We start from the raw sequence: 72,089 nt of genomic DNA, 5'->3' as shown, positions 1-72,089 counted from the left end.
ATAATGTTTTTGACCCTTTTCAGCAGATCAGCCCCATTTCCAAAGTCCGGACAAAACTCCATGTGATATTTAAACACCTGTTTCAGATTTCCTCCAAAATTAAGAGCCCCCACCACTCCAAACATCTGACGGCCCATTACCAGACTCAGAGAGTCCAAATATTCCTGCATGTGAGAGTCAATCCATCCCCCCATTTCCAAACCAAACTTTATCTTTCCAAATCTGTTTTTTTTCCAAATTCATTTATCAAATCCAAAGGCTCATATCCTGCAGAGCCGCAACTCCCTCCATTTCTGGCACCCAGGATTCAGCAATATCCTCTTCTCTCATCTGTGCTGTCGTAGCACACTCCTGTTTTAGTTCCTGGGTAGGCTCCATGTACTTTCCTATTGCCTGTTCAAAATTTCTGACCGCATTAGTCATCATATCCATCTTCTGACCTAGCTGGTCCAATAGGGCATTTATTTTACAGAGAGCGCCCAGCCGCGCTTCTGAAGACATTGTCCTACAAGGTCACAAGTCCTTTCCCACGATTGTAATCTGTAACAGCTGCAAGCTCCTGAAGATGGTTACAATTTCACAGTCTCCCTCTAGGGGGAAAACTTCTGTTTCTTCTTTCTTTTAAGAGCAATAACAACAAAGTTTCTTTTTTAAGATATTCAGTCAATATTTGTTCCTTTAAAATGCGAAAGGAAACAATGGAATCCCTATGTTACTTTTCTTTTAGCTGTCTGTCAAAAACATTTGTCTCTGGTCAATGAGCTTCAAACGTCAGTCCTGACACTCCGTTCCAGGATCAGGATGGTGGAAAGTTACTTTACTTTAAACTCACTTCTGCAGGTTTAAACAGTCCAAAAAGAGATCCCCCTTCTTCTCCTGCCACCGAAGGGGGGTTCCATGATTTTAAATGATGAAAGTCAATCCTTTAAAAGTAGTTTTCTAAGCTCTAGTTTACGTTGTCTTTGCTTTATTCTGACTACAAAGAAACGGAAGTCTGACTTCCTGTTTAGACCTTCCCGTTTCAGTACCAAATTGAAATAAATTTTGAGTCCAATTCTTCTCTACTGGCCAGTCCTTATTTAAAATCCAGTTGTTCGAGTTTTAAGTACTCACGGGTGATTCTTTAGATGCCAAATTGTCCCAGGAAAAAGGCAGCGCTCTCCAGCAACGGCAATGCGGCTTCACTCCACGGAAAAAGCAGTAGACTCACAGCACCGCGCCACATCCCCCTCTTCGCTTCGGAGCCCGTTAAGGGGTTCCTTTGCAGGTTGGGGGGCGCTAAAGGTGCCCGCCGAGTCCCATGGTCACAGGCTTCGTCCACCTGTGATTTTTTAAAGGGTTTCGCGCGGAGCAGGTCCCTCCAGTTCAGAGGGAGGCAGCCATTGCCGAAGGCGCCACCCCGGAAGTCCCAACTGCTTAAAAACTATTAACACTGTGGTTAAATAATTGAATTTAAAAAACAACACTGACATTTAAAAGTCTGTGGCCTTCAAGAAATTTTGTATCCCTCGTGCCATTCCAAAAGTTCAAGGTATCTCCATTAGATGATAACTCTATGTATGCACATCAGGCAGTGTTGTTTTTGAATGATTCTTCAATACATCATCAGAATATGAAACTAGCTAAATAGTTTGTGGTAGCTAGTCAGTCAAGGGAGGGAAATATGCCAAAGTGATGATTTGTCAAATGGACAAGTCAACTACATAGCTTACTTAAAAAACCCAACAAGACCTCATGGTCCCTTCCAAATCTATGATTCTAAGATTCTCCATGAGGAAAGGCTGGAGTATACTCAAACCATTGGACTCCCCACTTCTCACTCACCTCATCACAAAAAAAGTATATTGTGGAGTTGGAAAAGGTTCAGAAAAATGCAGCCAGATTATCAAGGGGGTGGAGTGACTCCCCTATGAGGAACGATTGCAGCAATTGGGACAGTTTAGTTCAGAGAAAAGGCAAGTAAGAGGTTGTAGAAATTTATAAAATTAAGAATGGCATGGAGAAACTGGATAAATAAATCTTTTTCTCTGTCTCATAACGTAACACTCATGGACTTACAATGAAGCTGAATACTGCAAAATTCAAGACAGACAAACAAAGGTCCTTCTTCATGCAGCACATAGTTAAACTACAGGCAGTGGCGTAACGTGGGTTGTCAGCACCCGGGGCAAGGCAAGTAATTTGCACCTCCTAACCCGTGGATTTGCGCCCCCTAACCCCCAGATGTTGCACCCGGTGCGGCCGGCCCCCATGCACCCCCCACGCTACGCCACTGACTACAGGACTTATTCCCACAGGAGGCAATGGTGGCCACCAACTTGGATGCCTTTAAAAGAGGTTTGGACAAATTCGTGGAAAATACCTAGAATTCTGGGCACGTTAATTTGCTAAGGGTTGCTGGGAATTATAACTTTGCAAGGGGTGAATTACAGTGCTCAGAATTCTTTGAGGGAGAGAATGTGCTTTGAATGAACTTTAGACTTGAAGTGCACTCACGGCCTTAACAAATGCTAAGAATTGCAAATGGAAATGTGCTAAGGTGCTCTTGTAGCCTGTGCAGCTATATGTCATTATCTGTAACCTCTCTCTTGTTCAAGAGAATAGCAGGAGGTCTATAAAATGTTCTGGTAATGAATTAAAATTCATCTTATTTGTATAATCTTCATGTGCTGGGACTGTCTCAATTTGTATACCATTTTTTTCTTCCACTTTGCATTTTCTTGACTTTGGGGGGGAGAAATAAGAAATTAATCAATTTCATTCTTTCTGCAATCTGTTACGTTTCCTAGTTCCCAACGGCTACCCCTCCATCTATGTATTTTGTTGATTTTGTTCCCTCCTTTCTCTCCCCAATCCGATTCTTGGGGCAGGGGGTGGGGGGAGAGAACAATTTAGATTGTATTTTGTTTCTTAAAAAACAGCAGCATAATTTTGAAAGAACTGCCTTGCTGCATTTGGAATTATTTGGCATTATTGCTGACTTCTAAGAGGAAAGAAAATTAGCTCCAATATAATCAAAAACAGAAAATCAATTTTTTATTCATCTATCAGTTTTATTCACACTGTTACAAAAGGCAACCATGCCAAGGTTCTGATTAAATCAAAAACTTTTCATTAAAAGAACAAAACTATGACCTTTGTTCTACTGTACCTACATTTTATTCCATTTTACACAACAATCTAACAATCAGAATCATATTATAAGATAATTGATATTATTGTTCTCCACATCCATTGACTGGTTAAAGTCAATGGCAACGCCCTAAAAGAGGGCTTGAGAACCTCCCATCATCGCTGACCATTGGCCACTGGGTAAGTAAGAGTGTGATGCAGACCTTTTGGGGTTAAGAATGGGGCTTTTTTTGGATCAGAATTTGACGATAAGCGAGATTAAGAGAATCAAAAATTTGTTGGAGAATTGTTACATTATATTTAAACCAGTGGTTATAAAATTGCAAATAAGATGATAATTTGCTTGAAAATTTTTTATTAACGATGTAAGTGGGAGCGGGAAACGTCAGGAAGTCTAAAGAAGTTATGAAATTTTGTTAAAACAAAGCAATGCTGTTTATTATCTTTGTGTTTCTTTTATAAAAAACCCTAATAAATATTTTTTAAAAAAATAATAAGAAGAATGGGGCTTTTTTCAGAGGAAACACACAGGAACTCAGTTCTGGTACCTCTTAGGTGGGTTCTGGAACCTCTCAGGTGTGTGCCATTGCCATTCTAAGAGAAACAGTGATGCGTTCATTGTGAATTCCGGCACCTCTTTTTCTAGAAAAATAGCACTGGTTAAGAAAGGCATGTGGATATATCTGCTGACTGGCCCTACTCTGCCAAAGCATAGCAGATATATTTGGACACTGAACCACACTGCGAAAGACAAATTAATACAGGCAGTTTCAGAAGAAAAGGAGGTTTGTTGCTGAACACAGTACTTATGCATTCTGCTCTGTGTTACTGTGCTCAGTGGTGTAGTGTGCTACACAAGGGTGCATAAAACAAGAATAAAATATGGGGGGGAGGTAAGCCCCGCCCTGCATAATCAATCACATGACACAGCTCGTGCACACCATTTGAATGGCAATGCCTATCAACTTTGGGGAGGATGTTGATCCCTGAAATATTGGGGGAGAGGGACATTGACCCCCTAGAAGTTGGCTCCACAATTATTTTCTGCAATGTATTTAAGAGTTCAATATTGTAAATGTTGGAAGGAGAAGGAAGGCCAGCCAGGGGCAAGAGAAAAGCACCTTTGCATATCAGCCTTTGTAAAAGGAGTCCATGAGATCAGCCTTAATGCTGCAAGACAAAAGGAGAAGCATGACTGCAATGTTAACAAGGGACCTTGTTTTTATACTGCCCATTTTTTTACATTCTAACAAGCCAGATTGTTCTGTCGGAACAACATCATTTTCTGGCTAATTAATCTATCAATTAATGTATAGAACCTTGTTCCTAAACAGTGACATCTGTGACATGTGGCATCTGTCAATGACCAAAGGCCATTGTGATGCAGAGCAGAGTCACAGACAGTTGTCATTGTGCTCTTGGCTGAATCACCGAGCGTTGACATTAGCAGAACTATATTCTCTCTTTGCTAACTGCCCTCCAGTCCTAGAGCGGAGAATGATTTCAGAAATGGAGTGAAATGAAGGGAACGAGATCATCACTGGGGAAACTGAGCCCTGGGGTATTTTTCCAGACCAACAAGACATTTCACACATCCAGTGGCATGGAAATTCTGCAGTCAGTTACAGTGCAGGCCAATCTGCACAGATGCAACAAGCAGTGGCTCAGGCACAGCACTGTTTAAAAAACTGCATGCTAATATTCATATAAAACCTCTCTCTTCAGAGGGTGAACATGTGGCCAAGCAGGGCATGGCTCAGTGGTCAACAGCTGCTGCTGCCACCACTACTGTCTAGGAGTAGCTTCCACCATCTTTCCCTTGTGTGGCAAGAAGAGGGTGAGGATGGGGGCTGCCTGTCACTGGGACATGCTGCTGCCATGTTCGACTCCACCCCCTGGCTCCATGTGACATCATGCACGTGATGTCAGAAACTTGTGTTGGGACCCCACAATGTTTTTGAGAAGTAGGCATCTCTGATGAGCACCAAAGAAAGTTAAAGGCTCACAACAGTCACATAATCCAGGTTCAGGGGCTGGGAGGTCAGCTGAGCTGAAGATACAACAAAATCAGGCAGAGAACACAGGGCAAAGTACAGCAGCCAAAGAACCAGGTCTATTGAACTCAAATGTTGAATTGTTCATTGTTTTCAGTTTTGCATTTCAGGAAGTTGTACATGTCCCTGAGGCATTTGTTTGCCTAAAGTGATGAATAAATGCAAAAAATAAAATAATTTTTAAAAGTGTACTGGAAGGCAGCGGACTCAAAATTTGGTGCAAGTTGCACCCTCTGTTCAGACAGGCAAGGAGCCAGGATATAGCCCTGTCATCCAAACAGCTCCAAGGCTCCTCTCCCCGTCCTTTGGCTGAAATAACTCCTCCAAGAGCCTCACGATACCTTCACAGATCAAGAAGGCATTCACATCTCACCAGAAAGGAGGGATCTTATCAGCAAAATGTCTTGCAAATGTGCCACACTAGGACACCAAGCTGTCACTTATTTCCACAGGGACATGTCCGATTGTCTCCCAAACTACTCTGCAGGTTGATATGTGGCAATGGGCACATTGGAATCCACAAAATTTGTGAACATACAATACCAGTTCTGAAAGAATGGCACCAGCTGCCAAAGTCAAGGTGATTGCTTTGACATATTAAGACCAACATGGGCATCTGATGGACCACCTGCTTCCCAAACATTAGGATCAGGTGAGGACAGCCTCTCAACGGTGCCACAGTTGTTGAGTGTCTGATTTGCGGCAACTCATGGAGTGTGTTCTCAGTAGCAGCACCTTTGCCTGGTCCTGCCCACTGTTGGCACACTGCTGCTAGGTTGCGCACAAGATTATAAATACTGGTCTAGATAGATGAACCATCTGACCCAGTATAAGATACTTCCTATGTCCCAACCAAAGGTGAAACCTGTGAATAGATTTCAGACTCCTCCTAGCAGAATGAGTTTATCTGTCAGGAACTCCCAAGGAAAGTAATCTTCAAACAGAACAGGCAGCAGCGGTATTTAGGAAATGAATCCAGTTAGTTAATGGATCACAGAGAAAAGCAGACAAGATTATCCTGCAAAGAGGATGCCGCTAAAGATGGATTATCTGTAATGAGATTACTCACACAGCAGAGTTCAGTTCCAAGAGAGGGGAAGAAGTCTTAGTGCTATAATGTAATTCTGTTTCTAAATGTATATTTTTTCCCCCAGAAGAAATATTAATGTTAATCTCACAGTCAGTTCCCTACTTCAGTTAATATTATGTACCATGATAGAGATATTATTATTGTTAATGAACAAATGCTGTGTTTTGTATTGCTTGTTGGAGTATTTCACATCCAACTATTCATGACACCTAAAAATGAGGTACATTCCAGTTATATTGTTGAGTTTCCTGGGTGCTGGAAAGCACAATCGGGGCAGGGTAAAATTATTTCCCCCTCCTGAGTACGATCTCTGCCATCTTCTTTGACTCATGATGCTTTGCAAAAATACTCCCCATTAATTTTCCCCAGCAGCTGCCATGTTACTACCCTTTGACCATATTTCTTTTTCAAACTCTGTGAAGGCTCTAAGGGCTTATTGAAACCTATAGGCAACAGAATGAAACAAAATTGATTGATTGATTAAAATAAAATAAAATAGCTGTTGGAGAGTTGAGTGCCAGAATTGGACTCGATAGACTCAAGTTCAAAATCCCACTCAGCCACTGACTCTCAGCCTAACCTACCCCATGGGGTTGTTGTAAGGATCAAGTGCCTTGGGCTCCAGGGAAAATATATACACACTAGCTGAACTGGTCTCCAAAACTCTGTCCCAGAACATGAATATAAAGATTACAAAGTTATAATTATTTTCTTCAAAAAAATATATGAAATGATAGTCGTTTTGCATGCCTGGCATATGGTAAATCTAAACTCAGGAAAAGGGAAGGACATCTTGGATAAAATTAATCCCTAGAATTAGACATCCTGTCCAAAAGCAAGGTTGTCACTTTGTCACCCAAAAATAACTTTGTGAATAAGTAGGATGCAGGTCTGGTTTATAGTAATTTGTTATAGCAAATCTATGCCAACATCTCCTCCTGGAATTTGTAGTGTGTGGCACTGCTGAAAATCCACTCTTAACCTAATTTTTTAAAGTGCAATATATTCCAATTGTATATTTTCTGAGTTTATTTTAAATCATTTGTAGTTACAGCTTTTATGTTTCATTTTTACTCCAAAGCCAAATGTGCTAGTAAATCAAAGCAATGAAGTGGTTAATTGGAGCCAAGGGAGGGAGAGGCAGGCTGGCAGGCAGGCAGAGAAACAATCACCTCCCCTCACACCTGCTTCTGCTTCAGTTAAACCAAATCTCCCCCCTCACACATGCCTGGTGGCCCTAGAAGAGTTTAAGGCTGAGTTGAAATTTTAGAGGCTGGGGATCAAAACAGAAGCTAAGACTATGGTAGGAATGGGAGAGAGGTTTGATTCAGTTTCATTTAAAGACAAGCCCACCTCCTTTCCATAACAAAATGCAAACCAAAATACAACCTTCAAAATATGCACTTCTCCAAATACTGTGATGCAGTTCTCCAGCTGAACAATGTGTACAAAATTGCTTGTGCTATGTTAAAATGTGCATAAAAAGGTACACATACTGATGTAAAGGGAAATTCAAAAATGCATTTCATTGGGAGAAATTCACATAAAAATGCTGGTGACTTTTCATAAGATATTTAAAAAAAAGAAAAAGAAAATGGAAAACGATGCAGAAATGTGAAGAAATGAACTTAGGATCTGAAAAATGGGGGGGGGGGGGGCGAGGACCAAAATAGAAAGACTTCATCCATCCCTAAGGCAGACTGTCTTTTCTTGCCAACATCTGCTATGCTGTGGCAGCACTGCTCCTGTGTGATGGAAGCGGCCATATTTGCCTGTAGGATCCCCCTTGGCATGACACTTTGACAATATGTTGCGTTCTTCTGAGGGTTGTTCTGAGGGGGGAAATGGTAGCCGTGGGCCAGAGGTGCCAAGAAGAATGGCACTGCTGGTTCTAAGCCCCCCTTCACCCACATTTTGCCTCACCCCCTGAATCGCTGCCCTCCCTCCAATTTCACCACCTATGAAGGGGGCGGCAGAATGATTAGCCAACTGCCTTGTGTTAGAGGAGGCAAGCAACTCACTATCTTGGGCCTGCTCTCATGTCAGAGTTTACCTCTTTGCTACTGCCGTCCTTCGTATTCAAAGAAGTTAGGCCTTTTTTGCTTGTAAGACTTTTCCTTGTTTAGCTTTGTTTTGGGATTGTTTTTTGAGCTCAGCAGTTTAACAGTATGCAACCTGGTTTCCCATTTGCTTCCCTTCCCTTCCCCCATCAGCCCATTTCTTTTATGGTTTCTAAATTTCTAAGATAGTGGTGTTATTTACTGGGGCCATTGCATTCTATACAAGTTTTCTCAGCCTCTTGGTGGCTTTGCTCAGGAGGTGGGATACAAATGAATGAAAATGTAGCCCTGCCTAGTGGCTAAGGCTGCAATCCTCAGCTGCTGCAATACCTGGGCACAAGCACCAGTGAATTCATTGGGACTTACTTCTAGGTATATGTGGTTAGGATTGCAGCCCAAGAGAGTTCAAGCCAGTCAGCTTCTAATTTGATCTCAGTTCAGCCACAGACTCAGCAAAGGGTTTTAGGCTAGCTACTGTTTCCTCAGCTTCAGCTAGAGATAACAAAATGCCCATTTGCTTTCCAGCAATAATGGATGAGAAAGTGCTTTCAGTGCTCAAACTGTGCTGTGTATATGATAAATATGATTAAATAAGTGTGATCATTACCTAAGCCTGACATCACAGTTAAAAGGCAGATTAGTCATGACATTTCACAAACAGGGAACATGACTTAACTGCCTGTAAATGGCCCTGATCTGAATTTGTGAGAGAGCAGTAGAGGTTATGGGCGCACTCCTTCACTTCAACAGATTGGCCATTTTTGGTGGGGATGCCTGGACTGACTCTAAGGCTCATCTCTTGCTTTCCTGCCCTACACAGGCCCTATTTAGGCATTTCCCCTCAAGTGTTTCCCATTGCATGAGGCAAAAGATAATGCACATTCTATGTGTCATCCCTACCTCCACTGTCAAGAGGTCATATGCCTCAGTCCAGTATACCTGAAGGAGCGTCTCCACCCCCATTGTTCAGCCCGGACACTGAGGTCCAGCACCGAGGGTCTTCTGGCGGTTCCATCACTGCGAGAAGCCAATTTACAGGGAACCAGGAAGGGGGCCTTTTTGGTAGTGGCACCCGCCCTGCCATCAGATGTCAAATAAATAAACAACTATCTCACATTTAGAAGTCATCTGAAGGCAGCCCTGTTTAGGGAAGATTTTTAATGACTGATGTCTAAATGTATTTTTAATCTTTTGTTGGAAGCTGCCCAGAGTGGCCGGGGAAACCCAACCAGATGGGCGGGGTGTAAATTTTATTATTATTATTATTATTAGTGCCAGTTGCTGGGAAACACACGTAGACAGAGTGCTGTTGCAGAGGAAAATCCATGCAGATCCATGCAGAAGAAGCCAGTCCCTAAGGCACGCTGGCAACTTCTGCATTACCAAAATAAGAAAATGCTTCACACACAAAAACATGGCAGTCACTAATTTACACACATAGATGTGAATTTAGAATAATGACTATAATTCAAATAAGAAGACAATACGTCTCAGCATCGGGGGAAAGAATGCAACCAGGAGACCTCTGTGCCTGGTCTTCTACTGCATCCATATTGGCAGGTTGGTGTTCCAGGTTGCAACGCATCAACACTACTGATAGGGATCAGTCTGCTGTCTAGGAGCTAGGTGAACTTCAAAGACCTCCACTCTTTCTTCTTAAGGAACATTAAATTGGATTTGAAGTAGGCAACCCTTCAAGGAAATGATTGTTCTGTTAAAGTAAGATGCATGGCAATGCTACACTCCTCCCAAGCCATTGACACCTTCCAAAATGAAAAGAAGCACACATGCAAGAAATGGACCAAGAGCTACTGTAGTAGGTGCTTGAAACCAGTGACTCCAGTCAGCAAGCTAGCTGCTGTGCTTTGAATCAGCTGCAGTTTCTGAACAGTGCTCAAAGTCAGCCCCATGTACAGTGCATTGCAGCAATCAGAATTTTTCAAAGCACTTCACATTTGGGGGTGTCTGCAATAGTTCATTTCAGCCTGGTGATTTGTCACCGCAAATTCCCATCTCCTGTGCAAGGAAGCAGTGTTGGAGGTGATTAATATTACCCTAGGGATCAGCGTGTGGAATCGTTTTTCATTTCCACTAAATCAACAAATTGGGAAGATGTTTAAATATTAAAATAAAAGCAAGGCCAACAGGTAAACGTCAACAGGAGAAAAATAATAATTAAAATGCTGATCTACTTTATCCTTCTATCGTTTTAGTAATTTTGCAAGTGTGTATTATTCAAATAAGATTTCACCATAAAATTATAGTTTTAAGTGGTGCCTTGGGTTTTGACATTTAATAAATGTATTTGTCTCATTATACATGTTCTTTATCAAGTGTTCATTTGAAAAGCCCAGGAATCCCATATAGTAAAATAACATTTTTGATAGGAGATATTAATGAGGTGATTAAGCTGTCTTGCAAGATTTGGTTTTCACTGGTAAACTGATGGCTCAATTCTAACAACTAGTAATTAGAGCCAATCATTTAATTTTAGCTGGTTACAACTGTGTTGTCTTGTCTGCTTACCATTTTCTCTTGATATTTGCTCTTTATAAAGTCTGCTTTTAAATAGTTTATGCTTTTAACATTTATGTGTAAACAAGTAGTTGCATGTCAATAAATTAGCTGCTGAAGACCAACTGTAGAAATGCTGTAGTAATTTGTTTTTTTTAAAAAAAATTGTAAAGCACGAATCACTAAAAATATGGAGCTGGCTTCAAATCCTGCTTAAGAGAGAAGCTAACTTGCCTTATATACAGCTTAGGTCAGCACTGAAGTAACACCCACAATAATAAAAGAGATGAGAGGTTCCGCAATATGGAAGGTGTGGACCTGTTAACTATCGTGAGTGATAAAAGCAACTTTACACCATAGCTGTCAACTTTCTCCTTTTCTTGCGAGGAATCCTATTCGGAATAAGGGAATTTCCCTTTAAAAAAGGGAAACGTTGACAGCTATGCTTTATACCTGCAGTGACCAAGTGAAGATAGAAGATAGCCAAAGACAACTTAGTTTCAATAGTGAAATGCTGTTTGCAACATTATGATGTTAATGGATAGCAACATACAATTGGTTGTCACTTCAAAGGAACGGCCCACAGGTGATCACCAAGACCTTCAGATGTATGATGTACAGAGCACATGGTTTTATTTTATTTTTTATTAAACAAATCTATTCATTGCCTTTCAGGTGTTCAAGGCCAGCATACAATGACAAGCATAACAAAACAGAGCAGATTCAATGAGCAGCGCAGAGACTCAGACACAAATAAGAAAGCAGCACCAATAAAAGGCAAGGAAAATCAGGGCTCATCCAGACTCCCTTTTCTGCTGTGTTTCTAGGCTTCAAAGCTCAGTGTCTGAGCATTTCTTTCCCGCCCCCACAGGAAAACCTACATTTTAGCACTAAATTGGGACAAATGGCAACCAGATTTTCTGTGGATTACCACTTGCTCTGATGCAGCAGTAAAAAACCCACTCAGACAAAAGACCCTGTGCCTGGAAAGTGTGGTGCAAAAGGAAGTCCAGATGAACCCTTAGATAGGACTTTTGTTTTGTAAACCTGGGTCTAGTTTGATGAAAGATGGCTTAGAAGTTGAATGAGTGAATAAATCCACGGTGGAGAACCTTTCTCAGCCTGAGGACTACATTTCCTTCTGGACCATCTGCCATTGGTGGGTGAGGCCAGAAGCAAATGGTAGTCCAACAACATCTGGGAGACGCAAAGTTGGGAAAGTCGCTCTGAAGACAAGGGCTGGATCTAGACACATAAAAAAAAGAAGTTTTAGAAAAATGCGTTGTAAACCTCATAATGAGAAATCACATTGCCAAAAAATGGAACTCCAATTGTTGCTGCCCTTTCAATTTAATATCCAGCTGCTGCTTTTCCCCTGGCAGAGACTCCAGGCATGAGCAACAACCTTCAGGGTCTGAAAAGCCTTGGTCCTAACCTATTAAGCTACTGTGGACTGCATTTCCTGAGACCTCAGTGCCCTCTTCAGATGCAGAAGGGGACAAATGTGTACCCAGGGAGCACTGCTCAGTACTGTCTACGCTGACAGGCAGTGTATCTCCAGAATTTCAAGCCAGGTTCTCCCCTAGTCCTATCTGGAGATGGTGGGTCTTGACCCTGAGGCTTTCAGTATGCAAAGCAGATGCTCCAATTCTGAGCTATTGCTTTCATGTTACATCTCCCCACATGACTGGAAGACAGCAGGAATATCTGGATTGATTAGGTCTAGAAGTAGTCTACTTGGAACCTGGGTGTGTTTCTTTGCCGGGTCAACAAAGCTATATATTTTGCTCTCTGCATCCTCCAAGTTCAAGACACTGACCTTAGAAGATCTGGATTGAGATACAGCCAGCCAACCACAGCCCAAGCCATACAACCCAAGAATAACAAGGAATGAGAAAAGAGAAGGCAAATTTATCCTTACCCGGCAATGTTCTGCTAACAAGCTACAGGGAAGTTCAAAGTTCTATCACTGTGTTGACTAAACACAAGAAAGTAAATAATTAAGAGAGACAGCCTTTTGACATTCTTTATTTTCACTCTGAAATGAGAATCTTAACATGACTGCAATGTAATTGTTTTTGCTGCATATAAACCCTGATGCTGGACAGGGGTTGATTCTCTCTCTTTTTTACCAGCAGTGAGCTACTGTTTTAATTGGCTTTTCTGAGCTGGTACATATTAATAACAGCTTGCAGTCTTTTTCAACTTTTGGTGTTTAATAAGGAGTCTCTTTTCTTATGATTTACAGCAGCAGTTTTATTCCTCCTGGCCATTATTATTAAATTCAAATTTAAGCCTTCAAATTCCAGTGCAGGAAGCAATATTCTCTATCATGTAGTGCTGGTAATTAATTAGGTTCTAATTTAGTATAATCCTTGTGCATTCTTTTTTCAACACAAAGTTGTATAGAAGAGTATCAGAATGGACTTATTATAGCCATTTTTTCCCCTTAAGGGTTTAAAATCATTAAGGAATTCAGCTTTCAGTTTTTACAAAGTAATCAAGCTTCTAGTCCTGAAAATTTATAAAATATGCATTCACAGTATTTGCAAAATGCTTTCTGACTTTTTCTTTTCACAGGGTTTCTCCTGTAAGGTTCCAACCAGGTCTGGATACAGTTCTGGTGTGTGTGTGTGTGTGTGTGTGTGTGTGTGTGTGTGTGTGTGTGTACGGCTTTACTGCACACACATAAAACATATTTTATGTTGTTTGCATGATTAGTATTTTATATTTCTTTATTGTTGGTTGCTGAATAATTTCAATGTGGGAATCCAGTTCAAAGCCTCTGTAGACAATAATCAAACCTAGGGGTCATCTTCCCCAATATTCTGGATGGAATATAAAGTAGCCTTAAGGAGATCAGTCCTGTTGTTGGTATGCAGAGGGTCGCAAGGCCAGCTGGCTAGCCCCAGCTAAGTCGTCTCCTTCCAGCTGGCCCACTGCAAAGACGCATCAGCCTCTGCTCCGACGTACATCAGTCACCCGGGCTTCAAAGCCAGGGCACACTATTTCAGCAGAGCGAACTGCACACACAGAATAGGCATGAGGTTTGTGGAAGCATACTACAACTACTGATTTATTAATCATAAATCAGGACAAAGAAACATGTCGTCTCTCTCTTTGTCTTCCCAGAGAGACAGAGAAAAGCAAAATCTATATTCACAATAGAAGTTCCCAGCAAGCTGTGCTGGTATGTAAACAGACATGTGACACGCAACAGTTCCATGTTTGCTCCTTAAGGTGGAATGGAAATCTCAGCAAGTCCATCAGCATAAGCATCTCTGCTTGCCAGATGTTGGGCTGTGGGGGCCCAGGCACCCACAATTTTTCAATGAAGGGGGCCACCCCTCAAACTTCTATACAGCAGGGCACACACAATATGGGGTGTCTGCATGTCACTCAACATGGCCCACAATGTGTGCAAGTCACCACCCCAGGCACCCTCTGTAGCAGGGGCAAGGCAGCGTGCCTGCCTGCCTGATGGAATACTCTTCCATCTCCTCCCAGCCCCCCATGCTGTTCTGGGGATTCTCCTGATTTCCCCAGCTGATGGGGGGCTACAGGGGGAGTAGAGGAGGAAAGGCTGCATTGTGCTAGTGGGACTAATAATCCAGCCAGACCTAACCCTGATCCAAACCTTCTGATCATCTGAACTGGCAACATAATCCCTAATATGTTCTGTGTCTATACAACCATGTATTCCTAATTATCTCAATTTCTTATTTTCCAGCGTACATAGAATCATCTAGCATGCTAAAATATTTACACCTGCAAGAGGTTTCTCAGCTCTCCATTTGCAAAATGCAATGTGTGAGATGCCATTTACAGTGTATTGACTAAGGATGTGGTATTTTAAAAGCTATTAGATATTACCCTGTTCAGGAACAAATGTTTGAGAGAGCTATATTTCCATGAATGACAATGTACGCAAAACTCAGGGGCACTCATATATGTACTTCAACTCAAGAAACGCTTCATATAGCCCCTCAGCTCTTGAAACATCTGAAGAGAATTACTAGAAGAGAACGTTTAAAAAGAGGCAAATTCTAATGTCAAATCCTGAAGGTCTAAACTCCCTCCCATCCCCCCAACTTTTCTCTACAATTTGTGTGAACTCAGTATAAAAAATTTGTAGCCCCGAGTGCTCCATCGACGGCCTGATAACTGCTCCCCATAAATAACTGATATGCCAAGGGTTTGACATGACATTGATTGTCATGTAATTTCTTGAGCCCAGATTTTGGTGATAGAAATCTCTACGGTACTCAAGACAGTCTCCTCCCTGTTCCCTCTGGGGGCAGGCAGATTTTTATGTGCCTGACAAGTTAATAATGTGGCCTGTTACTCTGCCACATTTTCTTTTCAAATATGGAAATGCTCGATCTGTGCAGCGAGCCACAATGAAAGAAACCCTTCCCCCTTTTGGCTCAAGTTGCCCTTTCTACTCCTCCCAGTGAAATCCCAGAGAACAAAGAAGCTGTCTATGGATCATCATGAAGTCTTACAGAATGACATTAGGCTTTGCAGATAGCAGTGGTCCTAGAGTGCTCTGCTTTACATACCTTAATAATGTTACATATTGTGTTCTTAGAATAAGGATGATTCAGGAAACATTAAATCAGGTACTTCTTCATACAATGTATCATTAACTTACGAGATTTACTGTGCAGTGATTGGCCACTAGCATTATCCGGGGTTAGACTCATCAGATAGACCAGTAAGGAAAAGAGGGAAATGAATGAGTCAAAAAGAGACTCATTTATGCTCTTCTGTAAATGTTCAGCCTCAAGCTGCTTCACAAATGTGCAATGGAGGGAATGTGCCAGCAAAGAAAATTACCTACTAGATTCTACAGTAACAGCCAAAAGGTTCCTAAATGTTTGGATGCCTTATGCAGAAAAATCAAGTGGCATAGACACATTGATTACCAACAGGAAAATTCCAACAGGAAGTTATCCTGTGGAAACATCATGATGTTCCCCACTCTACCAGCCCTAATGCTTAATAAATGCACCAGATGAAGTGACCATCACATATTGTCTCATTTCAGGAAAGTGTCTGACTAACAGGAAAGGATTGGCCTAGGGCTGGGTGGACTTCATGCTTGAAGGAAGAGTCCCTAGCAATGGTGTAGTGGAAGGGCAATGCATGTGCTTCTTCACAGTAGGAGCTATGATGTCATCTGCCAGAGTGGCATTTGTGGGGATTCAGAGACAGATCTCATCTGGCACATGAGCCTAGGGTAGACTCAGGCCTGAAGTCACCCAGTACACATCATGACTGATCAGGCACTATAGGGGTGTGTGTGGGTGTGTGGGTGTACCTGTCATGATGAGCTCCTACACCTCATAAATTACCACTAAACCACTGTTGCCTGCACTGGAAAAAAGACAATACCCTAATGCTCTTGTATCTCCTCTGAGTATGACTCAAGGAAGCCATTACCTTTCTCTCTCTTCTCTGTAAACACACACACACACACACACACAGAGAGAGAGAGAGAGAGAGAGAGAGAGACAGAGAGAGAGATCAACCCCTTCCCCACACACCCTCTCTACTGAGCTTTGCTTTTTAAATTGTTTCAGAAGAGATAATCTGCTTTTTAAGATAAAAAGTAAAGATTATTTTATGGCTGTATCTACAGAGGCCACATTGTGCTACACAAAGAGTTAACTGAAGTCAGTCATTTGCACCCATTCATCCTCTACATCCCATCTCCTATTCCTAATCCAGCTCAGATGGGAGGGAGGGGGGATTTAGCTTTCATGCTTTATAGCCAGACAAAAGGAACAGAGTGAGAATATAATGAAACATAATGTATAATGAAAGTGGCAAGGTACTGACAGAAACTACTGATTTCTTATGTTGGAGAAAATATCATATAAAGAAAGAAAGCAACAGATACACACAGGGGGGGGGTCCCCCAAGCTAGACCCTGATTCATTCCCACCCCACCCCCCAGTTCCAGTCATTGCTGTGGTTGAAGGAAGCTTTCTTATGATTCAGCTAAGTGATTCGATTGGCAATGTAACAGTCTGGAAAGCTGCAGAGTGTTTCAGTACCAAGGACAGCTCCAGTGCTGCTGCTCACTTGCGTTCTTGCTTGCCTGCTGAGCATTGAAGTCCTGGACAAAGCTTGTGTGCGAGGCAGCCACAAGCTGATAATTATGACTATTCTGATCTGCATCCTCATTGTGGGTTGGTTTCTGTTTCTTAGCCTAGATTTTAGAACCTTTTCATGGAAATCCAAAGAAAGTTACCAGTGTCTGGGGTTCTTGCTACAAGAGCTGTCCTTTTATTTCAACACATGAATCCCTTTTTTCACTTCAGTACAACTAACATTGTCTCATTCAAAGTCAAGTAGCACCTGTGCTCTCCCGAAAGACTTCGCAATGCATCAGCAACCCTTGTCTCTGGTCTGGAAAATATCAACCATCTGCCCTCTCAGCAAGACCATAATGGTTGTTTTAATATTTGTTTCAAATAACCTGGGACTTTCAACGTCTTAGTGGGGATATGATATGAGAATCATACCTGCTACATGGTGGTGGGGGGAGCTTTGGCCTGTGGGCTATTCTTGGCCCACCAGAGGGTCCAGTTTGGATCATGTGGCCATTGCCCCCCAAACCATGCATACACTGATATTAGTTGATGGGCAGGAGGACAGTGTTGGCTGTGCAATCCTTTCCCCACCAGGGAATACCACCAGCATGTGGCTCCCATATGGATGCCTAGATGGGAATGTGGCCTCGGGCTGAAAAGGGTTCTCCATCAGTGTTGTAGCTCAAGGCCTTGAAGAGAAATTCCAGGGTCCTCACATCATACTGTAAACTGCTGTCCCAGTCTGAACATTTGGGCAAGATTTAACCAATATACCAGTGACTACAATTTGGGGCTTCTGCTAGAATGCACAAACACCTTTTTTCAGTGTTGGCTGATATGCTGGCTGTGCCTTTTCCGGGAACATCTCACCTAGTCCTAGCTGTACATGCCCTGGCAACAGCCAGACCAGATTACTGTCTATGTGGGCCTGCTTGTAATAGCTGCTTAGAAATTTTAATTGGTTCAAAATGCACCTGAGAAGATCTTAACTGGGACTCATTGTATGGAGCCTATAACATCAATATGACACCATCTTTATTGCCTTACAATTTACTTCTGGCCCCAATTTAAAGTGCTGCTTTTGTGCTTTGGAGCCCATAATAAAAGAAGGACAGGGATTTTCAGTAATTGCATCCAGACTCTGGAACCCCCTTCCTGAGAAGGCTTTGCTCCTTCTTGGCTTTCAGAATATTGTGAAGGCACAGATGTTCTGGTGGGCTTTTTGGAGTATGACAAATGAAATCTGCCCTGATGCTTTAAAAAAAGTGTTTTAGTTCTCTACTGGATTTTCTGGGATGATGTTGTTTTAAATCATAATAATGTGATTTTAGCATTTTTGGCTTTTTGATATTCTTATAACCTGCCTTGGGTGTTCAAGTGAAACAAAGGTGAGATGTGTTTTAAAATTAGAGAGTGAAAATCCTAACATGACACACACACTCACACACACACAGTGGATGCCTGAAAAATCCCTCCCACCAATCATTTTCATCATAGTTACCTCACAATTATTTTCACTCACAAAGAAGTGTGTGTTGTGGTAAATCTCAGGGTACTACTTAATGCCATCGCTTTGACTATCAAATAGTACAAAAGAAAGAACATCACTGGTATTAGTTCTTAGCTCACCGAAGCTGTGTTCATAGTCCTTTCTAGCACAGCAACTTTGAGTCTGTATCTTACATGAATTTCAATTCTCTCCAACTCAAATTATCAGGTGAAAGCACAAATTGATGTTTTTGCTCTATTGGATCAGAAGGGAGGAGGGAAAGTCCTTCTCTCTCTCTCTCTCTCTCTCTCACACACACACACACACACACACACACCTTTTGGCAATCACATTAGTGCTTAGTTGTGACAAAGGAAGGGAAACATGGCAGCAGAAATTAAATCAGATAATTATCATCACCTGGATATATAATTGCATCAGAGAGAACAAGAGAGATGTGGAGCCACTTGAAACACATTTTCCCCCTCAGGATTATATTCTGATCATTTTGCAATTTCCCAGCTGCTTATATTTATATTTGCTAGTCTCAGGCCAAGCTCTGCCACTTTCTTATCCACGATTGTTGGCCCGTGTGAAACCTAACACCCACCACCCCCAGCAAAGATCCTATATTTTTTAGAGTACTAAATTACTAGAAGACAGTGGTGAATAGGCCATTTCCATTCTTCATTTTTAAAACCCTATGGTTTATGCACACTCCATCTAGCTAACAGTTCTTTTCACACTAATGGAATAGAGCACTGATCCCTCCCACATTCCAATAAAACATTATTTCTCCATTGCCACCACACCGCAGAAGAGGAAAGAACAGGTTCATTCTTGTCCCACACTGGGTTCACAATAGAATTTCCCCGGCTCCCAAATTTCAGACACATATTGTACATAAGCAAATGAAGCTGTACATTTACCATTAATGCATTTGGGAGTCATCACACTTTCTCTGCCTTATCATTCTATATTTCTTAACAATGTGGATGTCAAACTTCATATTTTCTATTCTTATTTTGTAAGCTTGCAGTGATGATCCCACACTTTGCTTTTTTCAGTTCTTGGCCACTTGCTATTTTTATGATATGCATGATAACAAGAAGAGTTTATAAGAGCAAACCAAAACACATTAAAAAGCAGTGAACTATTGGTGTTAACAATACACTCACAATGAAATCCGATGCATGTCTACTCAGAGGTAGGTCTCCCTGACCTCCATAGGCCTTACCCACAGGATAATGTACATAGGATTACAGCCAATATATATATAATTCCACTGCATGGGCGCAAAATCAGCTATAATACTAGGTAATTTTTGTTTAATGTTCTCCCCTGCTTCCTCCTATTAGTACCATAAAACGTGTTAAAGTGCATTTGTGCATGTTTTACAGGTAGCAACAGCCAGAGATTTCAAGACCAATAGGCTTTTCATGTAAGACATTAAGCATTTGACATGGAATGTACCACTGAAATGAAAGCGAAAGGGGGGTAGCAGCATTCAGGAGCCAATTTCCATTTCAAACTGCATTCTGGCACTTTATACTCCATCACCATTGGCAGATCAATATTTAATGCTTGGAGATTCTAGCTCTGCAGGAGTCATGTCAGGGGACCTCTCGAGCCAATCTGCTTGGGTAGAGGAGTGATAATTATTCATGGGCTCCTGCCTCTTGCTCTTTCTTTTGCACAGCCCCACTCTGCTGACTCAGTGCCTTAGTCTTCTCTCTCTCTCCCTCCACTGCTGTAGCTGGACCTCTTTGCCTTCACAACCTCTGAGCGTCTGTACACCTCACAATGGCTAAAACTGCAATGGGTAAGGAAATAGTACCATCTCTTTTGTCTTCATCCTGTATAATAGCTGCTCTATTCTAGAAACCTGCTGTCCGTGGTGCTGACGGAGCGCTGATAATCCTTATAATCAAAAATACTGTTTTTATTTCTATTATTCTCCTTGGGTTGTTTTGTTGTTGTTGTTTTTTACAGCCAAAACCTGGAAGCAGCTGGGAATTTGAGGGTTCCTTATAAGTCCCTGGTTTACTTTTTAAAAGAAAAATCCACTTCGATTGTTTTACACCCCTAGCCACAAATCAGTTCATCCGGAGTATTAACAGCGCAATCCGATTGCAATCCTAGCGGTCTGCTTTAGTGTTTTGGGTCAGGTAAACCCGAAGCTCCATTTCCAGAGCACTTTTCTGGGACTGGCGTGTGGCAAAAAGGAACAAGTTATTCTGTGTTTTATGCGGAGTTGTTTCCAGCCTCCTAAAATCACGCCCTGCTCATCGCCTGGTGTTTGCAACCGGAGGGGGTGCGAGTTTAGGAGAATGCATTGGGGGAAACTGACCAGTCCTTTTCGACTTGAAATTGGTCAGCCTTTTTGAATTAGATGGAGACGGCATTAAATCCAACTATCTTTATTGCGTAAAGAGGAAGTGAAGAAGGGGTTTAAGAATTAGGTTGCGCTGCCTTTGTGTTAAAGATGGACGGGTGGTGTACGTGTTTTTCCTCCCTTTTACCCCCGTTGTAGGGTGGGGTTTTAGGGTTGCGGTCGCCTTGGCTTTCTTTGTGTAAGGCTGTCATGAAGCCGTTGCTCCGGGCGTTCCCGGCGAGAGCGCACCTGCAGAGAGAGCGACGCCACAGACTCCAGCAGCCCGACACAATGCAGAGCGACCCCACCCATATCGTTGTTGCTGCTGCTGCTGCTGCTGCTGCCTAGTCACAGGCGCACTGGGGAATCCTCCCCCTCCCCTGCTTTTTTCTCTCCCACCCACTCCCAACGCTCAGCTAGCAAGGGAGAAAAAAGAAGGGGCTGGAGGACAGGAAAGAAAAGGCACTTCACCCTTTCCAAATTGCAGCTATTGCTTATCAGCCTCGGTTTTCCGCTCCCTTCCAGTTGTTTGCTTCTGCAGCAACCTCTCCGATCCCCTTGATCTCTAGAGGCTGGTTCTTTTAGTAGCCAGATTGTAGGGGGAGAGGGGGGAAAAGTAGGTCACTGGATTACAAACCTCTACCTCTTCCTTCTCCCCACCCCGCTAGAATTGCCCCACCTGCTGTAATGCCTCCAGCGACCTTGTTTTTATTTGGTCTCGTTGAAAGCAGAAGCAAACCCCCCTCTCCACGCACACACATGTAGACTCAGCAGCCCCCCAGCCACACCCCTGCACCGCACCCAACCTCCCTCCGCATCTGAAAAGAGGTTCATTGCAGTGCTCACCGAGAGCTCTCCAGCAGTCAGGACTGCAGGTCGGGGAAGAAAGATCATAGCTAGCTGTGTTTTCGGAATTTATACCAAGAAAGGTTATTGTTGAAGTCAGTAAAATCTCCTGATTTATTTATTTAGCATCGTTTGGAAGAGAGCCACGGGCTTTCCTGTCCTCTTGCCCCTCTGATCCCTCCTTCCTTCTCCCCTTCTCTCTCTTTCTCTGACTTTTTCGTCTCCATCCCAAAACTGAGTCTGCAATAAAACTGCTTTATGGTGGAGAAAACAGATATTGCAGTGAAGGGCGCGGTGGGTACTGGGGAAGTGAAGGGAGAGGGTTTGGCGACCAGCATCACACATCTTGAAATGGCTTTTTAAAATATCCAATTCTTTTCTCCACCTTTTGCAAAAATTGAAACCAATATATTATAAGGGGGTGCCGATTTCCCCCCTAAAAATACCAACTGACACACAGGCAACTTGGGGAGAGATCATATTTCTTTTTCCCCCTTCCCCCTGGTCCTCCCTCTTGCAAACAAAAGCCTTGTCACCTAGGAATCTTGCTCATTTGCTGCACTCTCACTTGTCCAAAATTAATACGGATGCTCACTGAGCCTCACTCCTTAAAGGCTGCTTTCTTTTGGGTTTGAGGTGCTCGTTGCTGCAGGAAGCCACTCCAGCCCACTGGCAGAGGGCTTTGTTATTCCTGAGGGATGGGCATGAGACAGCTGTTTATGCCAATGCAGCCAGACAGGAGTCTGGCCTCATCCCCTTCCCACTCCTCCCCAATGCTGCAATCGGGTAATCAGTATTGATAATTTGTAGTCAGTCAGAGACTGGTCACTGCAGAAGGCCCCTGTTCAGGATTCCATAGCCACAGCCAGCAAGGGATCTTCAGGGTTTGGCAAAGGAGGATTTCATGAATCCAATGCAGGTGAGATGGTGGCAGTCACTAGCGGCTGCCGATTAACCCTGATGGTTAATAGACCCTTCCTAGTCACTCCACTATTCAGGCCTGCCTTACTTACTTACCAAGGGTATTGTCTGCTAGCACAAATAAATGCAGTGCCTTATTCTTAAAACTCCCTCATGAGTAGCTGCATTGCCGCATAGACAATAACATCTTCATTTTCAGTTTTTTTAAAAAAATAAAAAAATGGAACTGAAGTCATGGAATCATACAGCTGAAAGAGACCTCTGAGATCATCCTGCCAATGCAGAGATTCATTGCTAAAGCATCATTGAAAGGAACATAGGAACTAGGAAGCTGCCTTAGACTGAGTTAGACCATTGGTCCATCTAATTCTGCATTGTCTACCCTGACGGGCCGTGGTTCTCAAGGTTTTCAAACAGGGTTCTCACCCAGCCCTACCTGGGGATGTCAGGAATTGTACACAATTGTACACTCCTTCTGCATGTAAAGGAGATGGTCTACCACTGAGCTGCAGCTCTTCCCCCAAAATATTTTGAATATTAGAACAGAGGAAGCTGTCTTATACTGAGTCCATTGGTCCATCAGACTCAGTATTGTCTACACTGACAAGCCTGGTTTCAGACAAGGGTCTTTCCCAGGCCCACCTGGAGATGCTTGGGATTGAATGTGGAACCTTCTGCATGGGGAGCAGATGTTCCACCACTGAGCCATGTCCCAAGGTGGCTGTCCAGCCTCTTCTTCAAAACCTTTGATGAAGGAGAGTCCATCACCTCCTGAGACAGTCTGTTCTGTTGCCAAACAGCTCAAACCATCAGGAGGCTCTTCCTGACGCTTAGTCTAAATCCTTTCTCTTGTAATTTGGACCCACTGGTTCAGGCCCCACCCTGGGGAGCAACAGAAAAAGTATTTGCTCCATTGTCTCTGTGGCAGCCCTTCAAATATTTGAAGATGGCTTTTGCATCTCCTCTAAATATCCCTAGTGAAAAACTGCTTATGCAAAATTATTTTCAGTTGTTTACACATGCAAATTTGAAAGAATGTTTTGGTAGCTAAAATATAATCCATCTGTTCCCCCTCCCACTGGGTATGGCTGTCATCTTGTTTCCTCACTGAGGCTCTTTGCCTTTTCTCACAAAAAAATGCAGTGATGGGAAAGCTGTATCTGTTGAACTTAAGCCTGTAACAGCACCTGAGTTCTGGGGGGGGGGGGTGACTCCTATATGAGTTGCAAAATTCTCTGATTAATGTCCTAGGGTAGGGAAGTAGAGTTGCTATTCCAGAGGGAACGCAGATATTCAGTCCTCATCTCAGTGTGGGAGAGAAACACTTGGTTCTCATTAAGCTGGAAGGCTGTCAATTATTTTTAAGACAAATAATTGCACTGCGGGACATATACTTCCATGGAAAATGGATCAATGAATAGATGAAGAACTAGACACTGATTTGACAACAGATGTATAGCATTATTTAATGGTTTAGGCTGACTTTCCATCATACATGGGTCCTGACATCAAGATACCAGCTTTCTAAGAACTCCATGAATTCTGGTCATTTCAGCTCAGCACAGAGGTCCTCACCAGTTACTGATTTTCAAAGAAATGTGCCAGGGGCAGATGTTCAGACCTAGAAGCCCTACTCCTACTAAAATATAGGTCAGAGTGAGCAATGGGTGTTTAGTTGGAAAGTTAAGAAACCTGTACATGTCAGAGGAATTCTCTTTCTATGTGAAATTACAATAAGGGGGCAGCTTGCTGGAATAAGCCCATCTAGTCTGGCATTCTGTAAATGCCTGCAAAACAGGGTGCTGGAATTTGTGGCACTCCAGATGTTGCTGGACTACAAGTCTCATTATTCTGACTATTGGCCATGCTGGCTGGGACTGATGGGAGTTTTGAGTTCAAACATGTGATCTGGAGGATGACTACTCCTACTGTAAAATCTTACCAGGAAGAGTTGGTGATGGCTATCACCAACTCTTTGTCCCACCATCTGTTGTTACCAAGCCTGTGAGCATGAAGGCTATAGTTAGCCAACAATTGAGCTGGTTTACTTCCAGTTAAATTGCACTTAGGGCTAAGGTGCTTACTGTTAATTATGAGCAAATACTCGTACTGGGGAAGGAGCCTTAAAAGTGGTGGCCCCTTTCTTAGAAAAGTTCATTATCTGCCATCTTGAGACCAGCTAAGCCATTCCTGTTCAATGCACCTTTTATTCTACCATAGAAGCTGGTTGTGATCTTCGATTTGTTAAATTACAGTGTTTTAATATCTCACTTTTATTAATGTATTTCACTTATCTTTTATGTATTTTTAAAGCTATTGGAAGCTGCCCAATTTTAAGATAAAGGTGGATGTAAAATGTTTAAGTAATAACATGTATAGTTCCCTATTTTCTAGGAATATTGATGCATATCTTAAGGGGGTTTTTGCATCTCCCATGACAATTTGTTGCTGCTTTGGTTATGTTTTTCCTGTCAAAACCTAACTATATCATTTCTTTGCAAACTGCCACAGCTTTTATTCTAAATACATCAAGAACAGCCAAATTTAAGCACTTTTTTTAGTGCCACTGATTTAAACGGGAGAGAGATTTAAGCACATACATAACACTCACACTGAAATCAATGGAATTTAAAAGAGCTAAATTCTGACAGGAGCATGTTCATTGCTTTCCAGTCTAAAAGCTTCACTAGGTTATGGCACATGGTGCTAGACAACCACATGCTTACGTGCCTAGACAGATACAGGCTAATGGATTGTGTCTCATCTACCAGCATCATTAATGTGAATTTATTAGAATATTGGGTTTAATGTGGGGAAATGTCTTAGGTCATAACCCTCAAACCATATCTTCAGCACTTCAGCTTTATTTCATGGTTTGATTTCTAAATCATAGCCAGTTTTACAAAAATGTGCTAATAACTGTAATAAATGTGTCGCTTGCACAAAATAGTAGGGCAGAATTTGGCCTAAAATGGAACAAGAATGCTAGTATTTTTCTCAGAATGTCTCAGAATTCTTTGGTATTCATGCTTATATTGTTCAACTTCATTTTTAAAGACTAGTAACTCAGTCTTCAGAAAGTGTCAAGGAGTTCCTGTTGCCAAATCTGTAGGAAGCTGCTCTCTCGATAAAAACATAAGAAAATAATGATCCAAAGCCAGTACACACTTCTGAATATAATTGTCTATATAATTAATAAAACAACAACAACATGTGTAACTGAGGATTAGAGAGTATGTATAGTCCTAAAGTCTCTTTTGGCTTGTTCTGGTCTCTGGAATCCAGAAGCTGTGTCATATGGCAAGGCCAGAGAAGTCTCAGATACCTAGTTCTTACTGGTTTCCAGTCATTTCCCCCCCAGCTTTATACAATTCTGTACTAAAATTTGAAATTCGTTTCTGTCTGAGTTATAAGCAGTTGCAAGTTGTGTTTGTAATGTTTCCTTACTATTTATATCAAGGTTGGGGAACCTGTGGCCCTACTAATGTTGCTGAACAACAGCTCCCATCATCCCTAGCCATTGGCCATGCTTGCTGGGACTGATGGGAGTTTGTGGTTCAGCAGCATCTAGTGGTCTACAGGTTCCCCACCCCTGATTTATACAGTACTTGGTTATTAGGTTTCTGCCTTGGCCTTCCTTCAAGCCACTCATGACAGAGAACAAGCCCTATTCGCATTTATCCTGGGCAGGGGCAGAGATCATCTATTTAAACATATATCTGCTCCATTTCCAGAGAAAATGAGATGGTCCACATTTAAAGGAGCATTATCAAGTGGTTCTCCAACTCTCCTCTTCATCAATGGTAGCCAATGTGATGTCCCTTGAGAGATTGTGGGACATCAGCTTCCATGAGCCCCAGCCAGCATAGCCCATAGTTTGGGGTGGTGGAGTCTAACAACATATGATGTACACATAATGTGGGGGGAATCTTCCTCTGTTGAGCTCAGATATTGGAAATGAGCTTGACTTTGAGGGGAAAGCACATTGAGAGAGGGGTTGTAGAAAGGTAGGTGGCAGTCAGAGTGAGGCTCCTACATTCCTTACCCAAGGAGATGTTTTGCTGTTAAAAATCACATCTACACAGCCATATTATTTTTCTAAATAAATTAAAAAATTGTCCAATAGCACCTTAAAGGTAAAAGTAAAGGTACCCCTGCCCGTACGGGCCAGTCTTGACAGACTCTAGGGTTGTGCGCTCATCTCACTCTATAGGCCGGGAGCCAGCGCTGCCGCAGACACTTCCAGGTCACGTGGCCAGCATGATGAAGCTGCTCTGGCGAACCAGCACAAGAGCAGCACACGGAAACGTCGTTTACCTTCCCGCTAGAAAGCGGTACCTATTTATCTACTTGCACTTAGGGGTGCTTTTGAACTGCTAGGTGGGCAGGAGCTGAGACCGAACGACAGGAGCTCACCCCGCCGCGGGGATTCGAACCGCCGACCATGCGATCGGCAAGTCCTAGGCGCTGAGGTTTTACCCACAGCGCCCCCCGCGTGTAGAATAGCACCTTAGAGACCAACTAAATTTGTTCTGGGTATAAGCATTTGTGTGCATGCACACTTCTTAATGCACACAAAAGCTTATACCCAGAACAAACTTAGTTGGTCTCTAAGGTTCTACTGGACAATTTTTTAATTTTTTTATTTATTTCAACTGCATCAGAACAACACAGCTACCTACCTGAATATTATTTTTCTGTGCAACTGGGACATGTGTCTGGTGCCATAACATCTGAAGGGAGTCATAATGGCAAGCCCATAGACACCCAATAATTATGTGGCAAAAAGTAGGAATTTGAACCAGAGTCCTACACTCTGTACACTACCCTAGCAGTGGCACACTAGGTCATCATCCATTTGATTATTTTTCTCCAAAATATTCTTCAAAGGTGCTAGCTAATGAAACAAAAACAGTGTGTCTCTATATAAAATCAAACCCATCCAAAAAAATATACATTTATAATATAAAACAAATTTCAGTAGTCGTATTTATTAAATTTGCTAGTCATTTTATCTTACCCAAGGCAACCCAAAGCAACTTACAACAGCAATAATAGTAATAAGCAAAGGGTTCAGCATTCTTCACTATAACTCAGACTTCCATTCTTTGCATGTGATTGGGGCAGACAGATGATTAAAGACACAGCTCTGTGACTATTCTTTTGGACCACCATATATCCCATAGGAATTATGTCAAACAAAAGCAAACTGGCAACAAATTAGTGAGGATGTTGGAATGACCCATGCTGAAATCTGGAGACAGGCTGATTTGATCTGTGAAGCCAAATATATTCTTGTTGTTGACTTTAACCAAAATGGCATCCAAGTTCTTTAGAAACACTACACTGAAAAGTTATGTATTCAAGGAAGAAAATACTTAGGCATCATAATACAATGTCCACAATCATAATCACAACCACATGTGGTCTTCCATGTGTTGTTGGACTACACAGGATAGTGGCCCCTAGTCAACATTAAGTGGTACCAGCTGTCCAGAGTTTCACACAAGTCTTTCTTTCTGTTGGTCAATGGCCCAAGGGACACCTCTGAAATTACAGATCAGGTCAACTAGCAGTTGGACTGATCTACACTTTCAAAGCTCTTCTCCCATGGTTGCCATATCTCTTGCTCTCCTCCCTGCACCCCTCCTGCCCACCTCTGCTAGAACGAGCTATGGCAGGCCACATCAGGCCCATGGCCTAGAGGTCATAAATAAAATATGAACATGCATACTTGACCTTTAAAGCCCTAACCCTGTGGAACACCCTCCCATCAGATGTCAAGGCAATAAACAATGATCTGACTTTTAGAAGACATCTGAAGGCAGCCCTGTTTAGGGAAGTGTTTAACATTTGATGTTTTATTATGTTTTATAATGCTTTTAATTCTGTTGGGAGCCGCCCAGAGTGGCTGGGGAAACCCAGCTAGATGGGCAGGGGTATAAATAATAAATGTAGTAGTAGTAGTAGTAGTAGTAGTAGTAGTAGTAGTAGGCAACAATACCTATACCAAAGCACCTGCATTTCTCAAAATATGCAAAACCTCTGAATACAGTTGACTGTGGGTATGAGTGTGCATACTGTGGAACATTTTGTGGAAAGCAAAATGTCTTATTGTATCACTTCCAACTCTGAAAGCAGTTAACGCCCATCTCCAGACACTACTTTAGAGCCAAGTCACATAGTTCTACTTACACAAGCTTAATGTTAAACACTCTCACTTTATACGCTGTGCATGTAAGGGCTAGTATACCCATTTCTGCCTTGCTGCTTCAGGCTGAACTATGGACCTTTCTGAAGAACCATATTTTGCCTCATGTAGGATTATGATGATAAGCTTTTATATCCTGCTCACATGACAGCCTGAAGTATATGCATGTTTCTAAGCCAGCCATTTTCAAAGCTGATAAGAATTTTTTTTTGTTAGGATATCTTAGGGCAATCCAAAAACAGAACCAGGATTTATTTTAATTTCACCCTGTGCCAATTCGTACATTTGATATTGATTGTGCAGCTGTGTCAGAACACAATAGAATTTGTGGGAGCAGAAAAGTGACATTAATAATTACTATTTTGAGTTTGGGAATAATATTTTCATGCAATATACTGAAAATGACATTTGAAGATTATGTCATATTATGAGGATTATTTTCTTAAAAATAAGTAGCTCTTTCAGTCATCTGGTTTTTTAATGGTACTATTAAATGCAAGTGTATTTTTACTTGATCTATTCAGATTAATTTGCAAAGACTGCTTTTAAAGGGTGTATTCCAATCAGCCATAACTAAAATGGATTTTTGAGATAATTGTCATGAGAAGAACAAAACTAAAAGCAGAAAATTGCTAGGAACATATCAAAGACTTTAATGTGACTCAGATAAAAATGGCAGTGCTGTCCATGCCACACACCCAATTTCAGTAATTGTATATATAACAATTATCAATTTATCTTTAGCTGGTTGCAGTGTAAGTTTCCTACTTTACCTAAAACACTCACATATATATTGTAATTGTCCTGAAGTATTTGAGTTAGGATGAGCACTTGAGATGGATGAATCTGACAAAGCACTATTTAAACATTAGGCTGCGTTAACAGGGTGATCCTATGTTCTCAGAAGTAAGGCCCACTTAATTAAATGTGACTAACTAGCCTATGTGTATCTACTGAGAAGGAAATATCACTAAATTCAGTGGGACATACTCTAGTGGAAAGGGTGCATTAGATTGCTCCCTATGCCTGCTAAGATATTTTCTTCCCCTCCTGCTTCCCTTCCTATTGGTGCTGCTTCAGTCTGTACCTTTCTTTTCCGCTCCTAGTGGTAACCAACCACTGTTTCCTTTGCTTAGGCTGAGCAAATCTTCTAAGTGTGGGTGTTTTAAGAGTCTGGTTCATTAGGGCAAATGGGGCACTTCCCCAACAGTCTGCCCTCAGCCAAATCCTACCTGCCTATCTTCTTGCTTACTACCAATCAGGGAGTTGGGGCATGGCCCGGCCTATCCGTTTCTTCCTCCTTACTGTTGTAGAACTCAACAGGGATTAGGATGGAGGAAAAGTTAGTTGGCTGTGTCTTGTCATTGTCTCTGGCTCCGCCTTCTCTGGGGCTCCTTGCCTTCTGCCTTACATGTTTTGTTTTGTTTATTCATTAAATGTGTACGCTGCCCTCCATCCACAGTTCTCAGGGTGGTTCACAACATAAAAACACAATATAAAAGCACAAAATACATGATAAAAAATAAGAACAAAAAAACCACAAACCAATAGTCACCGCTCTCTACCACCCTTACCTAATGGGCTCCAGCTACCAACAAATACCACTACAGTTTTGAAACATGGTGCCCAGTGCCCTGCTTACCACTTATGACTTTATTTATTGAAAAACATTTTACAAGTTCTTTTGAAGAGCTCAACGCAACTTCTACCAAAGGCAACGTTATTGTCCAAACACTAATAGCAATAACAAAGGATACCTCAACACCGCCCCCCAAACCCCCCACTAAAAATTCATTACAGTACAGCAGACACATAACTGTAACCAAGAAACATCAGCAGCAAGAGAAGACGACGTTTCTTTACATGCTTTATCTCAGAGGTGGCAAAAAAAACATGCAAGACAAAGTCAAAGCATTAGACATGCCCATTCTAGTATGGTCCTCATGTATCTGCCTAAGGATCTGTGGTACATGTAGCATCCATGCTACAGAATGGACCTCCATCTTCTAGGGGTCACCAACCTTTTGGGGCAAGTGAGCACATTTGGAATTTTGAGCAAGGGCCATGGGTGTCAGTCACAAAATGGCTGCTATGCGGTGTCTGGAATAACACAAAATGGCTGCCACATCTAAAAGAGCAGAAAAAGAGGCAGAAACACAAAAGGATACAGGCATGCCTCCCCTATGTCATGCACTATGGATTTTTGAGGGGATATTTACTGAGGCCTTTTGTAAGGGTCATAGGACATACTTGTAAATGCAGTGACTGCTTTCAATTTTTTACACTTCTCATGAGTGAGCATGTGAAGGATAATTACAAAACATGCAAGCTGGGACTTGGTATTCATATTATTATGGTATTCACAAAATATATTGTCTGTGTTACAAATAGAAGACCATACAAGCCTCCAGGAAATCACCAAAACAAATTAACCAGGTGAATAGAGGCTGTTAATAGCAGCAGCAGGAGATATGCAAGACTAATAAACATCCTAAAGCAGCAACTCAAAGATGTGGGTAGCCCAACTGAACATTCAACCAAATAGCCCTAATTTTAAGAAGTATTTAAAAATAGGTATCCAAAAATGTTTGCTTCATACAAAAGCAATTCTGGTTCTTCATTCACATTCTCTACAACACTATATCTCTATAGCATCATATCAATTTACATCAGAAGTACACCTAACTTTTAACATTGTGGGTTATATCCAGAGTTACCTTCCAAGAACAGAAAGACTTTGTCCATTTCCAGAAGGGACCTAAATCCAGTGGAGACCAGTAATGTAGTGGCAAAGTTTAAAATGCAGGGTCCCTTCTTGATAAGTCACAGCCATGTCTCCTCAGAACCACACACCCTCACAGCCATGCCCCTTTTAAGATTATACAATAATCTTTAAATTCTACAATAATAATAATTAGGGGTGCATCTCAGAGATCAGTGCTGGGATCTCCATGTGTTTCCTTTCAGCTAGATGCGCTATATGCGCATGCATATGTGGACAAATGATTTGGGAGCTCCAGTACCTTATTTTGGAATTACTTTAGCCATGTTTTCCTTGAAGTTCCATTGTACATAATAGCATTTGCACACCATTCTCTTGAAACCAAAGCACCCTGTGTTTTCAATGTTCCTTAATGCTTAGTTTGGAGGCATACAGAAATACTCCTCCTTGGTGTTGTTCCCACTTGCCTCCTATAGAGTGACCCTAGGAGCCAATCCTCTGGCTGACCCATCTCCTTTCACTCTGATTGGCTCCAATCAGTAGCTTTTAAAAAAAACTCCCATTTCATGATGAATGGACAGCTCTTGGACATTGGAGACAGGGTCTCCGCTGGGACCCTGCTGCAAATATAGTAATGGGTCTTTGACTCACCAACCCCTCATGATCCCAGACCACTACACCTCTTGCGGAAACTCCACCTGAAACAAGCGGAAGGAAGTAATTTTGGCTGGCTCATCCATCTCCCTCCAGCCAGCTTCCACATGGTTCCAGAAGGGCTCCTCCAATCCACTGAAACAGATATTTAGGGGCCGCAGGAGAGAAAAAATCCACAAAAATCAACTTCCCACCACTTCTTAACATGGGAGCAAATGAGACCTCAGGACTGAGTCCAGTAATAATATATAATAAGATTGTTGGTAATAGTTCAATCTCATGTTGACTAGACAGAGTGACTAGTTAGCAGTACATATTTTGGAGACAGTCTTATATTCGCAATGAATCAGCAAATTCCTGTTTTCACTGTTTAAATTTTAAAATATGAGATTTCCAAAGGAATATTTTGAATGGAGAATATTGCATCAGAATTTTGAGTGGTTTGGTATTGTTAGTACCTATTGGTTGTTTAGTTTTTGGAAGCTGTCAAATAGAAAAAGCTGCCAACTCTCTAATACTAAATTCATTGCATTCTATTCAGCAGCATTAAGTACTGTCAAAAACTATTCCATGGCAACTAGCAACTACTGCCAGGTGCTAGATATCCTTGCATATTACTAAACCATAGACTTGTGTTTTTAAAACTATTGTACACCAGTTCCAAGTTACTAAATATAATTGTGTGTCATCCATCAAGTACTCTCAAAAGATAAATTAAGCCTACACAGCTTGGGATCACTCCCTCCAAGCTAAATGCAGCCCTATAGCCCACCAGGGATTTGATCAACCCCCAGGTTCTGCTGCCTGCTTGGGAGTGTAAAAACACTGGGGTGGGGGTAGTGCTAAGCAACTGTCGAGCAGGCATATATTACATGGCAGGTGGGCTCCATTCAGCTTGCCTGGCCTCAAAATTGCACGCAGACTGTATTTTTACTATTTCCCATCAGCTATCAAATACCAGCAGGAGCTTGATAACACCTCTTTTGCAAATCTTGTAGGAGCAATTGAAGTTTTCTATACCTCTGGGGAAACAGCGTATCTAGATGGGTCACAAATTGTGTTGCCCTGATTTAGGAGCTCTTGCGTAGAATTTAGTCAACATATTTTCTGTCTTGGGGCACTATTTTTCGGGAGAACATAGGCTTTATTAAGCTGTTTTGGCACAGGCTGGAGAAAGGATGTGGAAAGTGTTTCAGCCAAGGTTGCATTTCCTTTGGCTAACTTCCTGGGAGGGTACCACATGCTAGGGGGAGGTGGAGCCCAAGGCAAAAGTAAGCAGGTCACTGAATGTGAATTTTACCTTCGCACAATAGGCTGGTTTCCACCCATGCATGCACACATCTTTATCCTCCATCCAGGCAGGTAAAAGGCCTTATCAGATTTCAGGGACACATTCCAGTCATGCAAAAACACTTGAGCAGAAGGTGCAGCAGGGCTGGTCGTGGAGAAGTGTGGGCTGGGAAGGGCAGACAGAGAGGCTAGTCCTCCCAGCCTGAGGTACCTGGTCTCTGGGTTAGAGTAAAGTAAGTTGAAGTATTAATTAACTCCAAAATGTGGCAAACGTCTACTGTGAATTCCTTTGTGATCCTTTGAATGGACATCTACCACCTTGGCTCTATTCAGAATTAGTTCAGTATTTATGAACATTCTCTGCAAATTCTTAGAAAGTCCTTTAATTCATACAGCTGACAAATGCAAGATGGTGCTTCTTTGAGAATCCACTGCCAAGCAGTGTAGACTCTGGCCCCAAATATCTGAAAGACCACCTCCTTCTCTAAAGACCCTCTTGGGTGTTGAGATTGGCAGATGGGGCCCTCTTGGTAGCTCCTCCACCCTCAGAGGTTTGGGATGGTGGCCTGGGAATGGGCATTCTTTGTGGTGGCCCCTAAGCTGTGGAATTCCCTCCCCACAGAACTGAGTCTGGCACCTTCATTATACAGCTTCTGGAGAATGCTGAAAACACACCTCTTTTCTCTGGTTTTTGAATCCTGAGGGTATATATTTTTAGGACCCATCTTATTTTTTGTGGTTGTAAATTGTTTAAAACTTTTTTAATATTGCGTTTTAATGTTGTAACAGAAGCCCTGGGGACATTACACTCTAGATAAATTTGTACCATGATGACCTAATTATGGGCACTGGTGATGTCTTTACCTCAAGCCAGGTTAAGAGTCTTTCCCTCTCTTCAGTGAACCCTGGGGGCTGTAGTCCTAAAGCAGGAACTAGGAATCTCTAACAGGGAATTATCAGCATCTTCACTAAACTACAATACCTAGGATTCTTTGAGAAAAGCCATGGAGACAGTTAAAGAGATAAGCTTGCAGCGTAAAAATGCCAGCTGTATTCCATGCTGATTGTCATCAAGATAACATATGCAAATTCATGCTGATATGCCAGCAAGAGGGTTTCAGCAAACAGTTGCTTTCATGTATTGCATTTGTTTGCTTCTAATTGATTCACTTGCAGTTGTTTTGTAATTGTATATGTTCTACGATTCTATGTACAGTATTTACCAATTTCTGATTAAAATGTAGCACACATTTGAAGTCAGCCTACCACAGGCTACAGTTAACATATCATAGCCTTAGGAGAACAGCACCCATGCTTCTCTGTTTAAATAACAGATGAGATCCTTAGTCTTAATAAGATGTAAATCACTTGCCTAGTCTGCAGCGAACACCTTTACATACAATTCTATCCCGTGTATCTTCAAGAAATTCAGGTATCGGTCGGTACCTGAGAGTGAAAAAAGGCATTGACAAGAATGAAGTTCTTTGAGAACTATGGATCCTTCTTCCAATTAGCACAGGGTGATACCTATCGTCACAACTCTATGATGTAGATTAGGCTGACAGGGTAACTGGACAAATGTAACCAAGTGAAAGCTTCTCAAGCAAAGTACAGTGGTACCTCGGGTTACATACGCTTCAGGTTACATACGCTTCAGGTTACAGACTCCGCTAACCCAGAAATAGTGCTCCAGGTTAAAAACTTTGCTTCAGAATAAGAACAGAAATCGTGATCCGGCGGCATGGCAGCAGCAGGAGGCCCCATTAGCTGAAGTGGTGCTTCAGGTTAAGAACAGTTTCAGGTTAAGTACTTAACCCGAGGTACCACTGTCATCAGTTTCCAGACTTGTAGAGCAGCCACCAAACAAGGCTCCTCTGTGCTCCCTTGTGTTGTTGTAGACTTGGATGTTGCATAAAGAGCTTGCCTGATGTCTGGGACTACAAGTATCAACTATCTTCTCCCATCTCTTGGACAGCTTTCATCCTGACATTTAGAAATGGATAATGAACAACAGTTTGTTTCCAGTATTCTCAAAATAGCCTAAGAAGAGTGCCTAGTCCAGTATTCTGGTTTCCAGAAATTTGCAGCCAGAATGCCTCAGGAGATTATGAAAATAAAGGCCATCAACTCAATATCCTTCCCCTGTTGTTCATTCCCACCATCAGAGGTTCACCACCTTGCTGCTTTTCAATCCTTGATTGCTGCATAGTTGCCTTGCTGATTTAAGAAGCAGCTTGAGTCCTTTGCTAGCATTCACTTCACTCACATAAGGACAACCATGCAAGGAAGGGGAGAGGCAGCCCTGCAAGCTCGGCCCCACTTATGCTGCATCACATCTGCATTGAAGGACATTCTTCCAAAGTGAGGAGGCTCTTTATCTTGTGGAAATTCCCTGCATGATGTAGAATCCTGTTTTAATCTCACTATGAATCCAAGTCACACCTATAACTCCATAGGCAGAGGAGGCGCCTGATTTCAGAAGAATGACCTTCAAGGGAAGGTCATGTGCTGGAGAACATGACATAGGATAAACCCTGCTGCTGGATCAGACCAAGGACCCATCTAGCTCAACACTCACTTCTCACAGTGGCCAACCAGATGCCATTGGAGAGCCCATAAGCAAAAGCTGAGCTGAAGAACACTCACCTCCCCACCTGCAATCTTCAGCAACTGATACTTAAGAACCATGCTATATCTGCCAGCACAGGGAGCAAGAAGGCTTGCCAAATGCATGATTTATTTATATATTTTATTTGTGAATCATTTCCCATGAGGCATCTTGAAGCAATTTGCAATATCATTGTAAAGCAATTTACAAGATAATTATATATTTGCCAACAGGATTCCTTGCTGGCCCTGCACCATAAGGTCCCAGGGCAGGTTATAAAAATACAATATTCATTGCATAAGTGAATTGAATGCCTGAACAGGCTTTTGGTGCCCCCGGGGCAAGGGCAGCTCAGAATTACAGTCGTTTTAGCTTTTTTTGCTCTTTAGGTGGCTTGACTGAAATGTAGGTAAATTCATTGTTTAAAGGATGCTTGCACACATTTGATCCCCCCTCCCTTTTTAAAAATTGATATCTATCTGGATGCAAATGCTAGGCGGCAGAGTCATACTCACTCTCAGTCACATCAAAAGCCAGTGCAAGAGCCCTTGCTTTCCTCTGGTGGAAAATAAAAGGCACAATTAAAATTTCATTTTGCATTAGTGTTTGCATTCGCTCAGCAAAACCGACACATTAACTCATGTTTGAGAAGTGAACATAACAATAATGAGTCTAGGAATGGATTCTCTGTAGCTTGTTCAAACAGAACTGCAGGAATGAAGATACTGTAAAATGGCAATTTCAAGCCTTCGGGGATATTATTACCTTTTGGCATCGGTAAGCAAGCAATATTAGTATTACCTTAATATATACCTCAGGATCAAATCCTGTAAGTGCAGGACAAATAATTCAGCTTGGCAAGGGGTCAACATGGAAATGACAGAATGGCATATCAATCAGATCTCTATCCAGTGGTTTTTTAGGCATCCAAAAGAAAAAGTACAATGCCCATATATCTGTGCTTATTTTTTGCAACCTTATAAGCATCATAAATCCAGTCCCTTAATTATCATTGTTAAGCACCCACCTGATCACTATGGCTTCTTTGGTCATTGTTTTCTCAACGGACACATACAAATTTCTGTTTTGAAGATTCATGCTGGGCAGTGCAAGAGAGCCATGGTGCAAGGATAAATTTCTGGCAGTAGTGATGATCTTCTGTCTGGCCCATGGACCAAATTAGGCTAGCCAGGCCTCCCCATTTGGCCTTCAAGACCATTTTGGCCAAGCCACACCCACATGCTTGACATGGGGCATATAAAGATGTGGTTCAGCTGAAAAAGGGCTTTGCCAGCACCACAAATCATCTGATAATCAGTGCCTGCAGAGCACCATTCCACTTCCCCACACGATTTGATTTCAAACCACACAAGCAAATAAAAACTGGTCACCTGGTTCCACTGTGATGTCAAGTCACTGACAGATGGGCAGCCCCACTCACCTGTCAAACTGGGCCCATGCGAGGTGGCGGAGTTAAGAGTCTAGCCTCTTGGCCAGATCCAGTTTCCCACCCCTAGCCTATGAAGAGTATTTGGAGTCCTGATGATAGCTATGTTTAGGTTGTCCAGCTAGCTGGGAGGTAACCAAACAGTCAGGATGTTTGGGCAGATGGACCTTGCAGCAAAGATATGTGCAGATTAGCATGTTGCTCAACAACTCGGCAGGAGCCTAAAGAGAGTTTATATGCTGCGGCATGCTCCTTGCTTCACCTTAATGGAAATGATTGACTACTAGTTGACTTCAGGACAGTACATCTTCACACAGTGCATAGTTAAACCATGGAACTCACTCCCACAGAAAGCAGTGATTGATGACAACCAACTTAGATGGCTTTAAGACTGGTATGACAGATGACACCTGTAGCATCAATTTCAGTTCTCCCAGATTCTCATATTCTCAAACGACAGCTCCCTCGGCCTGAAAAGCAAGATGAACTCTGCACCCCATAGTCGCCTTTGACTGGACTTAACCATCCAGGGGGCCTTTACATTTTACCTATTTTCAGTCAGCTCTCTGCATTTCTGCAGCAATCAGCATTAAAAAAATAATAATTCAATCCTTTTTGGATGCAGCTTTGACTAATATACATATTTTGCAAGTGGTTTTCCCTAATGGAGTGCATACTGTAAGAATGCACAGTCTGCAGCATGTAGATTGGTTGTGAGCCTGAATAATTCATCTTAGATTTATGTGAATCCACCTATAATAGTGAAAGTCAGTTGATTTTTAGCACTCACGTGGCTCTGGAGCCCAATCTACACTATACATTTAAGGCAGTATCATACCACTTTAAACAATCATGGCTTCCCCACCAAAAATCCTAGGCACTGTAGTTTGTTAAGAGTGCAGCAATCTGTTAGTAGAGCCCTATTTCCTTCACAGAGCTACAGCTGCCAGAGTGGTTTTACAATTAATCTCTCTTCCCTTCTTAAAGTACTATGATACTGCTTTAAATGTAGTGTACAGATGGGTCATTACATTCTTCTTTATCCCTGTTTTCTATGGTCAAAAGTATGGAAGACAAGTAGTAACTGAAGTGAAATATCCACCCCTGAATTACTGGGAAATGGTTACTCACATGTCTCCGGTACTCTGATTTTGTTCTTCTATATGGCAGAAAATTAACCTTGAGAAGAATGGCTATTCCATGTAGCTCTCTACTCCACCGTCTACTATATGTGCTAATTCCACATACCATTCTTTGAGATTACATGTGGTCCCAGGGTTAATGACTTGCCTTTGGATAATAGAATCATAGAAGAGTTGGAAGGGACCCTGAAGGCCACAGTGACATGAAGGTTCAAACCCCACTACTGTTATTAACTTATTATGCACCCATGAGCAAGTTGTGTCAAAAGGCCTAAGGCTGCAATCCGCAACAAAGCAGGACCCATTGAACTCCATGGGAACTGATTTCTTAGTATAAAAATGCATGGCCAGTCTCCTACTTGCGTTGTTGGGTGAATTGTGGCCTACTTCATGGTGTCGATCAGGGGTGGGGAACTGAAGGGCTGGATTTGAACAAGGCCAACCCTTCAAGAGTCCAATTCCCATAGTGGCAGGACCCAAGGTGGAAGTGGGTGTGGCTAAAGTACACAGGGCTGAAGACAAAGGGAGAATAACAATAAAAGAAGAAATGAAATGAAAAATTTAAATCACGTCTCTGAAAGAAGTGGGAGGGAGGGTCGCTAGCAACCAGGAAGTCTACTGACATCTACTGGAAGGAAATCAAGTCTCAGAAGAAGAAGAATAGAATATAGTAGTACAGGTTTGAACAACCAAGTTAGTCCATTCCCCTGCCAAAAGCAGCAGGGCATGGGTGGAGGAAAGGCCCCAAAACCAAACAGCACCTCAATTTCATCCAGATTCAAGGTGTTAAATGGACTGTCAAACCCCAGCTGCAATCAGGCGTGTTACATGAGCTGTGGGATGTTCCTTAATGCTCTAAGCGCAGGTGACATTAGGTGATGCTGGATGATTGACAGTTGTGGGAGGGCTGGAGGGTTTCCACTGCTGGTGCAGACAAATAAAAGAACATACATGTTGACTCCATCAGTTGTTAACAAAAGAAGAAGAAGAAACACAGTGCTTAACATCACTTCCCTTTGTGACCATTGCCTATTACTATTTTTTACAGTAGTTGTATTTTAACTGTCAGTCGAAGCAATCTAACCAAATAGTAGACATGGCAATGTTTTAAAAACTAGGGGAGGAAATATGAGGCTAATGCCTAGTTCTAGGATTTCTATTAATGTAATTTTTCCATAACCATTTATTCATTGTGGTTGATCAGAAGCGTGAAACTCCACATTGTGAATCACAAAGGGAACCAAATTAAGAAAGCTGCCCAGCAAATCTGTGTCGGCTTGACACTGAAAGAAAAATGCAGGCTTTACACCAGCAGCATATTTAGTACAAACCCAAAAGGCACACGGCATAGCTGAATCATTTAACCTTCAGGATTCGAGAAACTGCTTTTGCCAATGGAATGACCGAGGGATCAATGTAAATGCAGTTATGATGCACTAAAGGAAATACGACCCTCGCGTGGCCTGCATTTCATGCTCCATCTAATTTGAACCTCCTGCCTCTGCCTCTGCCTCTGCCTCTTGTGGCGTCTCTCCCAAAGCAGAAAATGAAATTGGATTCAGGGTCAGGAACTCAAATGCATCCTGAAAGCCTGCCTAAGCAGCAAAAGGCTCAGCAGCAGACAGCAAGGTGGGGCAGAGCCAGATTATGGTTTCCCCTTTGAGCCCGCTCACCACAAAGGAATCAGCTATGCCTGTATCTGTGTCAGCAGGTTCCAGGAACCCTCTTGGCTGAGAGATTTTGTGAGTGATCTGTGAGTTTGTTTGGGCCCTGGGTGAGAGGTGGGAGGCTGAGAGGTGCCGAGCGTGCCAAAATAAGGATTTTTATATCCATATTTATTCATTCATCATTTGTATTAATGGTTTTATTGTGCATTTTTGTAACGTGCTGCTGTTTCGTTTGCTGTACGCTGCTTAGATATATTTTATGAATTAAGTGGTACAGATGTCTAAATAAAATACATAAATAAGGCGGCCGAAAGGCGTTTTGTCTTTTGTCTCTAAATCATCCCTCCAGTGGTCTGCACTTTGTACCCTTCCTTAGATGTCTGTGCTTCCTGAAAACCCCACGACGTCCTCAGATGGGCTTTCTAGGAAGCTCAGAAAGATTGGGAGGCTGCCTACTCCTTGCCTGACAGCTGTCTAGTGTTTTCCTTTTAAAGAAATCTGCATGGAAAGACTTGGCTAAAAATTACAAGGAAGAAATTCCCTTAAAAATGAAATTGGTGAGTGCGCACTCACAGGTGCTCAGTAGACAGCTTCCCCATGTTCCAGTTAAAGCTCTGAATGAACCTCTCCCATGTGGCTCTGAGTGGTGATGTCTTTTATGAAATGGAGAGAGAATGTACAGTATTTTGAAGCAAAACAATGAAGCATAGAGGGGCCTTCTCACTCTGCTTTTATGATCACGGAATCCACAGCAAATTATGCTTTTCTTCCCTCCCTACATTAAAGTTGATCAGGCCATAGATGATAGATAGATGATAGATAGGATAAAATTTGTGCACAGGTATCCACAGTGTTTATTTTTACTGGGGCATCTGCAGGCATAGCAGTGTATGTCCATACATCCATCTCTGTAGGAAAAATTTAATCTGTAACCTCACAGAAAACATTTCAATTCTATTTTATAATCTCAAGTCCAAACTATGTTAAATATGTAGCTTGACATTGCATGATTCTTTTTAAAATTTTAAATAGCAACTGCTGGGAAGGGAGTTGAGCAAGATTGGACTGCAGTGAGTGAAACAAGCCAACTTCAAACAATGGATTATAAAGTCGGCTTGTTTCAACAATCCATAGTTCATATTAGCTGCAGTTTAGAAGCAAAGGTCTCTGAGCTTCTAGGTGCCATTCGAATGGAGAGAAAAGGAAGGGGTATGCAGAATCAAGGGTCACCACTGCCATAATAAACCGTAGTTTCTTGTAACATGCAGATGTAGCCACAGTACAGTTTTGCTGTGAGATTCTTCCAAAGTTACCTCCTACTGAGATTTCTCTGATGGGATTGTTTACATCCCATTCAGCTGCTACTTAGTTTTTAAAAGAATCACACAAACCCAGACTATACACATGCCATTTGGCCACCAGACCGTATGAAATAATACTAATAATACATTCAAAACCAAACAAGACAATCTCACTTGTTAGCTAAAATTTATATTTAGATCTACGGTGTATGTTTCATGCAGCATTATTTAAATGAAGTGCATTGTTATGCAGTTCATTCCTCAGATGTTTTGCATGCCACTCACAGCTTACTATATTTTACTTAAAGCCCTAGATTCAAAGAAATATGGACTTTGGACCTGCGTTTAGGCTCCCCATGTCATTTTGCAGAGCTCTTTTGACACTGACAGGAGTTTGTGACATGGCAGTGAGGTAGGGGATTGATGAGAATGCCACTTAGGGGGGTCTGAAGACACCTCAGCCATATGGATCCAGCACCACAGTGCCAACTATTCAAGTACTGAGACCTCCCCTCTTGTCTTTGTGAGTTTTCTTTGCATTTACATAAGCTGGACCTTGGAGGGGAGGTCTCAGTACTGTGGTGCTGGATCCTGGCTTCATAAATGCAGATTGGCATACATTATATGTTCCAATTTTTCTCCCCTCTCCACAGCAGAGAACTGGCCAATAAGAGCCATCAGAAAGACCTGTGCATAGATGCCAACTCCATATGGCTGAGGTGTCTTCAGACCCCCCCCTAAGTTTTTGGGATGGGGCTGAGCACCCCCCACCCCCATCTTGAAGGGCTGGGCTTCATGGTGGTGCACCTCACCTAGCCTCATTGCAGCAGTAGGCCTTGCTAGGCCTCATGTCGCACATCACATGTTTGCATGACAGCACACTGTGCATCATGTGTGTGACATCACACACGCATGACAGTCCCCCCCCCCAATGTTGGGCAGAATTTAGAACTTCTGGACCTACTTGAGAGCCTTGGGGAAGGAGAGGCTGAAGCAAGACTTCGTGGGGAGACTTTATTCTTTCACTTCTCATTGGAAATGAGAAGTTCTCAGTCTTTAACTGCCCATAAGCGAAAGACGATCCCTGATGGATGAGGAAAAAAGGCAGAAACTGCAGCCTTAGTCATATTTACTGCTACTGGAACGATGAGTGTGTGTGTTTATGTATGAGAGAGATCAAAGATTCTTCAATGCATAAGAAATTATTTTAAAAAGCCACCATTTATGAGAAATCTTTCATCTTCTTAGATATTTTTTACAAAGTTTTAGTTGAGCAATTCATTTTGCAGATCTACCAGCAACACTAATTGCCATTTAAATTAAACATTCTGTAAGACAGGAATCAGGAGAGGTGAAACAGATTAATACAGTCTCTTTCATTTCAGCCTACAAGGAAAAGATGAAGGAGCTGTCGATGCTTTCTTTGATCTGCTCCTGTTTTTACCCTGAACCTCGAAACCTGAACATATACACATATGATGGTAAGTAACTTTCAGTGGATATTCTTTGGTTTAGCAAAGGATTCCTTGGGCTGCCTTTTATAAGGGATGCTAACCCACCCTTATATAGTGTGTGTGTGTGTGTGTGTGTGTGTGTGTGTGTGTGTGTATTCTAATGTCTGTGGCAGCCCAAGAAGCCATGTGCATTATCTGTTGCCATTGATCTTTTATCAGCACAGATTACTAGCACAATATTGGATTGAAATGTTTAAACTTTTCCTTTACAGACATGGAAGTGAAACAGATCAATAAGCGTGCCTCTGGCCAAGCTTTTGAGCTGATCTTGAAGCCACCTTCTCCAGTCTCAGAAGCACCACGGACTTTAGCCTCTCCAAAGAAGAAAGATCTGTCCCTTGGAGAGATCCAGAAAAAGCTGGAAGCTGCAGAGGAGAGGAGAAAGGTATCTAGCCACTTACTTCACGGTCAAAACATGTAACTGGGAGGAAGAGAAGGGATCCATTCAAGTTAATCTACTTGCAATCCATGTAATTATTGACACCAAAAATGGTGCAGGAGCACTTACAAGTTATGCATTGCAAAAATGTTGTTGTTGTTGTTGTTGTTGTTGTTGTTGTTGTTGTTGTTGTTGTTCTTCTTCTTCTTCTTCTTCTTCTTCTTCTTCTTCTTCTTCTTCTTCTTCTTCTTCTTCTTCTTCTTCTGTGGCTCTCTCTGGGAATTGAAACTGTGAGGAAAGATGCAATTCTTCATTGCTTTCCTTAACACATAGTGCTCCACATTGAATCAATGAGCTGCTTCGTTTGCATAAATCTATGGTCTGTGTCTGAAAGCAGATGGAACTGTCACTTAAGAATAACCAAGCATATGACTCATTCAATGCTGAGCGGACAAGGCTCAGTGATACATGCTTTGCATGTAAAGTATCCCAGGTTCAAAACCCAGCATCTTCCAGGTTGAGCTAGGAAAAGACCCCACCCTAAAATCCCAGGCAATACTGAGCTAGATGGACCATAATCTGATATAGCATGACTGTTTAATGAGAACATTTCCAGTTGTTGCAGCATGAAAAGGGGCCTGAGCTGATGCTAACATGAATTTCTACTATGGCACATTCATTTCTGCAAACAGGCATCTTAAACCCCTCTTGATTTCTGTAACCTAGTTAAGATAAGGTCTTCAAAGGTCTCTTAAAAGTCTTGTGGCACTTTTAAGACTAGCAGATTTATTGTGGCATAAACTTTTTGTAGACCAGAGCCCACAGCGTCAGAAAACATATGTCATGGTAAATCTATTTGTGTCCAAGACTCCCATGGGATTCCTAGCTCTTTTGAGTTCTTACACTGTCCCCCAAAGGCAGGAGTGTGAAAGAACACTTCAAAATGAAGTTAGACACATAGGAGAGCCAATATTGTGTATGTGTGTGTACTATTGCTCTTACTGCTACTACTATGCTTTAAACAATTTAAATGTCGCCTAACTGCAATAGTCTCTAAGTGGTATACAGGAAATACAATTCAGAAAAGGTAAAAATCAGTCCCTACACATTCAAGAAATCAGTAGATCACTTGCTTTTTCACACATCCCAATCTTGTACCTAGTTTCTGATTCACATTCCTCCCCACTTAGATCAATAGCACTCACCTGTGTACAATTGGTATCAAGTTTACACCTGAAGAATACAGGCTTGCTTGCAGGTTACACTGAGCACAGGTGCAAGCCATCTCCACACAAGTACAAGTGGTTGTTTGGAAGACTCTCCGCTTGTTGATTTGTACGGCTCCACTGTTGGGTACACAGATTGCACACTCAGACACTACAAGTGAATAACTGTACAAGTGTACAGCTCAACTTTTTGTGTATACATATTGTTCACTTGCTTAATGTAGTGTGTGAACTCCCTGTCATGATACTCATGAACTATTTCAGATGTCAGGATAACCATGGCTTATTTCCCCTGCCATTTCCACCTCTGTCATAATTAGCTACAGTTTAGCTTGTCATCTAAACCCTGAATTGAAGCTTTAATGCATAGCTGTCAATGTTTCTCTTTTTTTAAGGGAAATTCCTTTATTCCAAATAGGATTCCTCGCAAAAAAAAGGGGAAAGTTGACAGCTGTGCTTTGGTGGTGCTATGTGGTTGGCTGTATCATTATTAGCCTCAGTGCCTGTAGTAGTATATTATTTCACATCCACCCCTCTCATTTTCAAGAACCACAAATAAAATCCATCCAAATATATGGTCCCCAATCCACTAAAAAAATGTATCTGAATATGAGTGAAAGGCAGAATTCATGCCATAGCATCTATTACCCAGTCCTTCCCCAACTGAGTGTCCTCCAAAAACTTTGGATAGCTGTGGCTGATGGGAGTTATAGTCCAAAAAATCTGGAGGGGATCACATTGGCGAAGGTTTCTATAACTGGGAGACTCAAAATACTTAGCTGTTAAACCAACTTCCAAGGTTTTAAAAGCAAAGATTGAGTTGTACAGTAGGATCTTCCTTAGCCAGAACATTAATATGAATTATATTCCAAAGGGATTCATATTCTTAGTAGCTTTTGGATTATGGTGCAGAAATTACATGTGATCCTATTAATGGATTTGCATTTATGTGAAAGGTAATTGGGAAGCCCCTGCTGTTTAACATTCCATAGAATTGGGGATACTGTTCACCCTTTTAAGTATTCATGCTGTCAGCTGCTCAGTGGCCATCGTCTGCTTGTTAATATCACTCACCATAATGACTATATGCAAAAGAATCTTCCACTTAATCATCAGCAAAATCTTCTCTGTTACAGCAGATGGGCAATGCCATCCCATTTCCTTTTCTAGTCTGTGAATGCAGAAGCTAAATAAACCTTTATTTTTAACCTTTATTTTAAAACAAGCCAGTGGGAAGGGGAGGTGTATGCCTCCTCCTTTGCTTCTTACTTAAATATACTAGAAGACTCTTCATGATCTCCTTTTCTGGTAGGTTCAGGGTTCTCAATGCAAAACAAGCATCTCTGCCCATGACCCGCTCTCTCAAAGTTTGTGTTTAATCTTAGAATTTATTGAGCTCAGATAGAGAATACAAACTTGCCCCACTATATAGTTACATGTACAGCTATGCTCAGATTCTTTTTGACTGTGGGGAAGAATACTTTGGGACTAGTTTAGGAGCTCATTCCTGACTCTGCAATTGATCAGCCTGGCCCAAGCCTCTAGTAAATTCAACAGTGTGGTGTGTTAGCTCAGTTCTGTGAGCAGCTCAGATCTTTCTGAGATCTTCTGAAGTGGAAATTGGCCCCTCGCAGTCTGAACCCATATTAAATCATTAATACAAGCAAGATAACACACACACACACACACACACACACAAACCAGTCTTAAAAACCACTAAGCATGCAGTAGTTGATGGAAATCACTGCACATATTAGTTCTCTCCTGGTGAGCTGACTGTATTCATTTCACATACCATGTGCAGGATTTTATTGTTTTCCTGCCATATTTAATGAGCAAACTAGACAAGACAGCAGGAGGTATAAAACTGGAGTTGGTAAGTGAGAGTAAATGCAATTATCATGGAGCAGGGAGATACAGTAACTGTATGCTTCCCCTGAAGGGCAAATAACAACTCTAGGGAGGATATGAATTGTAATAAGTGCATGAGGGAAAGGGTTAACTCTTCTCCCTCCAGTGCCATATTCCCATTATCTTTCTCCTTTTGAAAAACTGTAGGGGATTTAATCATGGACTTCTCACTGACTTATATCACTGGAACCCAATTCACATTCAGAGTAGTTAATGGCGATGTGTGTGTGTGTGTAAATACACAACTGAAGTGGTGTGTACACCAGGTGTGAGGAACCTTGGGCCTGCCAGATGTTGCTGAACTACACTTCCCATCAGTCCTAGCAAACATGGCCAATAATCAAGGCTGATGGGAATTGTAGTCCAGCGATTTCTGAGGAGCCAAAGGTTCCCAACCAGATGTCATCATCTGACACCAGTTCACAGGTTGTGTGAATCATCCCCCAGCTGACAGTAAAGGCCAGCTTCAGGACGGAAAATAACCTTGAGAATTTGGGTCATCCCCGTATGCTACCTTTAAATATTTAATCAATATTTAGATGAATAAAGTTAAATATGGAAAGTAAAAGAGATTTTTAAATGCAGATAGTTTTGTCCACCCGTTCAAAACAATCCAAACAGTAATGTAATAATACCTCTATTAAGGAGGAAAGCCAACAGTTAACTTCAATGGTGAAGGGATTGCCTTTTTGCTTAACAACATGCAGCAGTAAGAAGAGTCTTATAAAACTCAAAAGCTAGCTCTCAGTTTCTGTAACTTTTAGTGGGCAGTAATCAAGACAGTATGCTACCGCTAAAGTATCCAAGGGTTATAAACACATTCCAGCTCTTTAGTTAAGAAAAATTACTTTCGGTAACTCCTTGGGTTTGAAGCCAGATTAAACAACAAAACATTTGGGGCATTTTGAAATCGTGAATTCCGTAGGATATGGAGGAAATGTTAACTCCTGAGACAATCTTTAATCAAGTAAACAAATATGCTGTGAAATACATAACTTGAGTGAAATACAAAATGCACAGGCTGTGATCTAGCAGTGGCTCCCACCAGAGGAAGCCATTTCTGTTGATTTCTCTGCCTTCTGACAGCTCCCTTTGCCCCTTCCCAAAATAATGTACTCCAGAGGATAGGTGAACCCACTGAAACGATATAAGATGTGGTGCTAGACTGCAGAAGGAAGGGGGAGTTGGTGCATCAGAAGCATTACTCCCAATCAAAATGTAGTTTTTAAAGCAGCCCATAAAATTTGCCTACAATCCCATAGAACAACGAAAATAGAATGGCAGAATATTTGGAGGAGGTTCTGTTAGTAAGAGTGCTACTCAGGGATTCATGTTTGTCAGATGCTCTCAAAAATTTTCAGACATTTTTATTGGCATTTCAGACCAGAGGTGGGAGACCTCTGACCACATACCATTGGACTACAACTCCCATAATCCCTTATTACCCATGCCAGCTGTGGTTGATGGGAGTTGGAGTCCAACAGCATCTGGAAGGCCACACAGCTTCACCATCCTTGCTTTAGACAAACTGAAGTTCACACATTATCCTTCGAACCTTGGCTGAATGCTTTTCAAACAAACTATCCCTTTGGGTCTCTTTCTTTCCCCTTCCTTTCACAGTCCCAGGAGGCTGTGGTGCTGAAACAACTGGCGGAAAAGAGAGAACATGAACGAGAAGTCCTTCAGAAGGCTTTGGAGGAGAACAATAACTTCAGCAAAATGGCAGAGGAAAAACTGATACTGAAAATGGAACAGATCAAAGAAAACCGTGAAGCTAACTTAGCTGCTCTTATTGAACGCCTCCAGGAGAAGGTAACCAGGCTGAGATTATTTTAGGAGGGGGGAAGTGGTCATCTGTATTTCAATATGCATGATGGGCAATGCAGTCCAAAACATCTGGACTGAATTCATGTGACAGTTGACTCCATTTCCCCAGTGTTTCCCTAGCTATTAATTTCTGCATGGATTTGAGCGTTCACATGACGTAAAAGACACTTCTAGAAAACTAAAGGAATATAGTGCATGCTTAGTGCTGATTTCCATGTTATTTGATTCCAGAAAAAATCCATTTGCAGCCCTCTAAACCCAGAAAATCAGGGGAGTAAAGTGATGTAATTTGAGGTAGTTTGCCAGCATACAGTTCTTTCCTGCTGTATTCATGGGGGAATTATGCAGGAATAGAAGATGTATGTGCAAAAAGTGCAGGGTAGCATTTAGCACAACATGCCAGTTGTATCACTTAAAAAGCCACAGTTCCATAATGCATCAGGTACTGCAGTGCAAAAGGAGCGTCAGAAAATGGGACAGAAGTGCAGAGTATTATAATGAGAAAAACTAAACCAAGATGCCTTGTGTCTCAATGCAGCCTAGAGGGCACCAGGTTGGGAAAGGCTGCCCAGGTGCTAAAGGCGAAGAGAGAAACAGCCCAAGAAAGCTGTGCAGACATGGGGGAAATTCCCTCTGTTTTCCCCAGAAGGTGTAGGAAAGGGACCAAAGGCAGCAGACATGCTTTCAGCTTATTTCCTGCCTCAGTCTAAAGGTGATGTCTCAAAGATGTCATAACTTTTTTTCAGATGGATTCAGAGATAAGCGTGCAAAGATGGCATGTGGTGTGGAAGCACAATCATGTCTGCTTACCTCCTACCCTCTCAGGTGTGCCTAGCCTGACTCTAATGCAGGGCAGCCAGCTCCCACCAGGCAGCATGACCAATAATGAGGATGGGAGTCCAACAACCTCTGAAGGTGGCATCAGTATGGAGAAGGCTGCTCTAGACCAACTACCTGTCCACACACTGGACATCATATTTGTTAGTGTCTATACCCACTTAAGTACCATTTATGTTGACCCATGTTAATGACTCCAGAAATTCCATGTGGAAGTTCATTGAACCTGGGGGTTCAATGACTCTGCTCCCTATCAAGCACAGCTGCTTCACACTTAAAGGGTGGCCCAAACCCTCTTTCTGTCTCCATTCTCCAGTTCCCTCTCATCCAAAGAGGAATGGAAAGGACCATTAGTTATCCTAGCCAAGGAGCATGGGTTATATTCCTCCTCAGAGGTGATTTGAACAACATCTGAAGGACTCCCACAGGTTCCCTGCCTGTTCTACCTAGTTTAAAATGCTTCTAATATCCTTGCTTACTTTGCAGTACATGAAACCAAATAATGGTTGTCTTCTAAAATTCTTTCTGGAGAAGGAAGGTGGGGGTTAAATGTTTCCTGTTTTTATTTTTATTTTTATTTTCTTCCTCCTAGGAGAGGCATGCTGCAGAGGTCCGCAGAAACAAGGAGCTCCAGGTGGAACTGTCTGGCTGAGCCCAGCAGTGGAGAGGGTGGGATAAGTCCCCACCCCTCCTCAAACTCCCCTGCCTATATTATTACAGATCATGAGATATTAGTATGGGAAATGTATGACACGGTTTAAAAAAAGAAGAAGAAGAATCAAGAACTCAATAGAAAACAAAACAAAAAAATAAAACAATGCAGTTTTTGCAGAATGATTTGCTTGATGTTTAAAAATAAAACTTGGATCTTATTTTGTAAATACTTACATTTTTGTTAAAAAATACAAGTATTGCATTATGCAAGTTATTTCATAATCTTTACATGTCCTGTAACAGGCTTTTGATGTTGTCTATTTCCATTTGGTTGAATTTGTTAGATCTGTTCCTATGAAGTTCCCTGCAGCAACCTCCATTCATTCCAAGTGAACATCTAAGTCAGTGGAAGGTCTATGGTGCTAGAGTCTAGCCATTGCTTAATTACCTAGAAAGGTTTGCGATCAATACACTTCCTTAAAACAATAAGCAAATTACAGGCATTGGGACTTGACAGAGCAGTCCTGAAACACCCCCCTAAATCATTAAGCAGTCATGTTTTAATTACAGCCTCAGTGCTCCACTAAACAACAACAACAAAATTGCAGTGCACCACACATCTCTTGTTACATCTCTACACAGAAGTCAGACCCCATCAAATTCAATGGGACTTTACACCCATTGGAGAAGGTAAGAAAAGGCTGCAGGCATAAACACACTTACAAAGGAGTAGGCGCCACGGAACACAGTGAGACTTACTTCTGAGTAAACATGCACAGCGTTGTGCTGCAAATTAGTATTCACAGGAACAATTTCTTCTGCCTTTTGAAGAAAAATGCTTCTGTTTTTCAAAGGCAAGTGTCACTGACAAGGAGGCAACCAGAAGCAAGTTTTGACTTTTTAAAAAATAGGCATTGCGTGCAGCTGAGAATGACCAATCATATATCTGGCCAAAAGAAGCTTATGGGTTTTGGGGAAGCTGGATTTAAAAATAACTCAAAATCTGCCTCTTCACCAATGAAGAAATTATTTAACTTGAGTCAAGAAGCTTTTAAGTGTAGATGTTGTGACCTGTTCTATTTATCTTAGGCCACAGTCCTGCCCACCATTGCTAAAATCAGTGGGGCAACTAGGTGCACTTTTGTGGGAAGGATCCAAGCCTTAATCTAATCTGTTTCATTACGGCACAAGACGCTCTGTAGGACATTTTTCATCCAGACTCAACAAGCTTATTTTTAATCCTGCTGACTTCTCCTCTCCTGCCTAGTTTTAAAAAGGTACCAAGAATGACAAGGGCTGAAGCAGCAGGAGCGACTAGGAGCCAGGATGCTTGAGCCAGGTGTGGCATCGCTCGCCTGCTTTCCCCATAGAGCTGCCAGTTTGAAGTTGTCCCTCTCCCTCCTGGGAATTGCTGCCTGCATAGTCTACTCTTCATTTGTGCTATTTTTCCTGTATGTCATTGTGAGCAAGCTGTGATTAATAAAGAATTGGGGTTCTGTGAACTGAAAAAGGACTGGTCTGTTGACTCGCTCATTCCCTTCTCCCAGCGTGAAAAGTGTCGGTCCATATAAGCTAAGAGAGAAAATTCCTGTTTCATTTGCCCATTTGTTTCACTTCATATCCCCAAGCATTTTGACCTGCCTTTGCTCATTGGTTGTGATTGTTTCTGTGCATCATTTTCCAACCAAGGGGCATTTCCCATCCAAATGACACTGGGCATCAGACCACCCAAATTTCAGATTGGATAGAGTGTCCCTGTTTTATAGGCAATGAATGTACTGGCGGAGGAAGGCGGGTGCACACCAGGTGTCAGCCATGAGGGCGGGTGACATCGCCGCGCCATCCACCCACCCCAGCTTGCACGGGCGGTGGCCCCAGTCACTCGCTGCATGAGCAGCAGGCTACTAGGGACGATGCTGCGGCAGGCGGCTAGCAACGCCCCTCGCAACACTCACCACGCAGGTGGCAGGCAGCTAAGGATGCTCACTGTGTGGGCGGCTAGCCCCGCCCTCTCTCCGGGGGCCGGGGCAGGTAGCTCCACCCCTGGATGAAAGAAGATATACCACCTTATAACCTTTCCATTTCATTAATGGAAGCACCTGCTGCATTTCTTCGGCTCACAATGTGGGTGACCATTGGCACGTTTTTGAAAACATTCTGGCACTCTCCAATGGGAGGGGCACCTCTGGGTGAATATGCACCTGCAGAGGCCTTCCCTTGGACTCACAGTTTCCCCTCCCTCCCGAAATAAGGCTCGAAATGAGCATTCTCTCATAATCTGAGGCTGTGGTTGCTTGCAGCTCACAATAGCTTCTCCAGTTCACAAATGTGCCCAAAAAGGTTGGTGACCCCTGCTCCAGGGCATCGCACTACATGTATGTGTGAATGAATGAGTTTTCATTTGGCAGATCCCCATTCATTTGTAATGTAACAATGAACATACAAAGGGAGGGGGCGTCCTTCATATTGATACAGTGGTACCTCAGGTTAAGTACTTAATTCGTTCCGGAGGTCCGTTCTTAACCTGAAACTGTTCTTAACCTGAAGCACCACTTTAGCTAATGGGGCCTCCCGCTGCTGCCGCGCTGCCGGAGCACGATTTCTGTTCTCATCCTGAAGCAAAGTTCTTAAGCTGAGGTACTATTTCTGGGTTAGCGGAGTCTGTAACCTGAAGCATATGTAACCTGAAGCATATGTAACCTGAGGTACCACTGTATTTATTCATTTAAAACTGAGCACGCAACCCTAGTCGAAACCAAGAGGTTACTATAAGAGAACCAGTGGAAGTTCCTGAATCACTTCCACAGCGCCACGAGACTAATGCTTCCATTTAATCGTCTTATATTTGAAGTAGTGCCATATATATGTAGTTCAGTGGTAGGCCACATAACTTTGAATGCAGAAAGTTCTGTGAAGTGCTTGGAAAGACTCATTTGAAGTCCTGGAAAGTGCCAGTCACGATTTGAGCTAGGTGGTCCAGTGGTATGACGTAGCACAAGGCAGCTTCCTGTGTTCCTATATTTTCAGTCAGTCCTTTCAGTCACATCTAGTATAACTAAGCGGTGCACACATACCTGTCAATTACCTGAAAAACCTGGGACATCCTGCCCCACCCCCCACCCCCAGTGAGAATACAGCAATTTGGGGCACTTTACTCTCATGTGATTTTGAGCCAAGGTCTTGCCCCCAAAAGCGCTTTTTCCAGGTCCACAATCTCACATGGGTCTCATGATTCACACGGGATTTCAGACTCAGAAGGTGGTGTCCCGGATTTGGGCCGTGTCATATTAGAGAGTATGTACATGTACACATGCACACAAGAGGGGAGAAGGAGAGCTGAGTGAAGGGAAATCATATATTGAACTCTAGCCTCCGATCTAGCTATAGCTGGAAGCAAATATTCAGACAACAATTGGGGGCTGTGAATGTTCCCATTGAATATGAATTAAATGTGAATATTCCCATTGGCATTGAAAGACGCATCTTTCTGGGTCAACAGCAGAGAGCAGGGGCATCCAGGTACACTTCCCCCAGGCCTCAGAGGACTAAGCTGGCTGGGGGGCCCCAACAGGGACCAGCTGCTTTTTTGTTTGAGTTTTATAATTGTATTCTAACATGACTCCCAACTCAGACCCCAGACAAGCTCTACATGGGCCTGGTCAACAGAGCTTAGATGAGCATCATGATAACGGATCAGAAGCACATTTCCAAGGGCAACACCACACAGCGCTGTGCCATACTTTCAGAATCTAGTCTCAGGCTGAGTTCTCAGAAATCCTATGCCTGGATTGTGCCTCTTCAAAACTGGAAAGGAATCTTGCATGAGCGAATGTTCCTCCATCCAAAACCAAAAACCCAGACTTAGAAAATTAGCAGGTCGCGAAAGACTCCAGCCACCACCCTTCCAAGATGGCGAATTAGCAACTCAATAACCTCATCACATGATCAAAGGTTACATTCAACTCAGAGCAGAGAACAATCATTAACCCATTTAGGAGCTTAGAGTCCCATACTATGCCACTGTGGAGAAAAACCATGTTAATCCTTCAGCAATAAGACATAGGCATTTTCCATTTCTGTGTGAATTAAACAATTATGCTTAACATTACGCACATTCAAGTCATGCATAACCACGCATACACGTGGTGCTGGAAACCTGGAAGCGGGGGAGAGACCTGAAGAGCAGCAACAAAGCCCCGCTGTGCCTCCGGCATGTGAGGAGACCCTTCCTAGAGGCCAAAGGGGACATCTCCTTTGGGCTCTGGGTACAGGCTGCCCATAAGCTGAAGGCACTCCCCACTTAAGTGCATTTCATTTATGTGAGCAGGGGGCCAGAACATAACCCCCAAGTAAATGGGGAGTCGCCTGTATTTCAGAAATGCAAACAAAGAAACACAGAAGCACCTAAACGGGCATAGAACAGCGGGATGTATTATTTTCTCCACACATCCCAGCTCCACATACAGAGTGGGAGGGAGTGGGCTTTGGAACAAATACCACACAAAAATTCTCTGTTAAGGCTAAGAGAGAAACAGTGAGAGCTGCAGTGTTTTCAGTGGCCTGGACTCTCTTCATTACCTCATCTGTTGGCAACTGTTAAATCCCTTTTTGCAAGATATAATATCAGACACATATATGATGCAGATTTCCCAGAGGTAAGTCACAACTGTGGATCTCTCTTCTTCTACATCAATTTATCCCTGAGCATCTTCCAGAAAACCTGTAAGAGGCAATTCAAACATCCAAAACTAGCAGCAAACAAACAAACACTTATATTTGCAGATCATAAGTCCTATTAATGCTGTAGTCTTTTCTTAAAACACATACCAACACACACCAGGGCCTCATCTGATTTCACGTTAGATTTCTGAGGAACATGTAAAATCCTAGTTTATCACCAGAGGGCAATATAGGATCATTAAATATGAAGAAATTGCTTTTTAAGCAAAATCAGGCAGAGGGAGCTGTGAATTGGCCAATGCTGTGTCATTCTTGGGGTGAAGTTGTCCTTTAATAGTGATGAAGGATTATCAGTTTTGCAGTCTGCTCATAGGAGTGTATGTGCTCTGCTTGCGTATTTGTAAACAAAGCAAATATTATTTTTAAAAATGCATGCACACATACAAAACACATTCTTTCCCTCAAATAATCTTCGGCACTGTAGTTTGCACCTCACAGAATTACAATTCCCAGCAGCCCTTAACAAATTGTGGCGAAGCAGGGTGGGTATGTGTTTTGAATGTGCTCTAAAGGCACCATGTGTATGTCGCCCTAGTCTCCACAGCTCCCTTATTCAATGAAAACTAAGCCTTGTAAGTGCTGTTTTGGAATTTCCTAGCTCTTAAAAAGGAAGAATGCATAACAATAACATTAGCAGCAGCCCCAAAGCGCGTTCAAGAAGCCCTGAGCTTCTCATTCTTGGTCTATATATATATCTCTCTCTCTGAGGTGTCTTTTTCTGGTGAACAGTAATAACAATACACTACAAGCACTGAACATTCCCCATGTGAATTATTTCAAGGTCAGAATAGTCTGCCTATATATTTATGAATGTCCAAGTTAGAATGCATTTGCATTTTTGGCCAAAATGTTGCTCTAGGCTACACAGGACTAGAACCTTTCTAAAGAATAGCCCTATTCAGGCATTTGACAGGAATGCACAGAGGGGGGTATAGGGCTGCACACACTGGCCTCATCTCCAGCTTCACCATCCCTTCATCCTTAGACCTTCATACATCGAGTGGGAAAGTCTGAAGGGAGCATTTCAATGGGTCCAACCAATTTGTGTTTAGAATCCTCAATCACATGGAGGATTCTGAGCACATTCAGCAGAACACACGAATAGTCTCATGAAAGACGTAAAATGAAGCTAGATCACCTAGCCTGTGCTTTCAGAACAGGAATGTCGCCATGCATCTAAAAGTAAATTACATACAGATCAACGTTGATCTGTTGAATGTCACCCACACAGCCTGTCTCCCCACCAATGTGTTCAAAAGCAGGCGTGCCAATATACCGTGCAACTGAATCACAGCAATTGCTCATGTACGTAGTTGCACAGAAAGCTCTAGCAGCACTCGAATAAACCTGCCACTCATAGCCCTCCGCAGAGACCAGAACCACAATAAGACACAGCACTCCAGCACTTTGTGTGCCCTGTTGTGTTCAGCGCACGCTTGCCGATCTACCTAGCGGCAACGTGCTGGGGCTGTGCATTATCCTGTCACACACCACTTTGGAGAACGTCTCCTTTAGGTGATGTTAGCTTGAGACAATGGCAAGAGCACCGAGCGAGCTGGAACTGGGAGGAGCTACTGCAAGTCAAGTGACAGATCAGCTCGCATTCATTTCTGATGTGAATCGTCTTAACAAAGTCAACCGGACGGCTGTTTGCAAGAGCTGCTTCCCTGTTTAGATTTGTTGTCAAGCCGAGTTACATCTCAGAAATGGGCTGGGCCCATCCACTGGAAGGAGAAGACATCTGTTCTGGACAGCTGCTCCTGCAATGCTTCTTCCCTACAAATACACACACCCATTTTGCCATATGTTGTCAGACCCATCTCGATAATATGCTGGCTCCTCAACATGCAAGGTCTTGTTGGAGCAGACTGCTTTAAGAAACATGCTGTTAGAAATGCCTTTTCTTCTGAGCTTCAGATAATTGTGTTCTCGCATGCAAAAACACTCACAAGTACACCAGCTTGTTTTGCTTCCATCACATATTTCTAGCTAATTCTTAATAATAATAATAGACACCTTGCTATTATCTTGCTGTAATAATTTGTCACCGTCTATATCGTTCTTCCTTTGCACCGTTATTTGTTATGCCAGAAATGCATTTCATCCCTCCTTCCCCACCACCAGCACCATTTTTTATATCTGTTTGTTCATTTTCTATTCATTGCTGCTGCTCTTTTCTCATATTTGAAAGGCTTTCAAAGAAGAAAAGGAATGGAAGAAAAAGCCAGTCATTTTAGCACTTGCTTTAATAAGCTACTTTCCCACTTGTTCTAACAACTAGTTATGAAAAGAAAACACAGATTTCTCAAGCATGATAATAATAATAATAATAATAATAATAATAATAATAATAATAATAATAATAATAATAATATAGTTCCTAAACCTATGACTGGTGAACATAATTACCATGTCTAGGCTCTCTCTGCAGTGATCCTCAGTTCATCTGAGTTATGGGTTTTGACCTCAGCAACGATCCAATCTTCACACAAGTGGAAAGAACACAATACAGTGGTACCTCGGTTACATAAGCTTCAGGTTACATACACTTCAGGTTACAGACTCCGCTAACCCAGAAATAGTGCTTCAGGTTAAGAACTTTGCTTCAGGATGAGAACAGAAATTGTGCTCCGGTGGCATGGCGGCAGCAGGAGGCCCCATTAGCTAAAGTGGTGCTTCAGGTTAAGAACAGTTTCAGGTTAAGTACGGACCTCCGGAACGAATTAAGTACTTAACCTGAGGTACCACTATACATCTGCAGAAAAAAAATTCTGCTACTGATCAGCCTTACAATAGCCAGCAACCAGTACACTTGTTCAGTGGTAAATCTTAAAGCAAAGGAGCTCATAATGACAGCCCCCATAGCTAATTTCATGCATACCAATTAGCTGTGTAATACCTAATTTATTAGGATTAGCATGACTTCTTCAATCCTGTGCATCACTCCTGGAAGTCAGATCCACTGAACTAAGCTCAGCTTGTAACAGACATGGAGTTTTAATAAAAGATCTTCAGCCAGCTGAAATCCACCTTCTAACTTTTGCTTTGCAATCAGTATGGCAAGGAAATGACACCATTTAAACTGCTAACATGAACTATGAACCCCAGCAAAGAAAAGGAAGTAAGTACCCAGCCTTATTCTACATCTTCCATATATATAAATATTACAAATTAAATCAGCAAGCTTGAGCACCTCATTGTTATCTCATTCATTTGCCAAAACAAAGAGAGTGCATCAGTTACCCAGGTGCTTCGACAGACAATGCTTCTGCTCTGAAACAGAGTCCTGGAGCTGTGATCCTCTTTGTCAAGATGTGAATAGAGGCTAGGAGAGGATATATTTATTAACCTTCCTTCCTCATATTTGTGAGTTCTGCAGAGTGCCATCTCTTTGCAGCTTAAAAAGAAGCTTAGCTTTTCTGTTTAAAACCAATGCTTTAAGGCAGGCTGCTATTCTCCTGGTAGAAAAGCTAAAGGGACCCCTGACATTTAAGTCCAGTCACGAACGACTCTGGGGTTGCGACGTTCATCTCGCTTTACAAGCCGAGGGAGCCGGCGTTTGTCTGCTTCCGCAGACAGTTTTTCCGGGTCATGTGGCCAGCATGACTAAGCCACTTCTAGCAAAGCCAGAGAAGCACATGGAAACACCGTTTATCTTCCCACCGGAGCGGTACCTATTTATCTACTTGCATTACGTGCTTTTGAACAGCAGCTTTGTTCAGGCAGGCTTAAAATTGTAATTCAGTTACAAAGACATACTTAGGTCTAGCTTAAATGTAGTCTGAACATGCAGCTCAGACTTTGCAGAGAGAGAACTCTGTGAGAGAGACTCCTACCATGAGCTGAGAGGGGGAGGGAGGAGCTACATATATTCTCCTACTTGCCTGGGAACATCCTCTTACCTGTTCCATCCCTTTCATCACCAAGCCAACAATGTGAGAACCATACTGGTTTCAGACAATTTATCATCCAGCCCCAGTTGTAAGGCACATTAAGCATGGCTTTAACTTTGGAAAGGAGGCATACCAATGAAATGATGGATAAATGGATTGATTGATTGATTGATTGATGATTGATTGATTGATAAAGGGGAGAGGGGTTTGATAGAGCTTTCCAATGAGGGAATTTACCAGGCAAAGATATTCCTCTTTAACCAGGCCTTTGGTTGACGCACATCCAATGTCCTTTTAAAATGGGGGGGGGGTATTGGGTTGCTTTTCTTTTCATTTTGATTATGTATTTTGTGTTTTTATACTGTGATCTTATTCTGTGAACCACCCTGAGACCTGCTGTATACAGGGCAGTATACAAAATAATAATAATAATAATAATAATAATAATAATAATAATAATAATACAGTGGTACTTAGGGTTAAGAACTTAATTCGGTCTGGAGGTCCGTTCTTAACCTGAAACTGTTCTTAACCTGAAGCACCACTTTAGCTAATGGTGCCTCCCGCTGCCACTGTGCTGCCACTGCGCGATTTCTGTTCTCATCCTGAAGCAAAGTTCTTAACCTGAGGTACTATTTCTGGATTAGCGGAGTCTGTAACCTGAAGCACCTGTAACCTGAAGCATCTGTAACCTGAAGACCTGTAACCTGAAGCATCTGTAACCCGAGTTACCACTGTAATAATAATAATAATAATAATAATAATAATAATAATAATAATAATAATTCCACAGCTGTGGGGCCACTAAGTTTCCATCATTTTGATCTTCACTAGTTAGTAATGGACCAGAGACCAAGGCTTCTGATGGTGAACTTTGGGCTTCCAGTAGGTTCATATGAGCTATTCACACTTCATGACAGATGAGTGCCTCAAGAGGCTTGGCTACCAGTATCTGACGCCAAAAGATTGGGTCCTAGCTATCAATGAGGAACCAGCAAGCTGAGGGGACAGAAGCCATAGCCAGTGGTGGAGCTAGGAAACCCATTCCTCATGTGCTGTAAAAATGCAGCTACAACCTGAGAATCCCCACTGCTGCCGCCGCTCCACCCTTGCCTTGGGAGCACAACTTCAGGCCTGCATAACCGTTGAAACTATTGAACCAATAAGGATTACCTATTGTACAAGGCTAGTGTTTGTGATACTAGTCAAGGCCCATGACCTGTTTAGTGGTGGTAAAACAGTATTTGTTCGTAAGCACTCGAAAGAGCAGTCAGCCTTTCAGAAGGGGCTTTTTTTTCTTTGAGACACTTGTGGGACAAGAGGGGCTTAATGGCTGAGAGGGGGAGGGAGAGAGAGAGAGAGAGAGAGAGAGAGAGAGAGAGAGAGAGAGAGAGAGAAGACAAGCAAAGGCAGGTGTTCATTTTCTGGGGGTACTCAGGGTGCACGGTGCTGGCACCCTTTCTTTCTAGAGGAAAAGCACTGGTGGTGTCCAAAATATGGAACTTTTGCTCTGTGTTTCCATTTATCCTTCCATATTATAGTCAGTGTTAAGAATCCAAGTCGATCAACCTCAGCACTGAAGCAGATCAGCTCACTGGGAATATCACGTGTAATAAGGCAACAGATGTAGCAGGGCGACACTTTGCTTTAAGTTTAACTGCTCGTACATCGTGAAAGCATGTGAGACTTTTTAAAACCACACTGCTGCTAAGAACCTGTCCAAGTCACACACAAGAAACCGTACGGAAGCCAATCGTTCTTGTGAAATGGAATATTGATGTTTTGTGTCACTTTCAAGCGTGGGTGGGAGAGAATCCTGCTTTACCAAACAAAAGAGCTGCAGAAGCATTTAAGGATTTCTCAGGAAGAAAGAAAAAAGAAAAGTTGAACTGTGCAAACCTTGATTACACTGACATTTGTTTGCCGAGGTTGGATCTTTTTGTTGGTTGTTTGTTTGTTTCTGTTTTAAACAGACAGGCAATATATTTTATTATTGGGAAATGAGCTTAGCATTCTGCATAGGGTTTTCCAGGAGTCAGTTTGTGCAACCAAAGTGGTCTGGCTAGCCTGAGAATTGAGACCTGACCTGAGCTCAAGAGGTAATGAGGTGCTTGTGTGATTGCATTGCCATAGACATTCCTTTGCAATCCAAGCCATGTATATCCCGCATTAGCCAGAGCGAGGTCAAAGGTCTGTGGAGCAGTTGCACAGCAAATGTGGATTGAGTTGCAAACGGGGCCTGTGGTGAAATAATTATCTTTTGAGTGTGTCAGGCAAGCAGTGACTTTGAACCACTCCTAAAACACATTGCAAACAATATGACAGTGTTGTACTTCCCCTTTGATTCATTGGAAATTCCAGTATCAAGGACCAGACAGAGAGGCTTGGAGGACCACATTTACCCCCTGTTATGTACTGAAGTTCTCACCCTGGGCCAGCAGGGGGATACTGTAGATAGTTATGCAAATGAAGGATCGAAAAGTGACGTTCAGTGATTGGATAGTTTGTATGCAAATGAAGGATCGAAAAGTGACGTTCAGGGATTGGATAGTTTTAGAAAATGTCAACAGTTACATTGTTCTGGAGCTCTATATAAGCAGGCTGACTGATCCCTCAGCTTAGTTCTGTTCTGACATCTGAATAAAGAAGGGCTGTTTGAAGAATTGCTGTGTCGTCTGCTATGTTTGCCCACAACTTAACACCCCCCTGGCCTTACACACACACACAAGTACATGAATGGGGCTCTTAAGTCTTCTTCTCATTTTGATGTTAAACAAGTATGGATTTGTGCCTTGATAATGGTCAATATGCTTCAGAGTTCTGCTTCTCACAATTAATGTTCAAACTTATTTTTAAGAGTCCAGGGTATTTACAATGATGTATTTTGCAGTGCTTATGTTCCTAAAATGTGCATAACGTCGTGTGATCACTATGATCAAATGAAGCACATTTATAAACGTATTTAAGAAATTTGAGCTTCCTCCTCCTAGTCCTTAAATCAGCCTTGGACAAGCTGAAGCTCTTCTGATGTTTTGGACATCAGCCCCACCCAAAATACCATCCAAAACATCTGGAGGGAGCACAGAGATGAGATAGAAGCACTTCCAGTTTAAAGGTTTTGTTTTTCTTGTATAGGATAATAGCAGTTTTCTCTCTTTCTCTCCCTCTCAATAAAATACTATCCCCTTGCTATAATAATCCATCTGTTTCATGGAGCGCTGTGCAGACTACATACACTTCCCTCCAGAAAGGAAGCCCCTTTTCAATAAGGACCATTCAGTACTAGTACAGGATTTCCCCTTGTTGTTTATAGCTTCCTTTAAAAAAAAATGCAATAATGCTCAAATAAAATTCAAAGGGGGAAACTACAGACAGCGAGGCATCGATATGATGCAAGGGACATTGTTCAACTTAATGGATGTGTTCCTTGCAAAGCAATACAGAGAGCTGCTATTTTTAACATGTCATCATAATGCTGGGTACATTGGGATGCCATATGTCCGGAATTTCCTGGACATAGCCGGAATACTGAGCGGTGCTCAGGCGGAAATCGCTAAAATGTCAGTGAAAATCTAGACATATGGCAACCCCTGTCAGCAGTGTCATTTTTGGTGATTTTCCTTAAAAATAGCTCAAAAACTTTGCCAAGAAAAGCTCAACAACTTTTGTGTCCGGATTACATTCCCTTTCTATCACACTTGTGTGTGTACAGTACTGTAAACTATAGACATTGCAAAGTGCATCTATACACCCAGCATTCAGGTTTGTTAAATGTGGCCTTCATCAACTGGTGAGAATGGGAATGAGAATGAATGGCACCCTCCTTATCTTGGAAGTGACTCAAGTTGGAATGAGTTTTAGGGGCCCTCGGACTGGAATTCCCAGTTAGGACTTTCCAGTGGTGGGTATTTATGCTCCATCCATCTACCCTTCTTCCTGTTTGTCTTCACAGAGCAACCTCCCACCCTCTTTTAAAGTGCGAGCCTTAATTTCTGAGTAGGAATTTTGGAGCAAACCCCTGATTGGCACTCGGGACTCCTGTATTTTGCCTGTTTAATACTGTAGAGCTACAGTTGTTCTGGCCTGTCTGGCTAGTGAAGGAGATTATGATAACAGTCAACTGCTACTCTGAAGCATTTTTGGATAGAGGACACTCAGGAGTTACCACCCAAAGCACATGGCTTTGGGGGTCCTGTCCCTTCTAGGCCAGGGATGCAAGCCTGGAGCATGTTTACAGCTCATACCCCCAGGGTTCATCTAGTAAGAAGGAAAGTTTATATCCCATTCCTTGGCTGGGCAGTCACAAAATGTGTGTATAAACATGCCCAGAGGTGTGGGGGGGGGTTGTCCCACAGCTCCTGAGCGAACTTCAACCGCCCACCCTTATTTGATGGTTATTTCATAGATCTTCTAATTTTATTTATTTATTTTGAAATAATGTAACCTTTCCTCCAACATTTTCTGGATGTAAGAGCAATAAGACTTAAATAGGGATTCAGTTTATAATGGGGGAAAGTGTCATAGTTTATGAGCTTTGGTTTCCCACAATAATGTTGTCATTATCTGCAGATGCGGAGACCATCTTATCAGGAAGCCTGCTCTGCAAGATGAAATCAGGTCTTTTCATGGCAGCACCTAACCCTTTGATACTCTCCCCACACCACCACCCATTGCATCCCCGACCTGTTGCAAGACCTTCATTTTCCAACAAGCAAAAAAAAAAAAGTTTTGTTTTTATCTCATTCTGTATCTGTATGTGTACTGGATCTGAATTTGTTTTTATATGTGAAATTAGTTTAAGTGTTTTCATTTTTTTATTATTATTAACTTGCTTTGAAATGTTTTGGGAATCAATTCAGACACAGAATGAAATAAATATGCCTTATGTTAAAGAGGGCATTCCTACCTGTTCAAACAATGCAGAGTTTTGTAGCCTCTTAAAAGACTTACCAATTTATTACAGTCCATGCTGTAGATCCATGTACTAGATTCTAATTCCTGAAATGGAAAGTTTTCCTGAGTTCTGAAGTAGTTAAAACACATAGATGTAGAGAGTCATGTTAGCTGTGAGGTGTAAGGAAAGTGAAATACAAGAAAGACAGTGATAATTGAATGTACGTAGATTCTTCCCAAAGCACAAAACTTTCCCTTCATAATTATGATACAGAAGCACTTGGTCTGCCTTCTCCAACCTCCATATCTTTTGGAATCTCCCATCATCTCCAACCATCTGCCATGGTTCCTGTGGCTAATAAAAGCTAGTAGCTGAGTATCTAGAAGGCACTACGTTGGGAAAAGCCAACCTACAAAGATCGTTGCAGGCAGGTAAGCAAGACAAATTATATTGCTGGATTGACATGCTACTTAAAGCAACCAGGTGCACACCAATCTTCTGCCAATTGGCACCATTCCATTATAATAGATAACTGGCAGCCTTACTTAATATGAGATTTTTAAAAAAACAATTATCAGGAGTGGGGAACCTGTGGCCCTCCAGATGTTGTTTGACTAAAACATCTATCATGCTTAGCCATTGGCAATGCTGGCTGGCTGTAGAGCCAAACAACCCTATTCTAGGTACACCCACACACCCTGTGCCATAGTATTCAGTGAACCAAGGCAACATTGAGCAATTTGGGGAATCTCCCTTATATGTTCCTGTAGAATTAGATTGTCAGCTCATTTCCTAAACATGCAGGTGCTGCCTTAAGTAACTATACAATAAGCAGAAATCCAACCCACTTTGCGGGTGGGAGAAGGGGGACACTTTGCAGGGGAAATGCCTAATATTCATCATAGAAGACCAGAAGGTTTCAGAACACCAGTAAGGAAAGTAGCCTAGTTCATGTTGGGTTGCCACCCACCAACTAGACCTGCCTATCCCTGGCAGGTGGGCCCCAAGAGATGCTACAACCAAAAGGAATGCAGTCTTCAACATGAAACATCTGTCCACCCCTGGAACAAAGCTTCCCCATGTACAAGTTGCAAAAGGCAAGGTCTCCAATTCAGTACACGAGGTTTATGCACAGTCAGCTGTACCTATGCAGGGTTTGTTAAAACCTTCAGAATAATAAGTGAAGCTGGGGCAGTAGGTTCAAACCAGATTTTCTGTCTCTTACATCCCACCCAACAATGAACATGTGAATAGTGCTCTCCTCTTCTACTACATAAATGAACTATCAAATTTACAGTTATTTTTAACGTCCACTTCATGAACAATGTCTTGAAATATCACTTCACGGGTCAAAATTAGAAAACAGAACAGGAAAACAGAAGATGCACTGAAGAGTACACTTAAAGCAACACACACAAAGGTAATTATACCATAATCTGTTTAAAACACCCTTTTTCTCTCATGTAGCTAGACAAACTTGCCAGTCAACTTTTTTTTTGTTCTCAATTCTTTTATTTAGGCACAATGCAAATACAAAAGTGATCAAATCCAATTTGGTGGAACCCTCTTTAGAATAGTCATTTAAAGGAACAAGCCTGTTGAGAATAGATAGGGATCCTCTTCAGATTACCCTCTTGAATTCATTTTAAACCCTACGAAAATGCAGTGACTACGGTACTTTTCTGCACAGTATGTATATATACATCACAGCAATCGATTTTGTGGCTATCCATAGCTGCTGCTCACCTGGTTTTTGCCCTGGAATGCTGGATCACTGAACTACAAAATCCCACATTCTGTGATGTGAAAACTACAATCATACCAGAAGGATAAAGTATGCAGATTTAGACAAACCGAACTATGATTCAGTATCTTAATTTTGGTTGTATTTTTAAACATAGAATAATCACTTTCGTTTTCTCCAGTTTTGCTTGCTCTGAACAGAACATTATGTAACAATAGAAAGGCAGGCTCAAGAAACATTAATGAAGAGCACTGGGAGGCAACTAAAACTTGTGCAGGACCAAATTTTCACTTCTCAACTAATGGAAGGCCATATAAAGCCTTCAAGTTTCTAGGTACTGGATAGAAGCTCTTTATGCAATTGTTTCAGGGGTTTTTTAAAGCTTTGCTCAAGTTCTCAAAGGAACTATTAGATTCTATGTCAGTGGCCATGTTTTCCAATCACAGTTATGACCACAACATTGCAGCTTTTTATGGGATACAGCTAAGTGTGTGATGGATGTCTACCAGATTGCAACTTTCAAACACACCAATAAAGCATGGGACAAGGAACTGTGGCTTCCCCCACCTATTCTGCCCCTTGTCCATCCAGCTATCCCATACCTACAGGCAGGAGAAGGACTATTTCCATGTCCAGTCAAGAAAGGCAAGGCAGACTATAGGGTAGTGTCCACCATTAGTCATCCTCAGAATAGATCCAGTGAAATTTATGGACACGACTCATTTCAGTGGGTCCAATCTGAACAGAATAAAGTTGGACACAACTCTTAGTCATCATGACTCACGTCAAGTCCCACTGAATGAAACCCAAGTGCAACCAACTTAATTTAGATGCAACTCCTGTTCTCTGGATTGGAACTTGGCACATCTGCTTGCAGGAACTTCGAGTTGAAGACACATCCTACGCTCCAGCAACATAGCAGACGATGGTCTCTGTCCCTACATCCCCAAACCCAGCACAATCTATCCCCAAAGCTCTAATGTTCATAATCCCTCCATCTTAAAAAGCAAAACAAAAAACATCCAATGGATTGGAGCTGGACAAAGTTGGTTGAACTTAGTTGCAGTGGTAAAGCTTCTAGAATTAGGATTTGACCTGCAACTTTTTAGTGTTGTTTGCCCCAATGGAAGAAAACTGCAACAAAATTTGGCACAAGAAACAAAACAGTGATTCTGTAATGGGGATAAATATACCTATTGGGGAGCAAGATAAACTTGCAAGGCAGATTGAAGCACTGCACTAGTCACAGAAAGATTCTATTCTTCTTAGAATACTGATGGAGAACCAGTGTCCCTCAAGGTGTTGTTATACTAGAGCTCCTATCATCCCCTGAACATTAGCCATGCCATAGCTGTCAACTTTTCCCTTTTCTTGCGAGGAATCCTATTCAGAATAAGGGAATTTCCCTTTAAAAAAGGGAAATGTTGACAGCTATAAGCCATGCTAGCTGGGGCTGATGGGAGCTCCAGAGGCCCACAGGTCCACCACCAACATCTGAGATAAAGCTGGTCCATCTGATTTGTCAACGCTTTTGCTCGGCAATACAAAAGTCAAAACATAGTTTACAAACAATTTCTCCCTTGAAAAACATCTCAGTATCACAAAACCCCCACAACCAAACAAAAATGTGAATTAAGGCTCTGTTGCGGGGGGGGGGGGAGAGAAAGACAAAAATTCTACTCTTTAAAAAAAAGATCCAGTGTTTTCAGACAAACAGGATCATTTGAGAAATGCCACTAAGATAACGAACGAGTCAGCAAAATTCTATTTTATTATCATTTTTAAATTAACATCTATGAAGATTTTACAAAAAAATGGATAAACTTCTGGCAACTGCTGCTTTTTTAAAATCTGCTAATAGAAAGCAGGTGGGGAGAAACGTTTTCTTTGTACAAACTCTGTTAAAACTGGAACTGTACCTTTGATAACAAACTGTTAAAAGGAGTTCAGATGCCCCAGCTCAGCTGGCTATTTTACAGACAACGCACCCCTTCACCACCCTGCTAGTTCTTAAAATGCACCAATCTCCGTTCCCCATGGTCTGTAAGGTTTGCCAAGGCCGGCCGACTGTGCCGGTGTAGACGGGCTGAGAGCATTGGGGGACAACAGATGGAACGAACCAAAAGAAAAGGGGAATGCAGACAGGGAAGCCATGGAAGACAGCAAGGGAGGAGAGAGTTTAGAAGCTGAAGTGACCACGGGAAGCACTGGTCCAATGCTGCCATTAGGGGGCGCTCTCAGTGAAGATGATTCAGCATGGGGAGCCCCACTTCTGCTGTGGTGATGATGACCTTCTGTGGACGCTGCACTGCCACTCGTAGTAGTATGCCCGTTCTGAGGCAGCAGTAATGGGTGGGAGATGTGGGGATGATGTCCAAAGGCACTGCCCCAAGGGATGTGTCCAAGCCCTGTATGGGAACTGCTTGCGGCTTCCCTCTGAGAGGCGTAATTATTCAGGTGAGACACAAGGCGGACACGGAGAGGATCAGAAGTGTCCAGACCTTCGATGATGCTCAGGTAGCGGGCAACTTCGGCCAAACACTCTCGGAAGCCCAGACTGCGATAGTCCATAGCAAGAGCGTGAGCATCAAAGTAGCCTAGAAGAAAGGAACAGAAGAAAGAGTGATGTCTTAAGCATGGGCAGCAATTTCCATTCCTCATTTGTGGCCGTCTTTCTCAAGAAGATGGGTTTTCTCCAGGGCATGCCCCACTAAAGATGTGCTACTCCACATTCACTTTATAGAAACCCATGAGCAATAGAAATATTGATCAGACCGTAGTGAAGGGAAGTGTCTGGAAAGTACACTCCATGTCTCATTGTGACTGTGCCCATAATTTTTATTTTATTTTATATTCCACCTTTCTTCCACCGTGGAACCCAAGGCAGCATATAGATGCAAAGCTGGTTATTTCGAGAAGCCAAATCTCATGAATGAGAACAGGATCTAGATTTCAGTGATCTGCTCCAAGTCCACACAGACCCAACCTCAAAACAGCCAATAAGCATCTGTGATGTTCTCAGCAAAGAGTCTAAGCGCCAGTTAAAAGTCCACAATCAATCAAGATACTCTGAAGCACAAACTCCAGGGGTTTTTTATGGGATTGTTTTGCAGTTACTGGGTTATGAAGTACAGTCCAAGATTTGCTGCTACTATCCACCAGTATATAGTTTATTGCAAGCTTAATAACAGCATATTAAACATTTGGTATGACTACTATATAGATATATATGCACACATGCTGCTCTCTTATTTTACCATTTTGTTAAACGTATGTCCTGTCTTTTTGGCCCATCAGGAGCCTTCAATGTGGCTCACGGATTATAATCTTAGCAGCTCAGCTACCAACAGCCTTTAAGATACTAGAACAAAATGAAAAATACTAAATGGCTGAGACAGTGACACGTACATGAGATCCAGTGCCTTTGGCACACAGGAATTAGCTGAAGATTCCTCCAGCCAAAGGGAAATCATGCAGAGCCAGATCCTTCACAAACTTAATTGGCTGTACTTTCCACTGAAGTTAGCAAACAAACACAAAATTGTGCTTGGCTTGCCAAACACAAATGCTTCCTGCCCTTCAGGTGAGATCCATACCTCACTTATTTTGAAGTAGAGCTTTTACCATTTAGACTGGTAGGTAGTAAGCAGGCTGCAGATGTGCTGCTAGAGGGTGGCTGAATTTTGAACAAATTTATTATAACACAGAGACAGTGGGACCTGCAATGAGATTTTGCAGTGTCGCATGCTTCCACTCAGTTCCAGCCAGCCAGCCGTGCTCTTTCCAGGATACTCCAATCCATTCCCCTTCTTTGCCCACTCCTCCCTGCAACAGTCAGTCAGCATCCCATGCCCATTCCTTCCTGAGCTGTTGAGGGAGGACACCCCCCCACACACACACCTTAAGGGCTTTCCCCACCTTTTTAGTACTTCCAGAAACCTTGGGTCTCCCCCAAGCTCAACAATGATGCTTCGCTTTGGCTACCTAGGGAACCACATTCAAAAAATCTGATCGGAATTAGTACACAGAATTGACTTCCATGCCAGGTTAAGGACCTTACCTTTCCCCCCTGCTGTGTGCAACATTTTCAGGTGATCCACAGTCATCTGCAGGATTTCAGCTTTCTCCAGTTTAGCTGATCCCTAAGAAATTGAAGGCAAAGATCAGCATAAAGGCAGCTGGAGTCAAGCCAAGGGAAGGAGGCAGCACAGAAATAGCACATTGCTGCCTAATAATACTGCACCCGAATTGCAGCATACACAGAGGGCTGCCTCAAAATTACCTGCTTTTCAAAAGCACTAGGCACCAGCCTCCTCAGCTCTGACAAGCTATTGTTGATCCGATCCCTGCGACGTTTTTCAATAATCTGAAAGAGAAGCAGGAATATTTTTCAAGGGGGCTTCAAGCAGAGCAGAAAGAGAAGGGACTTCAAGCAGAGCAGAAAGAGACCTACCCCTCTGCGTCTTTTCCGAGCCAGAATTTGGGAAGTGGTGGTTGGAGACATGGAACCTGGAGCGGAGCTCAAGTTTCTGAAACCAGCAAGAAAGAAATCGGGTGTCAGTACTGAGAAGGCACAGAAAAGGAGAGAGGTTGGGGAGCAGGGATTTCCACAATAAACAGCTGGAAAGCCTGTAGGCACAGAAATAGTTGTAGCGCAGAAACGCCTGGGTAATCCCAGGTAACCCAGTGCCAAATGCAGAGCATGGGCAGCAGGCAATGGAGCATGGTTTAATTTGTGCAAAGACCCATCCTTTTTCCTCCCGTTTTCAATGCCAAGATTCGCCGTCTGGCCCTGTGCCACCAGGCAAGTGTGTGTCAGGCTGCAGCCGCAGTCTTCCGGAAAGTGAGAAGACGACCTAGAACGAGGTTGCCTTGAGTGAGTGCAGAGGGCCTTTCCTTCGCCACCAAAGGAATCTAGCCAGAAGCACCCTCCTCTCCTTAAAATAAAGGCGTCCAAATCAAGAGGGTGAGATCCGTCGCCCCACCCGATTCCCCGTGTGTTTTGGTTTAATGCACCAACAAATTCACTAGGAAATAAATCGGGTGTACAGTAATTATGGAACCGGCTTTTTAGCAAAAGGCAACCAAGGGGCCGTACCGGAGACGGTAGCGCATGGTTACTCTGATTTAACTCTCGCTGAGCGTGACCGGGCTTACTCCCGCGTAAGTGCGCACAGGATCGAAGCCGCAGCAGAGGCGGCCGCGGAGATGGTTGTCTCCGCGTGTCAGCAGCGGGAGTTTGCCTACAGCTTCAATCCTGCACCTGGCACAGACCAACTCGGACCAAGTGCCGCTGCTGGGCCAGGGGCTGGGGACCCCTCCCGGCCTCCCCGCGGCCCGACCCCCCAGCACCCTCACCCATTCTCGTCTCCGCTCTCCTTCTCCACCTCGATGGGCTCATCCAGCTCCTCGCTGTCGGAGGAGCTGTAGTCCGGGTGCGAGCGCTTCATGCTGCTGCTGCTGCTGCCGGCTCCCTCTAAACAACCGTCCGGAATGGGGAGGGGAGGTCCTGCTCCTGCTGCCCGCCTGGTGCGAACGAGCGGCGATTCCCCGGTGCCAGCTCAGCGCGCCCTCTGCTCCCACCGCCGACGCCGCTCGCCCTCTGGCTCCGTCTCCCCCATCGCGTTCCCACGCTTCGCCTCTTACCCGGGGGAGGGGCAGCCTGGGAGGCGCGCCAAGCGCTCCCGGCTCCAGGCAACTCCGAGCAGCCGACATACCGCCCTGGCGCCTCCGATTGGCTGCGCCCCCGCCGCCCTGAGCCAATGGCCGCCGACTCAGGGAGATACTCGACGGCACGCCCTCTCGCCCACCGCCGCTCATTGGCTGGAAGCATTAGGATTTGCTACACGGCCGCGTTCGAAGCTCCTCTCCCGTTCCCTCCTCCGCCTCCGCCCACGCCGACCTCCCCGCGCTTGTGCAACTGGCTGGGCTCGGGGCCAGTTGGGGGCCTGCGGAGCCACACGCGTGGCCGGGCGGCCGTGGGAAAGTTGCTCTGTGCCCGGCTGGCGGCCAAGCGGGGCCGGCGGCGGCGGCGGCACTGAGCGGGGCGTGCAGGAGCGGCGGCTGCCGCGTGTGAACCTCCCCTGGGCGCGGGGTGGAGCGGCGGTGGCACTCGGGCCAACGGCGGCTGTTGCGCTGAGTTGCCTGTTCTCAGCCACCAGCGCCGCGCCGCGGAGCCCAGCCGGGGATGAGCCCGAGGGATCGCTAACAACTCGGGAGCCCGCGATTCGCTCTCCGGCTTTGCCTGCTGTCGGGCATTTGTTGCGCTTGCGATGAAGAATCGCTTGTAGGTTCACCAGCAGCACTTCACTCCGCGTAAGGCCCGGCCCTAGAGCGTTTTAGAAAACGTAGTGCTGCCCGCAGTTCGTGCACAGGTCCAGCTGGTCGCTTCCTGACGGCGACTAGTAGCAATTTTCTACACGTTTGCCTGCGAGTAAACTGCATTCAAAACAATGGAAGTTTGCTTCGAGTAGACTGGAATAGAGTTGTGCTCTGTATCACAAGCGGTAATTTATAACTGACTTATAGAGTCAGTTTACATGCCCCTTTCAGTTGCTAAAAACATGTCAATCAAGTGACATGCTAGTTATTCCATAATTCAGAGGACACTGTAGACTAAATTCAATGTTTTGTATATATATATAATTAACCATAAATATGGGCTGCACTTTAGGGGGGGAGAGGGAATTGACTGTGCTCAGTCAGCAAGGCAATTGTGAACTGAGTTGTCCCCAACCTTGCCTGCATAGTAGAAGTGAGCCAGAAAACCATTCATTGTAAATAATGATCTGAAATCATCTCATGAAAAAGTTGGGCTGGCCTTACTTTGTACCTGGATGGACAATTT

At 42.8% G+C, this 72,089-nt stretch overlaps 2 protein-coding genes across 2 annotated transcripts; one reads left to right on the top strand and one right to left on the bottom strand.

Moving 5' to 3' along the window:
• The first annotated feature begins 20,017 nt into the window (after positions 1-20,017).
• On the top strand, positions 20,018-51,484 carry STMN2 (stathmin 2). The gene is made up of 5 exons (XM_081919896.1): positions 20,018-20,262; positions 43,009-43,104; positions 43,350-43,522; positions 48,274-48,465; positions 49,910-51,484. The coding sequence occupies exons 1-5, from the start codon at positions 20,244-20,246 to the stop codon at positions 49,967-49,969; spliced, it is 540 nt and encodes a 179-aa protein (XP_081776022.1). The 5' UTR covers positions 20,018-20,243; the 3' UTR covers positions 49,970-51,484.
• A 15,511-nt stretch (positions 51,485-66,995) lies between these two features.
• On the bottom strand, positions 66,996-70,918 carry HEY1 (hes related family bHLH transcription factor with YRPW motif 1). The gene is made up of 5 exons (XM_081919657.1): positions 70,601-70,918; positions 69,696-69,771; positions 69,525-69,608; positions 69,303-69,384; positions 66,996-67,839 (listed from the first exon to the last, which is right to left on the bottom strand). The coding sequence occupies exons 1-5, from the start codon at positions 70,690-70,692 to the stop codon at positions 67,253-67,255; spliced, it is 921 nt and encodes a 306-aa protein (XP_081775783.1). The 5' UTR covers positions 70,693-70,918; the 3' UTR covers positions 66,996-67,252.
• Positions 70,919-72,089: the final 1,171 nt, after the last annotated feature.

Source organism: Podarcis melisellensis, assembly GCF_964234715.1.
Source record: "Podarcis melisellensis genome assembly, chromosome: 7".
Classification (NCBI taxonomy): Eukaryota; Metazoa; Chordata; class Lepidosauria; order Squamata; family Lacertidae; genus Podarcis; species Podarcis melisellensis.
The sequence above is the reverse complement of the archived record's forward strand: the minus strand, read 5'-3'. Positions and strand labels throughout refer to the sequence as shown.

Bases quoted from the DNA above. Each gene is read 5' to 3' on its own strand.
- HEY1 (XM_081919657.1), bottom strand. From the start codon at position 70,692: ATGAAGCGCTCGCACCCGGACTACAGCTCCTCCGACAGCGAGGAGCTG. The intron at 69,609-69,695 runs GTAGGTCTCTTT...CTTCTCTTTCAG, and splicing joins CTCGGAAAAGACGCAGAGGG to ATTATTGAAAAACGTCGCAG. The intron at 69,385-69,524 runs GTAATTTTGAGG...TCAATTTCTTAG, and splicing joins CTAGTGCTTTTGAAAAGCAG to GGATCAGCTAAACTGGAGAA.
- STMN2 (XM_081919896.1), top strand. The intron at 43,105-43,349 runs GTAAGTAACTTT...TTTCCTTTACAG, and splicing joins GAACATATACACATATGATG to ACATGGAAGTGAAACAGATC. The intron at 43,523-48,273 runs GTATCTAGCCAC...TTCCTTTCACAG, and splicing joins CTGCAGAGGAGAGGAGAAAG to TCCCAGGAGGCTGTGGTGCT.